This window comes from Mya arenaria, chromosome 10, assembly GCF_026914265.1.
Source record: "Mya arenaria isolate MELC-2E11 chromosome 10, ASM2691426v1".
Lineage (NCBI taxonomy): Eukaryota > Metazoa > Mollusca > Bivalvia > Myida > Myidae > Mya > Mya arenaria.
The window spans coordinates 13,929,184-13,980,428 of NC_069131.1; the positions used below are offsets into that span (position 1 = coordinate 13,929,184).

At 35.7% G+C, this 51,245-nt stretch overlaps 4 protein-coding genes across 4 annotated transcripts; 2 read left to right on the plus strand and 2 right to left on the minus strand.

The window, feature by feature from the left end:
- The first annotated feature begins 258 nt into the window (after positions 1-258).
- LOC128204198 (hydroxymethylglutaryl-CoA lyase, mitochondrial-like) lies at positions 259-8,273 on the plus strand. Its single transcript, XM_052905577.1, has 9 exons — positions 259-379; positions 1,714-1,890; positions 2,236-2,331; positions 3,026-3,084; positions 3,548-3,637; positions 4,051-4,160; positions 5,018-5,160; positions 5,502-5,627; positions 6,462-8,273. Exons 1-9 carry the CDS (start codon positions 275-277, stop codon positions 6,564-6,566), a joined length of 1,011 nt encoding a protein of 336 aa, XP_052761537.1. The 5' UTR covers positions 259-274; the 3' UTR covers positions 6,567-8,273.
- Positions 8,274-10,169: 1,896 nt separating this feature from the next.
- LOC128206257 (33 kDa inner dynein arm light chain, axonemal) lies at positions 10,170-16,293 on the minus strand. The gene is made up of 6 exons (XM_052908612.1): positions 16,135-16,293; positions 15,423-15,565; positions 15,012-15,181; positions 14,610-14,788; positions 11,716-11,880; positions 10,170-10,845 (listed from the first exon to the last, which is right to left on the minus strand). Exons 1-6 carry the CDS (start codon positions 16,213-16,215, stop codon positions 10,810-10,812), a joined length of 774 nt encoding a protein of 257 aa, XP_052764572.1. The 5' UTR covers positions 16,216-16,293; the 3' UTR covers positions 10,170-10,809.
- Positions 16,294-16,346: 53 nt separating this feature from the next.
- Positions 16,347-26,354, plus strand: LOC128206256 (ER membrane protein complex subunit 2-like). The gene is made up of 10 exons (XM_052908610.1): positions 16,347-16,379; positions 17,748-17,858; positions 18,171-18,235; positions 18,520-18,605; positions 19,004-19,061; positions 19,818-19,903; positions 21,411-21,552; positions 22,543-22,653; positions 23,594-23,692; positions 25,516-26,354. The coding sequence occupies exons 1-10, from the start codon at positions 16,367-16,369 to the stop codon at positions 25,606-25,608; spliced, it is 864 nt and encodes a 287-aa protein (XP_052764570.1). The 5' UTR covers positions 16,347-16,366; the 3' UTR covers positions 25,609-26,354.
- A 2,763-nt stretch (positions 26,355-29,117) lies between these two features.
- LOC128204344 (uncharacterized) lies at positions 29,118-35,995 on the minus strand. Its single transcript, XM_052905759.1, has 5 exons — positions 35,992-35,995; positions 35,315-35,479; positions 31,304-31,468; positions 29,778-30,468; positions 29,118-29,391 (listed from the first exon to the last, which is right to left on the minus strand). The coding sequence occupies exons 1-5, from the start codon at positions 35,993-35,995 to the stop codon at positions 29,118-29,120; spliced, it is 1,299 nt and encodes a 432-aa protein (XP_052761719.1).
- Between the last annotated feature and the right edge of the window lie 15,250 nt (positions 35,996-51,245).

The following is a 51,245-nucleotide window of genomic DNA, read 5'->3' on the forward strand; positions in this document are numbered from 1 at the left end:
CTAAGAGCTTTATTTGAAAAAAATATCTTGGTATATAATATGAAATGTCAAATTATTACTTTTTAAAATATATCACATCACTCAGGAATGCCCCTTTTTAATGTCCAAGCTATGTGACGATCACCTGTGAATGAAAAAAGTTGTGCCCCATTAACACAATTCATTCAGGATAATAAATAGTTGTATGTAGCCTAAATTACAAAAAGTTGTGTGTAGCCATAATTACAAAGTTACATCCCTTGTATGTAAAGTTGCCACATACTTTCCAAAAAACATGTCACGGTCATGGTTGTTTTGTTGTAGCATGAACAGCCATTTTAGAAAGAAAAAGTGTATTAACCTTATAGATACGTTGAGCAAAAGCTATTCTCAAGTATCGGTTAGTTGTCACTTCAGAATATAATTGTTTTGGGTTACTGTATAAACAGTTCTGACCATTGTCATTGAAAAATGTTAATCTTGTATTCTTGATGATATTGATAATCAATAAAAAAAATACGACTTGCATGGTTATGTTCACAGCGAAAAGATCACCTGTATCTTGTGTTCAAAATAAAATATATACTGTGAAATCATTAATGTTCGTGGGGCATTAATGTTCGTGGTTTTCGTGGGTTGGGTGATCCACGAATTCAAGATCCCAGGAAATATAAACCCTTTATTCACTTTTTCAATTGCCTTGTTACGTACATACTCTAGTATATTTTTTACAGAGGTCGCAGTATACAGTGTTAAAACCTGTCTCACTGTATAACTTACGATCATTATTCTGTTAATATATTATAACTGCCTTTAACAAATAATTAACCAAATCAATTAAATGTGTTTTATGCAGCAAATGACAGTTATAAGCACGTTTTAAACGTGTGCTGTTAATGAAAATCTCCAAGTTTACAAGATGTGCGTGATGAGTGTCCATACTCGATTTTTTTATTTAATAAAATAATTAATCGATTACTAGTATATTGAAGGTTACTAAGCACCGAACGTGACAATATACGCACCTTTTCGGTGTTTACACAGTTTGCAAAATTCTTAATTGGCATTCAATGGCTTCCCCTATTTGTATTTATGATCAGGGTACATCTTCTTTTATTACCTTTATTCCCAATTAAATCGATAAGTGACATGGGTATATGCACTAATTGGCATGTCGTGCCATATTAGTGAGTGTCATAAACTGAGTGACGTAAAGACGGAAATCACGGGCCAGCGCGTGGATATTATGCAGACGATCTAGGACGATCGCATCTTCGATTTTTTTTTTCAAAAATGAAAATCCACGAATTCAAGTACCCACGAAATTGTTTTTTTTCGGCAAACCACGAAATTTCATGCCCACGAACATTAATGATTTCATAGTACCATAAATTTATTATTAATGCTGTAGTCCTTTTTTATAAGAAGTCGTACATGTATTAGTAAAGTAAACCTTGGAGGAATAGTGCACCCAGTGTGGGCTCGAACCCACGACCACCGGAACACTAGCATGGAGCTCTAACCAACTGAGCTCTAACCAACTGAGCTAACCAAGCGGCTGGTTCTAGCCCACACACACTACACTAGGTTGCACTACATTATAGTAAAAGCAATAGTGTCCAATTATTTGCATGTGAAGTTTACAATCTAAAGAAAAGTTGTTGTGACATAACAGTCTTAACATACATTAAAAGACTGTACAGAACAATATGAAAATATAATATTTCATCACAGATAGCAGGGATTCCATCCTTTGTCAAAGTTGTTGAAGTGGGTCCTAGAGATGGCCTGCAGAATGAGAAAGAGCTTGTCACCACAGCCGCCAAGATAGAACTGGTTAACAAGCTGTCCCTGGCTGGCATCAGAAATATAGAAGTGACCAGCTTTGTGTCTCCAAAATGGGTGCCACAGGTATTTTACATTAAGTGTGAATTGGTAAACATGTATAAAAAATACATGCTGGAATTCCATAGAATATTTCATAACAGTGCAACCAATATGGGTGTTTTTTATGCCCCAAAGACCGTATCATATGTCTCTCAATGATACAAATGATAGTTCCATATAGTTTATAATTATAATTTGGCCTAATCATATACTCATAATATAATCATAAAATTATTTTTATTCCGTATAATACTGCCATCAAAATCTAGAAAAATAATAGCAGACATTTTTAACTTCATTTACTCGTGTGATATTAATTATGATGTATTTTATTTGCATTAATTGACAAATTTTTTACTGTACACATAGATGGCGGACCATACAGAAGTGATGAAAGGGATCACCAGATATGACAATGTTGTCTACTCAGCCCTTACACCTAACCTCAAAGGCTTTGAAGCTGCTGTATGTACGGGTATATCTTATCTATTCACAATTCAGAATGAGTGAAATAAATACCATAAACAAATAATGCCTTTATAAAAAAAAATGCAGATCAAACGGTACACTGTGTGACGTCAGAGCACTTGCGGTGAAGAGATTTCGTGTTGTTGTTTACTTAATTGCCCCATACTTGCATCAGCAGATGATATAACGGTAAGTCGAAGACCCTATGTAAAATATTATTGATTTTGACTTGAATCTTTTTTTTATTTTATTTTAAATATTTTATCGACTCGCTTATAAGACTACTTTCAGGTTAAAAATCGGAAGCCATTTTCCCTGTCTTATAGTCAAGGAAATATGGTACTTGTAAGCATTCATCAAAATAAATAATTTGAATCATCAAGCCCAAAATCTAACATTAATACTTAGATGAAGATATTGTAGCAAGCACCAACTATGCAACATTCAGCCAGGCTTTGCAAACTTCAACCACTTTCTAAGTGCAATTAGTGATTTTGAAGTTATTAGACTATTTGAGTTATTTCAGTTTAAATGAACTCTGACTCTTTCATTTTTTTTTTCATTGCATAGTTGATTATGTTTTGAGAAACATCAACTTGATCGAGCAGGGTCGTGAGTGACTTGTGACTAACTCTTTACCAAAAGCATGTCATACTGAAAGGATAGATAGCAAGCATTTATCCCATTCCAGTTGGAGGCGGGTGCAAGTGAGGTGGCCATTTTCGGAGCAGCTTCAGAGAGCTTTAGCAAGTTGGTTGCTGCAGTTATTGATGAATAACACGTTTCATTATTAAATATGAAAAAAAAACATACAAGTTCTTATCAAATAGATAAAGTTCAAGACATGATATAAAAAAGAAGCAAACATTCTTTCAAGATATATTGTGCATATTTTACAGACAGTTATAAAAATATATATCTGTCCTTTTAAATGTCATAATTAATGTTATAAGTTAGTTGATTGTAAAAAAGAACAGATCAATCACAGGCTTAACTTCTCCTAGGTATGAAACCACTCCTAAAACTATTGATAAATTGGTTTTCCTACCCTGTTGAAAATTTCTCCTTGGTATGAAACCACTCCTGCCCCCCTTTCAATAAAAAAATCTCTCGTTGGACTCTTGATAAAAGTCTGGCTTGATTTTAATTTTCAACAATCTTCTATTTAATTAAAGAACTAAGTTCTGAACCAGAAAATGATCATTTGTTCCAGGAAGAACATCAACTGTACAATAGCTGAGAGTATAGATAGGTTTGGGGCGGTGGTGACAGCTGCCAGCAGGGCAAGGCTACCTGTTAGAGGGTGAGTTTTGATTGGAAAAGAGATCTATTCAGCTACGAGTGAAAAGGACCTAAATCAAAATAGGAAAACATGATCAGTATATTTGGACAATCTTAGCATTTATTTTGAAATTATTATAACTACTCTACAGTTTTTTAGTGATTGTTTGTGTGCATAATTCTTTGATAATCATATAAATAATGGGTGAAGATATCTCGGCGTCATACCTGTTAATACTTTTCTTCACTGTGAATATGGCTAAACATATAGCTGTGGTTCCAATGTAAGAACTCAGCATCACACTCCCTTCTTTTTAGGGGACAGTGGAATATCTTGGAGTCTGCATGTCAGATACATGTACTTTCTACTTGCAACTAGAAAAGACACATTATGCTTTTGTTAGGTTATGAGTTATGATTTTTTCTTGTGTTCAGGTATGTGTCATGTGTGCTTGGTTGCCCGTATGAGGGAGACATTGCCCCGCAGAAGGTGGCTCAAGTTGCCAAACTTATGTATGATCTCGGTTGTTACGAGATCTCGTTAGGTGAGGAAGTATGTGTAAACTAATATGGTATATCAAGTGTTTGTTTAAATGATCATGTCAAGTAATATATTTATTTTTGACAATTAAGCTAAACATTAGGAATGATTACATCTTTATGATTTAGGTCCTGGTGGCTAGAGGTCTGAAACCTATAACTTCTTAAAACACTACCTGTATAACATATCCATAATCGGAATGTTTAACGAATACTTAAGGAATGAATTGCGGGGTTGATGTCATTATCGGGGCATGAACGCAATTGGGCTGGTCTAAGTGTGTGTAGTCCGAAGGACTACACGCATACTTTGACCAGCCCAATTGCGTTCATATCCCCGATAATGACATCAACCCCGCAATTCATTCCTTATATTTACACCAATAGTTCATTATTTCATTCAAGAAACGTTAAAAAAAAAGACTTCATTTCATTTAGGATAACCTTTCAGTAATCCTTTCTTCCCGATTCTGTAAATAAAACGACTGTAACCGGAAACATTTTTTTCAAATGACGTCACAATAGCGCGGGAAAAGATCAACCACTTGAAATCACTTTTAAACGTAAAATTGGAACACTTTTGGCAACAATATGTTTAAAATATAATAACTTAACACTTTCTAAAATGTTTATTTATATTTTACGGGATCTGCTGACACAATACAAACAATAACAAGATCAATAGTTTTCATGTATATTGTTATGCGATGAATTGCAATCCGAACATATCCGAAGATGTTGCATTCATCGATTGATAAATGCAGTTGCCGAAAGGCAGTTCATTTAAGGAATGGAAGTTGAGGTGTAAATATTAGTAGTTAAACTAGACTCCACATAATTATTCCAATAATGTTTCTTCAAGGTGACACGATTGGTGTGGGTACCCCAGGGGCTATGAAGGCGCTGTTGGCTGAGGTCAGCAAGGTCATTCCCGTGGAGAAACTCGCAGTCCACTGTCATGACACGTACGGCCAGGCACTCGCCAACATTCTGGCTGCTCTACAGGTACTTTGTTGTTCACATCTGTGTTAAGAATCCTTTCATTGTAAAAGTCCTTATTTAAACTCTGAGGTATTGTAATCATAACCAGTACTTGATACCAACTTACTTCATCATGTTTTCTTGGGTGTTGGGGCCTGAGAAAATAAATATTAGATTCTCATCTGGATTTTTAAAAAAGATGGGGCCAGTTGGTGGGTTAATTTTTTAATAGAGAATGTATGTTAAAGTTTAAGTGTTTTTTCTCAATTTTCGACACTTACAGCTTAAGGAAATCTTTAAGATATGTAACAAAATTTCTCTGGCCTTAGCATTTTAGAATGTCAAACTTTGACATTTTCTTACAGATGGGTGTAAGTGTGGTTGACAGCTCAGTTGCGGGGCTGGGTGGATGTCCATACGCCAAGGGTGCGAGTGGTAATGTCTCTACGGAGGACGTCGTCTACATGCTGCATGGGCTCAACATCAAAACGGTACTTCAGGGATTGTTTTACATATTGTTGAGATTAAAATAATCAGTCACTTTTAAAAAATTTGCACCAGTATCTTATATTTGTTATACAAGTTCTATTGACAAATGGCTTTCATTTAACCCTTTGCATGCTGGGTAAATTGTCGTCTGCTCAAAAATGTCGTCCGGTTTATTCTAAATTTCTTTCAATTTACTTAAAACTTTGGGGATATATTGACTGAGTGGCAAACAGCTTGGAACCTGACCTGGCGCCGAGTTACTAGGCGTCTGGTCTGGTTCCAAGCTGTTTGCAAAGCCTTTAAAATCGCCATCAGCAGCCTAAGGGTTAATTGTTCATTGGGATTTTGTTGATTACTAAAACAAATTTTTACCATAACAGTTGTAATTGATTTTAACCACTTTTCTAACTTAAGTTGCTTTAATTGTTGTGATTTTTTTTTGCGAATATATAACCTTGCGAAAAAATGTTTTGAAAAACAAAACAAAAACATGAGAAAGTACCTTGCAAAATTTGAACAATCTGTAGTATTTAAATTCTTCGCTATTAACTGTGATTTTCTTATGTGTATTTTTTTTATTTTTTTTTATCTAGTCTGTTTTTGAGAGAAAGTTTTAGTGTTGAGTTTGCATTTGTAGAGCAAAATCTTTAATTGTTCAAAATATTCTTTGAAACTTAGTATACATTTTGCCAGAGACAATATACTCTTATGAATAGCAAAGCGAATGACTGACTAGTTATAGTTATGTTCCTTGTTTGACTGAAAATGGGCACGTGTGGGCATTTTCGCCCCAGCTCGTTGTTTGTTATTCATGAGTTCTCACCTTCTCTTTTCAGGGTATACATATTGAAAGATTGATAGAAGCCGGCCAGTTTATCTCCAAAGTGTTAAAGCGACCAACACATTCCAAGGTTGCCCAAGCAACAAAGTCTTCACTGTAGAGCTCTGGATGTGGAACAAAGTCTTCACTGTAGAGCTCAGGATGTGGAACAAAGTCTTCACTGTAGAGCTCTGGATGTGGAACAAAGTCTTCACTGTAGAGCTCTGGATGTGGAACAAAGTCTTCACTGTAGAGCTCTGGATGTGGAACAAAGTCTTCACTGTAGAGCTCTGGATGTGGAACAAAGTCTTCACTGTAGAGCTCTGGATGTGGAACAAAGTCTTCACTGTCGAGCTCTGGGTGTGAAACAAAGTCTTCATTGTAGAGCTTTAGATGTGAAACAAAGTTATCATTGTAGAGCTCTGGGTGTGGAACAAAGTCTACACTGTAGAGCTCTGGATGTGGAACAAAGTCTTCAATGTAGAGCTCTGGGTGTGGAACAAAGTCTTCACGGTAGAGCTCTAGATTTGGAACAATGATTTCACTGTAAAGCTTTTGATGTGAAACTAGTTTATAACATAGTCATTTTGGTGCACTGAAAAGACATCATCATCAGCTGTGGTGTAGTGATTTACATATGGGACCAGCAATCCAGTGACATTAGTTTGATCCCTGTGTGTTAGCAAAGTTTTTGATGCATATTTAGTACCGTATTTATTATTTATACAGTGACGAAGTGTTGTTTTAATAATGGTGTGTTTATGGTTATGTGTGGGAATGAGCACTTACTTGTGAACAAAGTCTCCACTTAAATATAATGCACCAGTCAATTGACCCCCCAGGTCCGGGAGTATTCCAGGGATAGCTGGGGAAATGGGCCGTGTTTTTACCTTTCAGGTGGCCCCGCAGTGCCGGGTGAATGCGAGGTTTTGTCTTCCCTTTAAATATAGCGTGGAAAAGGCCTTACCTAGGGTCCCTGGGGTCCGGGGGTATTTGGTGGGGATTTTACAATCTGTTTGTCCCCGCAGGGATTTTAGCCGGGGTGGGCTGGACCGAAAGTCAAAGTCCCCGCTATTCCCCGGACCTGGGGGGCCGTGGTTACAATTGACTGGGGCATAACATTACAGTTTGTTGAACCTTTGCTTTGAGGATATTCTTACAAGCAAGATGTTTTTGACATCAGCTTATATTTTTATTTTGTATTTGTAATTATAACTGAATTGATCTTATTGAAAGCAAAGTATTCAGTGATATAAAGCATTTAGCTTTCCAATATTTTGTTTTTAAGTTTAAACAGTATATATTCTGCAATGATTGTGAAGAAAGTTATGATAACTTATACTAAGTCACTCTTGTTGGCACGATGTTGCAGAGAGTGTGGTCTTTTGTTGTGGGGGAAACCGGAATGCCTGGAGAAAACCCACTTGTCCCGCTTGGTGACCACAAACCAAACTTCCATTTTAATTTTCTTAATGATGTTCTTTTATAGTTTTTCATTTTTATAAAATACTTTTGCTGCAATTAATCCCAATATCATTAAGCAGTTTAAATGTGATATTGCCATAAGTCTAGATATTTCAGACAAATCAGGAAAAGAATATTTTCCAAACTGTTTTTCGTATTTTTTTGCAATTAAGGCACAAAATTCATTAACTTGCGACACTATTCAAAATGTGTGGAAGTTTGTTCTGTTGTGTCAAGTTTTTGTTGTTTGATGTGTATACATTTCTATTGGCTTGAATATGTTATCACTATTGTTTAGAAATATCCAATACCACCATCATTGATTTGTACAAGGGGTGTCCGGTCAGTTTGCAGAAATATAATGTAAAATGCAAGTATTGTTCTTCTATTACTCTGAAATTGTATGTATGAGTAACTGAGCCATATTTTTATTTGAAATTTAAAATGAAAATGGATATGATTTCTGACACACAAAATAACTGTATGCATGGCGACGCAATGACAGTAACTTGGAGCATGTACACATTTCAAACACTTCATGTGATAATCATCACAGCTTTTATCCCTCCATCAATGCCAAATAGCCAGCGTAGATGTAGGTGCACATCTTGACATATAATTCACTTTAAAAATTATCGTTTCCAAGACTGGTTTTTTAATAGAGCTGTATAATTGTGTGAGCTAGCAAGAGTTGCTTCCCTGGTCCATTTCCCTTTTCATTTTAATCAAATCATACAAACACGTTGACATGGTTGGCTGAGTTCTGCAGTTACTGGGTGCAATCACACTCAAGACCCCAGATTAACATAATTACACACTGTTTAACATTGTCCCAGTAAGTACAGAGTTTACATTATTTTTAATGGTCTATAGAACATGCAATAGTGTTCCACGTATCACCAATAGTATATGAGCCAAAATCACAAAACTATACAGATATTTACACCAGAATTTAAAGTTATGTGAGTTTTATGTAATGTTTTATTAAATAGGTACAGAGTTATGGCCCTTGACTTTGAAAATATGGCCTAGAGTACATGCAATCTTGCGTTGTTCATATAACCAAAAAAAACGCGAGTCAAAGTCTAGAAACTATACAGAAATGTTAACCAGCATGTGAGGTTGTGCACATAGGGTAAAGCATGTGGATGCCTAGGAGAGTTATGACTCTTGACTTGGTTAAAAATTTCATATAATACATGGAATCTTGTGTCAATGCATGGAATCGTGTGTCACCCCTATCTTGTTAAGTATATTAGCCAGAATTATGTAACTTATAAAGAATGTTGACCAGCATGTGAAGTTGCGCACCTAGGGGTTCGTTTTTTGATGTGCCAAGCAGTTATAGCCCTTGACATAAATAAAATTTGGCATATACAGGCATAGTGGGCATGGAATTAAGTGTTTCACTTATCTAATGAAGTATTTAAGGTAGAGTCATAAACCTTCAAAAAGTTAAAAGTCTGCATATGAAGTTGTGAATTTAATTATGCCAAAGTTGTTTAACAACATACATACATACAAACCAAGTTTCATGTGAGTATCTTGAACAGCTTTGAGGTATGGCCAAGGTTAATGTTTTGCACAATGTGAACATCAACAACACAATGTGCTTATAAACAAGAGCTATCACAGAGACAGCATGCTCTACTATTCCGCGGCTTTTCGGTGTATGGATTGAAAAATTTTGGCGAAACATGCATGGATCACTGTTAGATTAAATTTCAATGCAATACATGATGTGCTAAGATATTTACATAAATTGAATTGGAAAATATTTGAGGTGGTATGCAAACTTTAATGTAAATTCTAAGTCGAAAAAGGGGCATTATTCTGTCAAAATGCTTGATACAGTGACCTCCTGTGTACAGGTTGGGGGCATGATGGTGAACGAGCGTGCGAAGTTTCAAAGCCAGATGTCAATGGACACTTAAAATATTTGAGGTGGTACGCAAACTTTAACGTAAATTCTAAGTCGAAGAAGGGACATAATTTTGACAAAATGCTTGATAGAGTTACCTCCTCCTGTGTAGAGGTTGGGGGCATGATGGTGAACAAGTGTGCAAAGTTTCAAAGCCAGATGTCAATGGACTTTGAAAATATTTGAGGTGGTACGCAAACTTTAACATAAGTGGTTACGCCGACGCTCGGGTGACTAGGATAGCTCTCCTTATTCTTTTAGAATAGTCGAGCTAAAAATAATGAGACATTCTAACTATGCCTTTATTTACTGATTATAATCAGGGTAAAAAGACAAAAGCTTGTTTCAAATATGGAATCTTTAATAATGTGAAAATGTTATAATACAGAAATGATCACAATATCTCACAAAGAATATTAATAATGAACAGATTCTTTTTCATTGAAACCCAAAAACATTATTGCTTTAATTCATATTATATTTCACATGAGTTTGGCAAAACAGGTCTAAACAACAAATCCTCAGCAGTTTTGAAATTGTTAACAGATAAACAAAATCACAGATTCTTATTTGATACAATTGAGGTTTTTTGCATATTTTTAAATTTTAATACATAACAATTCAATACATAAAGGTCTAATGAAATGTACCTTAATTTTTGCATACAATATTACTTTTTATTTTCAATATTAAATATAACCTTCATCAGTTTAAATCAGCAGTTTTCTTAATACTTGACATTCCATTTTGACAAGTTATTTTGCCAATAATTGGCCAAAAATAAACAGTTATTGCTCTAATACTGAACAATTCGTACAAATTTATTACATCATATAAACATTTTTATAATAAACTCAGTATGTTGGACGGCAATCTGTGATCACATATTTATAAACTGGAATGTTTGTAAGTAAAGCATTATCACAGAGGAAAACAAATAAATACATGTTTCTGCAACTATTGTCAGTTCACTGTCTGTCTATTTCTTGGGGGCAATAATTCCTTCCAACTGGGTCTGAAAATCAAATAAAATATTTTAGAAATAACCCAGGATTCTTACATGACCTCCAATGCTTATTAAAGCTTATAAAGGTAATACATGTACATCATGTGAAAACAATGAAAAAATACAATGTTTATATACACACATGGTTTTTAATAAGGAGGCTGGGGCTCCACTGTGTAAGAACAGCAACCAGTGTCTTTGAACACTGTTGTTTTGGTTCATAAGTTAAGTTTTGGTAGAGTCTAACCCTTTTCACTGTCCATGTCAACTTTAAGTCACTGTTATTAATTTATTATTGTTGGTTTTTCATTATAATTTCCTATACTTTTTGTGCCATGTTTGAACCATTCACGTTGAAAACCAAGGCAGTACAGAACCAAAACACAGTTTTTAACAACATTCATTGGGGGTTACACATTTCAGCACATTAAGGTTCATCTTTGAAAGCATTATACGACACTGATGGAAGAACCCTGTGACTGACTTACTGTGGACAAGATTTCATCCTGGGAGGAATTAAGTATGATAAATGTGTTTTCTAAAAATACTTTCATTTTCACTTTTACAAAGTCAAACATTGTTATGTCATTAATATACTTGTAAAAAGTTGAAAAAGAAATTGAGATAAATACCTACTTGTTTTAATAACTAAATCATACACAATCAATTGTAACAATAACTTATAGGTCATGTAAGAGTGATTTGAGTCTATTTTCCTATTCATTGTCATTATGAGAGACTCTAAAAATGCCCCAAGTTAAACTTGGGACATACATGTATCAGTAATGAATGTCGCAGGGCAGACATCTAGACCATCTCAACCTCTCGAGTTTTATTATTCAATGTTCATATTTTACTTCAAGACTAGTCTGTGTTTACCTTAAGCTGTTGGTTGGTTCTCTTGAGGAACTGGATCTCCTCGGTGTGTTTTTTCTCCTCAACCTGTCTCTGTTCCTGGGCGCGCTTCTCGATCTGATCACACTTGGCCTTCAGCTCATTCACATTCTTCTCAAGCTCGCGTTTCTCGTCTTCCAGCTCAGAAATCTAGGATGCAATGGGGAAAAGTTTGATAATCATTGGAGAAATTTGAAGCTGGATTAATCCAAAGACTAATCTTACTATGGTATACATGTATGTGCTTATAGTCATAACTTTCTTCCAGCTCAACAATCTGATGACGCCACAGGAGAAATTATTGTCAGATAATTAAGACTAGCTTATACCATAACCTATTTATTTTGTCACTTGGTTCCTAATGCTATTTAAACACCACCTAGGATCAGTCCATAGTCAACTTCCTGAACTGCAAGCATGGCGCAGGTCATGGTTCTTACTCAATATAGAAATAGAATGAGTGAGTTAATGAAAATGGCTTTTTAAACACAATTTTCTGTGTTAAAGTTGAAACAAGTACATTAAACAAAAAATCTATATGACTTATTTTAGCACAAAATAATGTTAAATTTAATCTCTAAATTAGAACATAATTCACAACAATCCTTGTATAACAAATAGTGAAGGGTATTTTATAAAGTTTCCCATCTTGGCAAATGTTCAAGACATTTCCCCGTAGTGTATATTGTATCTGACTCATTCTTTGATATCATTTTTTGACCAGCAAAAACAATATACAACTTAGTTTATAATATAACATGTCCAAATGATGCATTGAATATTAAATTCGAGATTGGACATTGGATTATAATAAACATACAGTAGAGCTTAAAAAAGCTCACCTGACATTTGTTTTTATCACTTTCATCAACGGATTACATTTAGATGTATTATATTGGGCAAGAACATTTAGCTGTCATGAAAACTATTTACTCAATCCTTTAGTTAATTAACCATAAATAATTCAATCTGAAGAGAGTGTTTTTCCTTCCATCCATTCCATCAAAGTCTCCAATACAATGATTTCAGTCTCTTAGAACAAACATTTAGGCCATAAAATGCCCAGGCACATTTTGTTGGGAAAACAAATTGCAGTTTTATACAGTTCTTGCCCTAGTAGTAAAATAAGTGCTGGTGTGATGTTGGTTTATTGTCAGGCAATGTAGAAATGCCATTGTTCAACATTTAGGATGGTACATTTTACACATTAAAATGTTTGTGATACAACATAGCAGTGTTTAAGTAATATAGTGTAATTTGATGACAAAGTGAATGGTGCAGACATTGTATTACATTTGTATGTGAATCTTTGTTAACAACATCGAGTACAAACCTGCTCCATTAAAGAAAAATCTCAAAATATATTCTTTTATAAAGATGTTTTACATTTCAGAACTTGATTTGCTTGACCAAGAGCTGCAACTAAATTCTAACCTATTATTTGCTTTTCTTTATGAATTTTATTTTCTCGTTCTGATTTTAACATTTTTCTAGTTTTAGAGGAATCATAAGTTTATATGACACTGAAGAATACAACATAATTTTGTATGTACTATTCACAACAGTTAAATGGCAGCTCAGACATTAAACCGGTATAATTAAAAGGTCTTATCAATTATTTTATGAATTGATTCAAAACTTATTGTTTGTAATTGAAAATTATGTGAATCAGCTTATAATTTCATTTTTAAAATCATTGTCAGATAGAAATGAAGAATCTATATTATTTATTTATTTAAAATCTAATAATATTAACAACATTTTCTACATTTAACATGTAAAAGCTTTGATGGACAAAAAACAATATAGTTATAACAGTATGTGACGGTAAATATACTATTACCGATGAATCAACACCTTGCTGTAGGTATAGGGAAAAAAACAATATAAGGTTTGGACAATGATGATGGGAAGATGAACTAGGGGAATTTGGAATGTACCGTACATTGTTTATAAAATGCTGACTCTGAAATCTATATGGAAGCCAAATGCACTACTGGTACTTATATGTGTTTTATATAGGTTGTATTTACGATCATATCACAGTCATCAATATTAGACTTTTGGACATACAAGCCCAAAACCTGTTATATAAGATCAAGAATTTGAGCAATCCCAAAAAACATATTACCAGGGCAGGGCTGGTTGGCTTAATCTTATTTTGACCTCTGGTATCATAGATTTTTTTTATATATCAACTCTTGAATAACAGAGTCACATGCAAATTTAATCACTGGTTTTAAGTTAGCGGACTGGGGCATATTCAATGACCAAGAGTACAATATTAAATAAATGGAAAAATGAGGGTGTGATTTATCTTTTGAAGGTGTTTTAAGGGCTGTAAAATGACAACATTTCAATAAATTTACATGTAACTCCCATTTCTCTTGATGTCTCTGTAACAACAATGCTGTAAACTTTAATTCCATTTCGATAAAATTATTTAAGTAGAAATTGCAGTTTGTGACTTTTTTGAATACTTTAAATCAATACTAAAATAAGCAATTGAATATCTGTACAATATTAGAGGTTAACAGGGTCAACGGTTTCGGGACCTTTTGGGCAAGAACTATAAGACTTTTCTGAAACTATGTAGATCCAGCACTGTCTTGCTTATGACATGCATATTGGTAGTCTAGAGCATCGTATGGGAAACTGGTAGCAAACTAGCATGCATAATGATTAACATAAAAAAATAAACTGAAGTGAAGAGGTGATATTTCTACAATTATTATTTCACCAATACTATTTAAATCATTTAGATAAATTATTAGTACATGTACCTTTAACCCTTTTGCAATGCATTAACCGTCAATTCAAATAATAAACAAGTAACTAAATATGGCAAGGCAACAAAAAGCCCATCACAGGACACATACCCTCTTCTCCATATCCGCCTTGCCCTGTTCTGCCTGTAGAGCTTTCCTCATGCCAAAGGCCACACTACTCTCATAGAGGGTCTGGTAGGCGGCTATTGTCATGCGGATCTCATCTCTCACACGCAGCAGCAGTAAACCACGCTCCGCACAGTTTATGGTTACTTGGCGGATCAGCTCATCTGTAAAAGTCAAGATGGATGTGATTGGATGTAATAATTTGATTAAATAGAAATTATTTACAATTAGATTAATAATCTGTACAATCACTGGTCAATGTTCTACACTGTTGTCAGATGAATATCGTATTCTTTAAAAGCTAGTGTTAATGTGTTATTGAATGGTTAAAATGTTATTTAATTAAAAATAAGTTAATGATGGTCAATAATTAGCAAAGAATCATACCAAAGCACTGTGAGTAGAGTTCCCGGCGTACAGGGCAGATGCCTGTCTCACGTGCTTGTCGCTGCTGGAGCCGACGGTCAAGTTCTTCTTGGAGGTTCACCACATCAAGTCTGGTGGCGGGAGTGCTGGACACCTGCTGTACCCATAACTGACCACTCTCTGTCCACTCACTGTAAATAACACAGATACATCATACATGTACATAATCGTTAAGTACATTTGATACAGAACATAAGGTTTGAGTTGATGTTAAAATCATGAAAAAGTAAACTGTAATAAAATCTATTTAAAACTATTCAGCAAGTAGGACATTACTAACAGGATGATTAATAAGATAAATACATTCATTCAATTCATGACTGTGTTTTAGCTGTGAAACTGTTTTCAAGAGGACAAAAATTAGGTTCTTACCGTGGAGGCAGTATGGAGTTGAGGATTTCATCTGTTTGTTGAGCAGCCTTTGCATCTACTGGGGCCAGCTTCTGTTTCCCAGGTGGATTTGGGACAGGTCCAGAGCCTGTTGGTGGAGCTGGACTTGCTTTCAGTGCACGTGCCTGGAAATAATAAATACAGCAAATGTCACTATCGAGTGTCTGATCCTTACATTCACATAGATTAAAGTGATGATGCTATGTGTAGATTTACCATTGTCAAACCTTTTCTTTGGATTCTTACATCTTATTGATATGACCTGAAAGTTGTTTGTTGGTTTATGATTTACCATACTGTTGTATTTTTAACCGAACACTTTTTTTTAATGCTGTTCTTACAAAACATCTATTACATGTAAAAATACTGTATTTTTTGCGTACAGTGGATGTATGATGACGTTAAATTTACATTTTGTGTCAGCCATAAAAGGTTATGCTATGAATTGACACATTTGTGGTTACCTGCCTAAAAGATCATTGCTATTAAGAGCATTATAACGAAACTATAAGTGGGTATGAAAAATGGCTACCCTCTGTTTTAGGCATACAATTAGAAACACAACTTCAACTTTTAATGCATTGTGACACTGACACTCAGTGACTCTAACTCAAAAGTCAAAACATCAAAACACAACATTACTGAATTCATCAAATAAACCACACTAAAAAGCAATAAAAGTTATAAAACAAACCTTTGGAGTTTTCTTGTCCATATTTCTGCTGACAAGCACTGGATTGTCATATTTGACCAGCGAAACGTTGGGTGGAATCATTTTTGCTTGTGTATTGTAAAATAATTTGCTGCAACAACCTTTTTCCAGTGATGATTTACACTGGTGACCCTGGTAACAACGAACTGAGCATGCGCGAATGAAGTCTCGCATACAGTAACGCAAATCAACTTCCTGTGAGAACTTGGCGAGAATGTCTTGGGAAGGTAAACATTCGCAGTATTATTTATTTTTAACGATAACCAGTCAAAATTTCTGAAGAAAATATCATCGAAGAGTAAAAGTTGCTCAATATGAAACATTTTAGATCAAGATTATGATAGATTTCGGAATATGTCTCAAAGTTTTTAGCTGTAGACCGTGATGTACCGGTAGGGGAGGTAACTCGATATGATTTCGTCCTCAAATCGATTCGAACAATTTTTTTTAGGTATGTCTTTTTAACATGAATATGTAACCCAATTATCTGTATTTATATCACATAAATCATCCACAATTGTTTGGCATTAAGAACGCGATGTTTGATCTGCATTTTTATCAGAAACGGAGAAAGTTCTGGTAACAACCTTGATTAAAATTTTGTTTTAAGTATGTAATGCTCCGGTCAATTGTAACACACACCACCCCAAGGTCCGGGGATAGCCAGGGAAAGGGTGAATGCTGAGGTTTTGTCTTCGGCCCAAAATAGCGGGGAATGGTCATTACCTTGGGTGCTGGGCATTTTGCAGGGGGTTTACCAGCAGTTCATCGCAGCAAGGCAGGCTTTTTACCGGGCTTGGTTGGATGGAAAGTCAAAGTCCCCATTATTCCCTGAACCTGGGGGAGCATTGGTTACAATTGACTGTTGCATAAAGAAAATACAGAAATATAATGCTTTTTCACTGAAGTAAATTCAGTACCATAATTTATAATTACATGGCATGACTTGTTAAGCACATCCCAATTAATTCTATCAGAATGTGTGTTTCTCATGATGATTAGCAATATATGGAAAGTGTAGTAAGAATGTCATGTTGTTTTGAGGCCAAATAAAATTGGTTTGTTTAGGGTTACATCTTTTTCAAAAACAGGAAGGATAGGTAGGCATTTTTTATTAGGCTTTATATAAGAACCATATTGTTATAATTGGAGAATGATGTCAAATTAATCTTCTTTATAAAGCTTTAACTTAAGGGTTTTATACTACATATTAAAACACACATTCAATGATTTTAACATAACAAAAATAATATATGAATTAGATACCCACAATCTAAGGTACTAAAATCATACACTTGTGCTTTAACTCGTGTATCAACTCCAGTGTATAATTTCAATCATGAGGTCCCTAAGTGGATGAAGTAACTGCTTTATACCATGTTTATAACATGTTGTAAAGGACAACTGTTACTAATTAGCGTGCTTATAAATGAATAGTGTTGTCATTTATGAGTACAATAATTATAGCTTGGTTAAGTTCCCACTATTTGTTACTGATGTTATGGGAGTTAATGTATATATAGATGAAAACATAGACACTATATCAGGGTACTATAAAAAAAATGCTATTAAATTATTTTGTTTTTAATTTCCAGAAGCTAGAGATGCTCTGCGGAAGATGCGAGAGGACCAGGTCCGTGATGGACAGAGGGTGATTCGACTTTGGAAACGCCTCGCTAACTACGCACACAAACTTGGAGATGAAGGTTGCTAACTATATGTCTTTGTTGAAATTTTTTGTTTCTGTGAACTACATATAAAATTGTTTGGATGCATAAATTAAGGGCTCCTGCTGGCAATTGCCACCATTGTCATAATCAACTTATTATTGTTTTTTTACTTCAATGTTCTTGGTATTTCATGACAAAAAAACATTGACTTAAAAAATTAATAATAACTTACCTAACATTGTAAGTTTTCACATCAAGTAAAACTATTGTCTTATTACTTTAAAATTATTTATCCATCTGTAATTATAATAGATTTAAAATGTAATAACAAAAAAAACTTTCTTTCAGTTTGGACGGTTCAAGAACAAGTTACAATCGCAGCTCTGGATTGTCAGAATTTTGACATAGCCAATGTAAGTCCTCCTTTGTCAGAAGTTTTACATGTTCACTGGTTAGCACAACTGCATATTTAATTATTTTGTAAAGCAAAATAAACAGTTATCACCTTTCGTAGCATTGTGGATAATGTCTCATTATTAGCTAGTGTGCATACCCATCTTACATCACCAATTGTCTATTGATGTCTAACTTAAAATTATCAAATTAGAGTCCATCCAGCATTGGAAGAGACAATGGTGTAAACATCAATCAATTGGTGGAAATATTAGTTTAAACGTTTACGTTTAAACCTTTGCAGGAGTGTGTAGCAGCGCTTGACCTCAAGTTTCCAGAATCGATGAGGGTCATGAGACTGAAGGGAATGTACTTTGAAGCAAAGGAAAAGTAAGGCATTTCATATACAATTACCAGGTATTTTAGCTCTGAATTAATCACATAATAGCTGTTTAGCCAATGCCTGTTAGAATAAAATGCAGCTAAATTTGTCGTTTTTTTAATAAATGATTTGTTGTTTTGTTTTTCTTTTGGATTTTTTTACATTCTAATTGGGGAAAACATTTGGCATACTTTTTGACATTGGAAATATTGGCAAATACTGGCCATAAAAACACATGAAAAAAGCCCTGTAAACTATAAGACATTCTTCTTAGAAATTGAGAGTAAAAAAAGTTTAAATCATAACACATATTATTGATGTTTTACCATTGAATGTTTTCTGCTTCTTAATATAATCTTACCAGCAATCTTATACAGGATACAACATGGATATGTTTACATTTCAGTTATACAAAAGCCAGTGAAATGTATGACCGTATTTTGGAAGGAGACAATACAAATATGGTAAATCTATGGTTACATTATATTCAGCTTTTTTAATCATAAGACATAACTTATATGATGAAATCCACCATTTAAAACATTATTTACATGAGGGCATGTTAAAATTACACAGGGACACTATATGGGCTGTTTTGCTTATCACATTTGAGTTAGATATATTTGTTTCAAAAAGGTGATACTGATAGGGATGTGATTTGTCGGCAGTTTTGCAGACTTCTTTAGATCTGATGGGTCCAGTAACAAGTTACAAAAAATAAAATAAAAGGTTTTTACTTAATTTGTATTGACACTAGAGTTTACTTGAAAACTGGAGCCAGAACCAGAAGAGACCTCAATAAAGCTTCTTAAAAGCCCTTGATGCTTGTGGCTGTGTGTCTTGCCCCCTTTGGTGGCCCCACAAACCCCCTTGATGTCCCTCATGTTGTTGATTTAGATTAAAACCATCTTTTAGTATTGACACTCAAGTTTGCTTCATATTAGAAGCCTGGAGAGCCCTCAATATGGCATCTTAAAACCCAGTTTTGCTCCTGTGGTAGAGAGCTTCAACCCCCTTTTACCACCATTTTAGCCCTTCAACCGCAAGGTCGATCACATCCCGGAGACTGTACAGTCTTCATAATAATCATAATTTGCATAAAGATTAAACAAGTGTGTACATTATAATTGTAATCAATACTATTGAAAATACGTAAATCATCCTTTTATGTATTGAACAAGTTACATTAAAAATGTTTATCTCTCTACTATTTATTACAGTTTGCTACTAAGAGGCAGATAGCAATGTTAAAGGAGCGTAATAAGGTACATGAGGCCATTGAAAAGCTTAACAAGTACTTAGAAACGTAAGTGACTTAGTAAATTAATGTTAAGTAATGATGTATTGATTGATGTATCAGTTCTTGTATCTTTCAGTGATTTAGTTGAAAACAAACTTTATATGGTCATTCAGTTCAATTTGTAAAAGGACTCATTTACAGATGTGGTGTTGACAACATCTTTCTTGGAAAATTGTTGTATACATTGTTTTACTTACTCTTGAACAAAGACCAAACAGCTCATTTACAGTAGGAGGGTGCATGATAACAAGTTATTTTTCTGACATAAGAACTTTGTTAATCTAATCCTAAAGTCCCAATTTTCAGTAGCTTTTATAAAGGTTTTCGGCAAAATAGAGCATCTTCTGTCACAATTTTCAATAATTATCAACAGTAGAGCAATTTTGAACTTTTGTAGATGTTTAATCCTTGTTTCAAGCACTGAGGTCTTATTTCACTCAGGCCTAAAAAAAAATAATTGTTTGGTTAGGGTTACATCCTTAAAAAAAATAGGTAGGGTAGGTAGGCTTTTTATTTTTTTTATTTATTTTTTTTATTAGGTTTAATATAAGAATATAATTTTCATCATTGGAGAATGATGTTAAAGCTATCTTCTGTACAAGCATTTAAGGTTTAAACTTAATATTAGAAAGCAATAAAAAAAAAAGGAATTTTTTTTTTTTTTTTTTTTTTTTTTAGTTTTTCATTTTTTTTCAAACTGACTATAAAAACGGTAGGGTCGGCGCCTATTCCGTAGGTAGGGTCGGGTAACCCGAACCAAATGTATTATTTTTAGGCCTCATGAATAAATACAGTTGATGTCTGACCCTATAAAACGAATGATCATTTTTTAAAACAACAACAACAAAATACACACAAAATATACTTGGGAATAGCCAAGCATTTCTTGTATATTTTGTGTAAAAATGCTGTACTTTGACATTATTGCTGTTCACGTCATGAGACGTTTACATCATTTTCTATTTATGATGTTAATTCCTGTTTTGCATGCAACCTTATGAAGACCAGAAATAACCATAACTTCTGAATACATTTTATAATGTTTAAGTTGGACTTCTGTATCCTCCTATGATTAATATTGTAAATAACCAGAATGTTTATTTATTGATTGGCTCATATGATCTAATAATCGCCATAAACCAATGAAATGTTTCCATATGAAGCATAGCCAATATTCTTTTTTCAATTTCATACAATGTGCCTCATAGTTGGGATAGCATGAGATAGCTGTTTCGCATTATAGGTTAATGAAAATCTTTTCTCTTTTTGAAAAACCTTTACACAAGGATTTAAAAAAAAAGTTGCAAGGGAGAGAACTGCATTGGAAAGACTTCATGTGGGAAAGGACCTCCATAAATTGTTTACCATCTCAAGTCCAATTCTATATTTTGATATTGTATATGACCTTGCATATTTTGTACAGTTCTTTCATTAATACAATATGTTTAAACTAACTGCATTGGAAATTGAGACTATGAAGCACACTAACTTGTTTATACACTTTTCACTTCAGGTTTATGACAGACTTTGATGGTTGGCAGGAGTTATGTGACCTGTACCTCCAGATCCAAGACTACAGCAAGGCAGCCTTCTGCATGGAGGAACTCATAATGTCAAACCCACACAACCACCTCTACCATCAGAAATTTGCAGAGGTTTTTGTTGTCATCTTTTATATTTATATTTAATTTTGTTCCAAATATAAAGTATTTATTATTAAACATCACTTAACATGTAGGGAATATATTGAACAAGTCATAAATTATTGTGCCACAGACAAGATACTTTAATGTCAAACGGTAAATGCCAAATACATTGAAATAATACATGGTACATCACATAAAAGGCCATTCAAAAGTTAAGTTCTGCTCTGTCTCCATTGCCAACCAGCTATGATAGCCAAGTCTCTGTCATATCTGCAGTTAGAAATGTTTCTTGGATGCCTCACTGTGAGACAGTGATTACACAACATGACTTTCAGTGCAACAAGACATTACCATACTGAAAAGAGAAATCCATTCTGATATATATTTTCTTGATACGTTAAAATGATAGCAATATCATCCACTATAACAAGACATAGACTACTTTCGCCAGAACTGACTGTGTAAATATCTTTCTTAGCACTGGTATTGCACTATTGTTATTATTTCTCATTTTAGAAATAATTGATCTTGATACAAGACAGGTACTTTTCATAAATTACTAACCCATATGCTGTCCATGTTAGAACCATCGTAAAGACCCTAGCAGCATGTTTTCCTGGTAATTCGTATATTGCTTTATCAAGCAGGTGTATGCAACATTACAAAAATCTTCAAGTTTCCAACAAAGTTTATATGAATATTTGACAATTTCTCAAGTGATATATTCATTACCGTGTTTTAGCGTTGTATACCCCAATTTTTTATCAAGCTGAAGTCAGTTATTTTAGGATGAAGCTAAGCTCCCTATTTTGGTTTTGATACATTTTCAGTTATGTTTTCATTTTAAAGTGTTCTGAGATTTAAAGAATAAGCTTTATATTGATAATCATAAATTAAATTTTTGTTATTTTGTAAAATCAAGTTGTAAGTATTTGAGAATTTGGGGCCTTCATTGTGACCTCTTTACCTGAACTTGAAACTTGTGCATTTGTATTTCAGATCAAGTACACCCAGGGCGGCTTTGAGAATCTGGAGATAGCGAGGTCATACTTTGCCCAGGCCTGCAAACTGAACCCAAACAATATGAGGGCACAGTTTGGGCTGCTTCTGGTAAGTCTACTAGTGTACACAAAACATGTGAGACAATCGAAAAATTGCTTTCTGTTCCAAGGGAATTGATTTAAACGGAAGTTTGGGTTACAGGCTGGAGATAAAATACCATATTCATGTTTATTTTCTATACAACATCATGTCCACTATTACGATTTTTTAACAAGAATTATCTCAAGGTTAAACTCAACTATTAGATATACTGAATAAAGTTTCAAAGAGAGTGACTTCCCTTGGATATATCAGATTCCTCTAAAACAGTGATTTCAGTTTGTCCTGCATTAAGTGCAAAGTATCCAGACATATCAACAGGGTTTAAAATTGTGATTGTTTTTGCCATGTGAACATTAATTACATTGAACATATGCAAGATTTAATGCTGAATTCATTGAAATAAATAAAAGATAAAAAGTTACTTTGAAAAATATTAATTACAGCTTATAGATAAAGCAATCTGTCCGGCTTTATTCATTCAAGTCCATAAGTATGATTTTTTTAGAAATTAAAATGAATAAATTAAAATGTTGTACATTAGCTACTGAGATGTCAGACAAAAAAAGTGCACTATAAAAAATAATTAAATAATTGAAGGTGATTCTGCCAAATAATGAAATAATTGTAGAAAAAGGCTGCATAGATATGAAATCTGTGGCTGTGGAAAGAATTTGGTGATATTACCGTTCACATGTATCTGCTGTGTGGACCTAATTCATTATCTTCATTTTAGTAGCTAAGACAAAAAGAAGAAAACTTGTGTTGTTTTTCTTTTGACAACCAGACTAGTTACTATGATTAATATATTGAAAGAATCTATATAAAAAGTATATGTACAAAACACTGATGAAAACCTTTATTGAAGCACTACTGATTTATGGCAAACTATTTAAATACATAAAAACAAAGGATAATATTAAAGCGTACTAAACATGTGTATTTGCAGACGTGCAGTAACTTAGCAACAGGATATTCCAAAACTAAGACAAGTAGTAACAGCAAGTACGCAGTGTGGGCAGCTGAACAGGTTATGGATAAATACCAGGTATGGAGTTCAAATTTTTCATTTTCTAATAAATTTTTATATGCCCTTTTTTATTCTCATACAATCAAGTTCAACAATCATATTATTCTATGTTCATACAATTATCTTTAAACAACATCCCTTCACTATTCTCAAACAGTCAGGTTCAACATACCTAATGTAGTCTCATGCAATCATACCTAATGTATTACCATACAATCATGTTCAACTTACCTATTCTATTCCCAAACAGTCAGGTTCAACATACCTTATGTAGTCTCATACAATCATGTTCAACTTACCTATTCTATTCTCAAACAGTCAGGTTCAACATACCTAATGTAGTCTCATGCAATCAAGTTTAACATCCCTATTCTATTCTCAACAGTCAGGTTTAACATAACTAATGTAGTCTCATGTAATCAAGTTTAACATCCCTATTCTATTCTCAAACAGTCAGGTTCAACATACCTAATGTAGTCTCATGCAATCAAGTTTAACATTTATATTCTAGTTTCATGCAATCAAGTTCAACATCCCTATTGTAGTCTCATGCAATCAAGTTCAACATCCCTATTGTATTCTCATGCAATCAAGTTTAACATTTATATTCTAGTTTCATGCAATCAAGTTCAACATCCCTATTGTAGTCTCATGCAATCAAGTTTAACATTTATATTCTAGTTTCATGCAATCAAGTTTAACATCCCTATTGTAGTCTCATGCAATCAAGTTTAACATCCCTATTGTAGTCTCATGCAATCAAGTTCAACATCCCTATTGTAGTCTCATGCAATCAAGTTTAACATTTATATTCTAGTTTCATGCAATCAAGTTTAACATCCCTATTGTAGTCTCATGCAATCAAGTTCAACATCCCTATTGTAGTCTCATGCAATCAAGTTCAACATCCCTATTGTAGTCTCATGCAATCAAGTTCAACATCCCTATTGTAGTCTCATGCAATCAAGTTCAACATCCCTATTGTAGTCTCATGCAGCAAGTTTAACATCCCTATTGTAGTCTCATGCAATCAAGTTCAACATCCCTATTGTAGTCTCATGCAATCAAGTTCAACATCCCTATTGTAGTCTCATGCAATCAAGTTCAACATCCCTATTGTAGTCTCATGCAATCAAGTTCAACATCCCTATTGTAGTCTCATGCAATCAAGTTCAACATCCCTATTGTAGTCTCATGCAATCAAGTTCAACATCCCTATTGTAGTCTCATGCAATCAAGTTCAACATCCCTATTGTAGTCTCATGCAATCAAGTTCAACATCCCTATTGTAGTCTCATGCAATCAAGTTCAACATCCCTATTGTAGTCTCATGCAATCAAGTTCAACATCCCTATTGTAGTCTCATGCAATCAAGTTCAACATCCCTATTGTAGTCTCATGCAATCAAGTTCAACATCCCTATTGTAGTCTCATGCAATCAAGTTCAACATCCCTATTGTAGTCTCATGCAATCAAGTTCAACATCCCTATTGTAGTCTCATGCAATCAAGTTCAACATCCCTATTGTAGTCTCATGCAATCAAGTTCAACATCCCTATTGTAGTCTCATGCAATCAAGTTCAACATCCCTATTGTAGTCTCATGCAATCAAGTTCAACATCCCTATTGTAGTCTCATGCAATCAAGTTTAACATCCCTATTGTAGTCTCATGCAATCAAGTTCAACATCCCTATTGTAGTCTCATGCAATCAAGTTCAACATCCCTATTGTAGTCTCATGCAATCAAGTTCAACATCCCTATTGTAGTCTCATGCAATCAAGTTTAACATCCCTATTGTAGTCTCATGCAATCAAGTTTAACATTCTTATTCTTTTCTAGGCGAGCCAGTCAAAAGAGCAGCTAAAGGAAACCAAGGTCCTGGAGTTGATACGGAAAATGCAGGACAACCTGTTCCCGCAGTCACAAACCTGATAGTGTATTATTAGCTTATTAGTCTAGCTTGTGTCTTGGAATTTATTTATTAAAGAATAAGGATGACAAAATATGTCATAGTTCAGGGCTAGTGCAAGATTATGTACTCAAATAAACTACACAGTTAAATATGTGAGCACATCATGGAATACTTCCCATTTTTACAATTTCCTGTTTATTTGTTTATTGGCTCAGTGCCATTTAGGGTCCATTTCTATAATAAAACCTCCAAAACTGAAATGCAGGATATTCAGCTCGGAGATCTGATAATCTGATAAGACAATTAGATTGAGATCATTACACAGAGGTTGTGTACAATACACTTTTTTTTTGTTGGGGGGGGGGGGGGAGTGGTCACTTATAGAAGGACTCAACTAGGACTTTAACACAATTTAAAAGTTAACACAATGGCGTATATCATGTTGTTTACTTAAACAAAGTTCTGAATATTTGAGCAAATAACTTTTGTTTATTGTGTATCAGATTTAGTTGTATAGTGTAGAAAAAATCTGACAAAGTTAGTATGGTAGGGAATGTGCCAAAAAGGTACATATTTGTATGTGTTATGTATGCATAATTTAGAAATATAATAACTGTCGTATTATACTTGTTTCATTTTTTTATATTCAAGAAGTTTATGTCCATTTTATAGCATGCAGCACTACTCATGATGATGAATTACGTTGTAATGTGAACTCACCTCAGTTGTTCAATAAATGATTGGGCATTATAAATGCATCCTCAAACCTGATTGTGTTATTTGTATCCACTGTACAAATTAAGTCAGATAGTGTAACTGTTTCTTACTGGTGCAGGGCGTTTGTTATTGTCCCCTTAGTAGAATTTTCGGGTTTGTTTGTTCCAAAAGGTGTCTACAGCAGCTTATTTCGGTTTTTAAGCCCCATTTTCAACAACTCAGAATAAAAGCTCCAGCGATCTAAACAGCTCATATTATCGGCCTTGTGGCCTAGTTCATCCCTGCACTTTTCGTTATGGTCCTCTTATGTCGAATTTTTGGAGCTTTTCAATTTTGTCCGATTAATCCTCAAATCAGGTTTAGGAGCCTTTAACCTCAGACTTGTGTACAGTTGTAACGATTGTTTTTTTGCTCGAATATTTGCATAAAAAACAGTAGGATAATACACAATGTACCTAAAAATGAATTTAAATGATGAAACGGTTTAACAAGTGGTCAACTTAATACAGGCAGCAAAAGGTCTCCATTTTGAATGCAAAATGCTAAATCAGACTGTTTGTCCTGAACTGATCCCAAGCTGGCTTTCAGTGACTGCTTCCGAGAATTGCATGTTTGATTACATCCATCTGTCCACAATTCTGTGTCCTCTCTAAAATTGATCGACTATAATGGCAAAAACGTTTTGATTGTAAGACAATGAGTTACATAAGCCTTCAGTTGTATAATATCGGTTCATTGTCGAGTTTTATTTCTCTTGGTGCCATGTTTATCATCCACATTTGACGCTTGTCTGCTTCCGAGGGAAAACGTCCAGGAACTCTAATAGCACTGTCGCAGTCCTTCAATAAATAATAATATACCCTTGGCCCATAACTAAAAAACAATCAAGATATTCACATGGAACTAAGTATACGTGTTTCTCCACAATAATAGAACATGTGTAACCAATGACATTAATTACACGTATTTGTAGCAAAGCACTACTGTTTGGCTAACTGTTTGTCGAAATATGTTCTTTACCTAAATGAAAAAGAAAAATCACAAAACAATGGGCGAGCGCTTGCGGTGCTACAATGTCATTGACTGATTCTGGAAACACATGGTCATCTGTTATGACGAAACAAGGCACTAAAAATGACTGCGCCCAGTGAGATGGTATTAACTGTTTATTGTTTTTCTATAAAATCCCTCCCTATGGAAGAAAACTACAACATACAATATGATTACATGTACAATTGTTTCAAAGTATTCCTTCTGTTAATAAGGCTGAAAAAGGTACAACATGTATGTTTTTCGGAAGTGCTTGGTCCTAATAATATTTCGGAAGTGCTTGGTCCTGATAATATTTGGGAAGTGCTTGGTCCTGATAATATTTGGGAAGTGCTTGGTCCTGATAATATTTGGGAAGTGCTTGGTCCTGATAATATTTCGGAAGTGCTTGGTCCTGATAATATTTCGGAAGTGCTTGGTCCTGATAATATTTCGGAAGTGCTTGGTCCTGATAATATTTCGGAAGTGCTTGGTTCACAAAATGATTATATCATCATTTCTGTAAGACTTGTAAGCTGAAGTCAAAACAGAACTGGGAACACCTGAATAAGGAACACACAAGGCTCATGAATAGTGTGATACCTACTTTAAAACTATTTCTCACTCGTGTAATGCAATATGTTAATGATTATGTTTAATAAACACAAAGGATTTACATTTTAAATACACAGAAGGGAACCTATGACCCGTTTCTCTTTTCAAACGAGGGATATGGCTCAAATCGCAGATAACATGAGCTTGTCGCGAAACCTAGTTTGGTGACCATGATATTCTTGAATTGTGAAAAGGAACTTGTCGTTATTATGAAATGAGAAATCAGAATAACAATATGGTGCAGGACCATTAAACCAGTAAAAATAGGCCTCTATTGTCATGACAAATACCAGTCCAAAATAGCATGTATATGCATGCACTTTATTTAAAGGCAAATTACCTCTTCGGATTGAATACTTTATAAAGGAAAAATCGTGTATAACTTTGATAGAGTCTCAGATAACGTCTGATAAAATCCCCAGGTCCACATGATGCCTTATTACAAAAAGATGTATGGTAAATACCAACGAAATCCCTAATTCGACCACTGACTCATTATATGCTAATGAGGTAGATAAGTGAGCGGAGAAGCGCGCTTTGCAAACAGTACCTGAGCAGTTACCCGAGAAATAACTAGATAAATACTTTAACTTTTTTAAATGAAATTTCATACGAAGAAAATTTAGCTCCTATTTCTTAAATAAATGTGATGCAAGCATTTTCGAATGAAATATGATCAATGGTGCTATGTAAAAAATCGGCCGATTTAATAAATACTTATTGTCTTATTAACTCCCTTCCTTCAGTTGATTTTGATTAAGTTTCAAATGAAATATGTATTGAAAATAATATAGTAAGTGTTGAAGTACAGTAATGATTATTTTGTTAACAATAGAAATAAAACTTACTTCTTAATTTAAAAAAAAATGCAAATCATTAGTATAAAAAGCAACATAGAAATACCGGCATTTAGAAAGTCAAATGATATGCAAATTTCGTAATGACGTTGTGCGCGCTAAATTTAGATCTTTACTTTCGTTTTTTATGCATTTTGTTATTGCGATGGAAGTATTTGTTATCATTCTGGGGGTTAAAAGGGGTCAAAAAGTTTATAGAAGTAATTTGGATATACATATCAAAAGGTTACAGCACTAAAACATACTCGAACTTTAAAATAGAGTTCAGAGCTCAAAAATATATTTGTGTATAAATAAATAAGTAAAAAACACTAGTCTCCAGTGTACATCGAAGTAAACTGGTGATCCCTGTATGTCCAGACATCATCGTTTCTATGCTTAATCCACTCCAAGAACAGAGGCAGACTCAATGTGTACTGCATCCCATACCCCGAGCTCTTTGCCAGGTCCGCCATCAGTTCACACTGGTAGGTTACAATGTCAGCATGTTCACGTATACCCATCGCCTTTGCCATCCATTTGTCAACGTAAGCCCTCATTTCATCCTCAGAAACTTGCTTCTCTAGTGTCTGTTCATTAATATATCTGCAACATATAGTAAGCTTAAATTTGAATTTCTCTTATTTATAAAATCAAAATAAATTTAATTTCACCTATAAAGGGACTCGCTCATGTTTTTGAACGTAAATATAGTATTTCCGAAAAAGCAACCGGAAACTCTTATTTTTTTGTCTCTTTGATACCGAAATTGTAGGAACTAACAAATATTCTTGAATCAGTGGTAAGCGAACCCAGGCCGGTACACTCAAGACAAAAGTTTTAAAACCGATGTCTTGACCACTCGGTCACAAGGACTGACAACATATGCAATGGATATTTTAACGTTCGAAGACATTGGTTCGCTACGCTCTCTCCGCCCATTCTTAATCATTAAAATTAACAATTACATTTTTATATAAAACGCCTCATACCTGGCTGTCCACGCTGCCAGGCAGTCGATGAGGGAAAGACCCACTAGCCCTCTGACCGCCCCAACATAGAACAGCCGGTTGTCCCCTTGGGGCATGTACAGGCAACCTTTATACACATCTTTCAGGTAGAGCGTTGACTTGCACGTTATTCTTAGTCGGTTCTCCATGAACGGATATATACTATTGTATCCGGTACAGAAGACGACGGAGTCGATCTCATCACTGGACCCGTCTGCAAACTGCACTCTTCGGCGATTAAAACAACTAATCGGACCTTTTTCAACAATTGTTTCCGGCCATTTGTATGGAGACGGCACATTTTTGTACCCTAAATAAACTTTCTGACCGCCTCCTTTCATGATATGGAAAGCAATGTCCTGGCCAGACATGGCGTTTCCAATTACCAGCACCTTCTGATTTCTAAATTCAAAATCATCCCTGAAATCGCGAGCGTGCAAAACCCGGCCCTCAAAGGAGTCGATACCAGGGAATTCTGGCAAACATGGATGGTTGTACAGACCCACGGCGACTATTACATGAGTGAACGTCTCCTCGTGGTAAGAGCCTTTTTCAAGGTCGTTTACCGTGACCTTGAAATTTCCGGAATCGTCGTCAAATGCCACATGCCGAACAGCAGTTCCAAACCTGATGAATTGCCTTAAATCACATCTTGAATTGTCTGTCCATCTGCCTTGAAGGAAGAAGTAAACATTTTAAATATAATGGCATGGCTATGATAGCAGTTTTACGTGAAGAAAATCTTGGACTCTAACATTCTAGTTTTAGTCTAAGCAAAATAAATAATATACTAAAGAGAACAGAAAAACACAACAGAAAACGTCATAATTACCGTCTCAGTAGACGCCAACAGAAATAATTAACAAACATACGTTGATTGTTACGATTTAACACAGTTTCTAATATTCTTTGCAACCGGAAAATATACTAAGATGTAGAATAAGTAGATCCATGTTTTCTTATTAGGTCTCCAGTCTTAAGATTAAAGCTGCACTCTCACAGATTGACAGTTTTGACTTTTATATTTTTATTGATATCTCAGAATCAGTTGATTTTGAAAATAAAGCTTTCAACACATCATACAAGATAACTCACAAAAGAACAGATCTCAATTGTTTGGAAAACTGCCGAAATGCTCATTTTTCTTAAAGCGTTAATAAAGCTTTAATTTTTAACCTAAATATGAAAAATGCAATTTGATCTTTCATCAGGAGTTTTATGATCAATGTTGTTCAGATATTTACGCAAAAAGACAACAAAAATCAAAAAAAAAAGTTGTCAAACGGTCAATCTGTGAGAGTGCAGCTTAAAAGCTTACAAATCTAAATTATATTGAAATTTTACTAAAAGTACATGCAGACTATTGAATGTGAAAACTTTTGTATACCACACACAGATATTGTAATAAAAAAACACATTATATGTAACACAAGAAAGAAAAGCTTATACAAGGTAAAATAACTTTGTAGCCTACATACACGAGGACCTCTCAAATGAATAAAACCAACCTTCCATGTAGTCCAGCATTTCCCCTCTATAAAGGTACGAAGGGACTCTTCTTCCAAAGTGTTCACGGTAACTGTAATCAGGAAACTCCAGCACTTCCTTTGGTGAGTTGATTTGCAATCTTTTATACATTGCATTAAAGCAGGGTTCCCCGTACTTATCTGTTCCTGGAATGATAAACACTGCATTAAAGCAGGGATTCCCGCATTTATCTGTACATGCAATAATAAACACTGCATTAAAGCAGGGATTCCCGTATTGATCTGGTCCTGGAATGATAAACATTGCATTAAAGCAGGGATTCCCGTATTGATCTAGTCCTGGAATGATAAACATTGCATTAAAGCAGGGATTCCCGAATTGATCTGGTCCTGGAATGATAAACATTGCATTAAAGCAGGGATTCCCGTATTGATCTGGTCCTGGAATGATAAACATTGCATTAAAGCAGGGATTCCCGCATTGATCTGGTCCTGGAATGATAAACATTGCATTAAAGCAGGGATTCCCGCATTTATCTGTACATGCAATAATAAACATTGCATTAAAGCAGGGATTTCCGCATTGATCTGGTCCTGGAATGATAAACATTGCATTAAAGCAGGGATTCCCGCATTGATCTGGTCCTGGAATGATAAACATTGCATTAAAGCAGGGATTCCCGCATTGATCTGGTCCTGGAATGATAAACATTGCATTAAAGCAGGGATTCCCGCATTGATCTGGTCCTGGAATGATAAACATTGCATTAAAGCAGGGATTCCCGAATTGATCTGGTCCTGGAATGATAAACATTGCATTAAAGCAGGGATTCCCGCATTGATCTGGTCCTGGAATGATAAACATTGCATTAAAGCAGGATTTCCCGTATTGATCTGGTCCTAGAATGATAAACATTGCATTAAAGTATAGTTCCCCGCATTGATCTGGTCCTGGAATGATAAACATTGCATTAAATCAGCGTTCCCCGCATTTATCTGTTCTGGAATAATAAACATTGCATTAAATCAGCGTTCTCCGCTATATCTGTCCCGGAATGATAAACACTGCATTAAAGCAGCGTTCCCCGCATTTATCTGTCCCGGAATGATAAACACTGCATTAAAGCAGCGTTCCCCGCATTTATCTGTCCCGGAATGATAAACACTGCATTTAACCAGCGTTCCCAATAGTTATCTGTTCCTGGAATGTTTTTGAATGTACAAAAATGTCACATGCTCAAGTTTCATTGAATTGTATTTCTACGCGATACATTTTTTTATTTACGAAATGCTTTTGTTTAAATACTTGTTTTTTGTCTCATTAAATGTTAAACATGATAGGTTTCGTTGATGGAACTAGGGTTTTATCTAAAAATAATTTCAATTCCAACAACCATTATTACTCTAGCGGGGAAAAACACCATATATGCATGCAATAAAAAGAAAATTTGTTGAATTCAGTGTAAGATCGTATTTTATTTCCTCTATTTCCTATTTTTAATATCCTCTATTTATTGTCCCTGGAATGATGAACACTGCATTAAACCAGGGCTTACCGTACTTACATGTCCCTGGAAAATGATAATCGAGAATTTTCCAAATGTTCATTAATTTTACTTAGATCGATTCTGACGAATGCACTGTGACACCGTATATAACTTGTGCCGTTTATAGCATTAGTTGATAGCGGATAGAGCTAACGTAAACTATATACATATAGTTTTGAAATATATCTTTAAACTTAATGTATATAACTCCCATTTTGAATCACTAGTATTCAAAATGATTTTGACTATACTTGATCGATATCACCACCATCATAATCTTCGTCGTAGCAATAGTAGAAATAAATGAAGTAGCAGTAACAGTAACTCTAGCTGTAACATAAAAAGTGGTGTTATCAGTAGTACTACTACCACCACCACTACTACTACCACTCATACATGTCAGCAGCAGCATTAATAACAAAACAACTTAAACATCAGCAGCAATGATAGCAACAGCAACAACACAACTAAAACAGCAGAAGGAATGATAGCAACAACACCAACTATATGCATTCGCAACACTTGACGTATACAGCTCACGGTGTGCTGTATTTGGTGTAGGCTGTATACGTTGTCATAGTGGACGTATACAGCTCACGGTGTGCTGTATACGGTGTAGGCTGTATACGGTGTCATAGTGAACGTATACAACTAACGTGTAAGCTATATCCGGCGTGAGCTGTAATGCGGCATAACAATGGGCCAACAAATACCAAAAACAAATAAGTTGAGTCCATTTTTGACGTCCTACAGGAAGAGAGAGAGAGGGCTACCTCGCCCAAAATTGAGCCCTAACATATTCATGTATAGCTACAGCTTTCTCACCACTTTCTTTTGCAGTTTTTTTTTCTTTTCAGATAATAACAACAATAACAAAAACAACAACAACAACACCGACAACAGGAAGAGCAACAACAATAACAACAGCACCGACAACAACAACAACAACAACAACAACAACACCGACAACAGCAAGAACAACAACAACAACAACATCACCGACAACAACAACATCAACAACAACAATAACAACTTTTATTTCAAAGACGAGAAGAAATCGCAATAGCAAAGACCTACAAATACAAACAAATACAAATGTAATATCGTAAACTGATTCTGGCGGGGACAATGAATGTTAAAAATAATTATTCATGTTCAAAAGTCTTATTGGGAATAACAAATACCAAAGCTGGCATGAAAACTTCGATTGAAAAAAAAATCAAACATTCCTTGTTATACCTTACATTGATTTACGGAGAAAACTAGTTAGAAGACACCATTGTATGAGTTCATGTTCATCTAATCTGTACCAAATACTTAAAGTGACTGGCTCATGTTTTTGAACCAAACTTTTGTTTTCACGGTAAACACGAATATTTCAAGTGTTTTACTTTTTGATACCGAAATTGCAGAAAAAAATCCACGCCGGTAAAGTCAAGAATAAATTAGAAAACTTACATCAAAACCGCTCGCCCACAAGGACTCTTACATAAGCTGAGTGATAATTTAACCTTTAAACCTTTTGTTGAAAAGCGTTACTAAAGCTATTCAAAGTCGTAGACCTCAACGACAATATTTCAGCATATAACAAGCATTTGCTGAAGGGGCAGAAAAATGTGCATTTTACAAAACACGAACAAGGCCCTTTAACATGCATATTGTTACTAAATCTTGCACCATCAAATAATTTTAAAGGGAAAAGCAAATATCAGTAGCAATGACTTGTTAAATAACACTCGATCAACTTAAATGGTTTCATACGTACGTATCAATGTGAAAAACTATTGCATGCAATGATGATTATGTCGATTCATTCACATTACTAGTATGTCATAAAACTTCGTTTTATAACATTCCTCAATCACTCAAATGAGTCGTATTAATGATGCTAAGGGTCATATGACATTGTAAAGACTGGTGAGTCCCCCATCCCACCCCCGCCCGGCCGAGGAGCTTGTATGTACCTAATATGTGATTACGTTTTATAAGCTAACCACAATGAACCTTGACGAGCTGGTTTTTGACATCTCAGTTTTATTGAAGTGTAAAGGGCATGAACATAAATTTATAACACTATCTAAAGGTATGTAATGAAAAAAGCTGATTGAGAGTCATGCAATTTCCGATTTATATGTGTAAAACTATGTCTACGCTTAACTGCTCCATCAAAATAGACCAAAAATGTGAAAAACACCTTGAGTGTCTTTGTGTGTTTTCTTTTTCGAGAGCTAAAACCCATTTGGATGTAGTTAACATTTGTACTTTTAAAATTTTAATTTTACTAATGCACCAGTCAATTGCAACCACGCCCCCCCCCGGTCCGGGGGTATATCGGGGATAGCCGGGTAAATGGATCGTGTTTGTACCTTCCAGGTGCCCCCGCAGTGTCGGGTGCATGCGTGGATATTGTCGTAGCGTCAAAAATAGCGGGGAATGTGCCTGGGGGGGGGGGCATGGTTACGATTGACTGGCGCATAAAATTCACCTGTTCTCCAAGTATAGTTCCACATGCCTCCCCATCTGCCCTGCTTGTCATAACAGACCATTTCCGGAAAGTTTGCCATCTGGGCGAAGTGGTACATCGCCGACACACCGGCCGGTCCCGCGCCAATGATACATATCCGCTTGTCATCTTTAGCATATGGACACGCTGTTAAATACAAATATAAGTATCGTAAGATGTGTATGGTACATCACCGACCTCTCGGGCGACCCCCGCCGTTGATAATACCTGCTTGTTTCCTTGGCATATGGACAGGCTGTTAAAAACAAATTCTAAATGCAATATAGACTTAGTAAGAAAGTGTAGTCCCTGGCCGACTACATATATATACACACTTGTTTTCCTAGGCATTATTGTATATAGTTTATCCAAATATTTAGGCATTTCGAGTTATTCTGACTTTGTTAAACTGCAGTAATGCATTGTTAGTTCATGCTGGATCGTTGGTAGGAGTGACCTCTTTATAAATCTGAAAAAAAATAGGTTAAATGTCACACAATTGTTTACAGATCATGACACCAAAGCAGGAGTTCATTTGCATCAAACTACTATGATCATTTCATGAAAAGGTTTATGATGGAGCCCTTGTGTGGAAGAGAATATGACACTACACCTGCTTTGAGGACATGAACAATTGTACAAGGACCGACTGAACATACCCATTTTGTTGTTATTTATTCGTACAAATGAGCTACTGAAAGAAGGAGTTTCACCCAATGTCCTACCGAATATAGGGATTTTGCCCAGTGACCTACCAAATTAAGGGATTTTGCCCAATAAGTGACTGAAAAAGGGGTTTACCCAATGACCCACTGAATTAAGGAGTTTTACCCAATGACCTACTGAATTAAAGGGTTTAACCTAATGACCTACTAAATTAAAGGGGTTTCCCCAATGACCCACTGAATTAAGGGGTTTTACACAATGACCTACTGAATTAAAGGATTTAACCCAATGACCTAGTGAATTAAAGGGTTTAACCCAATGACCTACTGAATTAAGGGGTTTTGCCCAATGCGCTAATGAATTAAGGGTTTTAACCCAATGACCTACTGAATTAAGGGGTTTAACTCAATGACCTACTGAATTAAAGGGTTAAACCTAATGACCCATTGAATTAAGGGGTTTTACACAATGACCTACTGAATTAAAGGATTTAACCCAATGACCTAGTGAATTAAAGGGTTTAACCCAATGACCTACTGAATTAAGGGGTTTTGCCCAATGCGCTAATGAATTAAGGGTTTTAACCCAATGACCTATTGAATTAAGGGGTTTAACTCAATGACCTACTGAATTAAAGGGTTAAATCTAATGACCCATTGAATTAAGGAGTTTTACCCAAAAACCTACTGAATTAAAGAGTTTTGCCTAATGACCTACCGAATAAAAGGGTTAAACCCAATGACCCACTGAATTAAGGAGTTTTACCCAATGACCTAGTGAATTAAAGGGTTTTGCCCAATGACCTACTGAATTAAGGGGTTTTGCCCAATGCGCTAATGAATTAAGGGTTTTAACCCAATGACCTACGGAATTAAGGAATTTTACCCAATGACCTACTGAATTAAGGGGTTTTGCCCAATGACCTACTGAATTAAGGAGTTTTACCCAATGACCTAGTGAATTAAAGGGTTTTACCCAATGACCTAGTGAGTTAAAGGGTTTTGCCCAATGACCTACTGAATTAAGGAGTTTTACCCAATGATCTACTGAATTAAGGGGTTTAACCCAATGACCTACTGAATTAAGGGGTTTTACCCAATGACCTACTGAATTAAAGGGTTTTACCCAATGACCTAGTGAATTAAAGGGTTTTGCCCAATGACCTACTGAATTAAGGAGTTTTACCCAATGATCTACTGAATTAAGGGGTTTTGCCCAATGACCTACTGAATTAAGGAGTTTTACCCAATGACCTAGTGAATTAAAGGGTTTTGCCCAATGACCTACTGAATTAAGGGGTTTTGCCCAATGACCTACTGAATTAAGGGGTTTAACCCAATGACCAACTGAATTAAGGAGTTTTGCCCAATGACCAACTGAATAAAGGGGTTTCACCCAATGACCTACTGAATTAAGGGGTTTAACCCAATGACCTACTGAATTAAGGGGTTTAACCCAATGACCTACTGAATTAAGGGTTTTGCCCAATTACCTACTGAATAAAGGGGTTTAACCCAATGACCTACTGAATTAAGGAGTTTAACCCAATGACCAACTGAATTAAGGGGTTTTGCCCAATTACCTACTGAATAAAGGGGTTTAACCCAATGACCTACTGAATTAAGGGGTTTAACCCAATGACCAACTGAATTAAGGGGTTTAACCCAATGACCAACTGAATAAAGGGGTTTAACCCAAATAAACCACTGAATGAAGGGGTTAAACTCAATAACCCACTGAATTAACGGGTTTAACCCAATGCCCTACTGAAATAAAGGGTTTTACCAAATGACCTACTTAATTTAAGGGTTTAACACAATGACCTACTGAATTAAGGGGTTAAACCCAAAGCCTAATGAAATAAAGGGTTTTACCCAATGACTTACTTAATTTAAGGGTTTAACCCAATAACCCACTGAATTAAGGAGTTTTACCAAATGCCCCACTGAATAAGGGGGTAAACCCAATGCCCTACTGCAATAAAGGGTTTAACCCAATGACCTACTGAATTAAAGGATTTAACTAAATGACCCACTGTACCCAATGATCCACTGAATTAAGGAGTTTTACCGTATGACCCGCTGAATTAAGGGGTTTTCACTACATGACCTACTGAGCAAAGATGTTTCCGCCCAATGACCTACTGAACTAAGGATTTCCGCCCAACAACCTCCTTATTTAAGGTGATGGAGCTTACATCGATTTATTTTGCATACACAACATCAATGAGGTAAGAAAAACAAAATTAATTATTTAAATTTAAGGATGTTTTTTTCCACTTCATGACTATTGGCGGCACGGTTTGGGAATGGCATGGTAAATTCGCTTTATTTGCACTTGCTGAAGTGTTTCATCACTCAAGCCATTGGGGGTCATAATTAGAAATAAGCCATGCGCAAAATAAATCATTGTATATGCCATGCGCAAAATAAATCATTGTATATAACATTAAATATGTATATCATCAGACCACATAATGGATATCCATTAAGCTGCACGTTTAACCTTGCTCAATAAGTATATTCCGGAAAAGTATATGAAGTAACTAAGTTGTGGCCTCAAGCAACTAAGCTGTGACCACAATTTACTAAGTTGTGGCCTCAAGTAACGAAGTTGTGACCACAATTAACTAAGTTGTGGCCGCAAGTAACTAAGTTGTGGCCACACAGTGTTGCGGATGTCACCTCTGTGCCACTGTGGGAACTGAGACGAGACGGGTTTTTTTCTCAAAAATGAGCTTTGTTAACTAGCCTTAAACAAAGGACAAACGGAGTTTGTAATGTGAAGTCGCTGCATGACCTTTGTTGAAGATGGGAGGCAAAAATTCTGTTTGCACAGCATCGTAAACGTGTTACATTAATTTTAATGATTCAGTCATAATTAAAACTTGTTTATGATATTCGATTTAGTCAGGCACGTTAATCGATCGCTGATTTCTCGATTATAAGCTGTGATCTTTTATTGTTTCTGGTTTCTACTTTAGTACTTTAGTGTACTTTAGAGAAAACAGAGCATAAAGTTACATTCGCTCGTGCGTCTATTCGAAATCAATGTACATGTAACCCTAAGCTGGGAGTAGGATTATTGGTCCCAGCCCTAAGTGAGAACTCTAGTCAAGTGTATATTTTTCGATTGTGAAGGCAACGAGGCATATTTTTTTTATATTTGGCTACTTTGATGGTTGGCCTTCTGAAGAAAGAAATGTTCTGTTCTGTTCTATTCTATAAAATGAACGATGCATCCATCCATCGAGATTTACTCACTGGTTGGTTACAATGAGTGAGTACAGAAACATTCAATAAACTGTTAAAATCTAGCCACACTATACATCTCTGTTTAATCATTCAAAGTCTATTTAACAAGTATATGTACATCAAATTTAAAACGTTTTATGTAAACTATTCAGTGATTTAAGTTAGTATATACTACCTAAACTATTCTTAAATAGTACTGAAATTTTAGACACAAACATTTTACTAACTTGCAAAATATATTTTCAAAATATATTTTGTAAAACATATAATTTATTTATTACATTTAGAATAAATTTACTAAATAACAATATTGCTTTGATCGTTATTTTATTTAGTCTTACCTCTTGTGCTCATATATTTCTTAATAAATCCACCAACACTTTGTATGTGAGTTCGTCCTTTCATTATGAACATTCTCAACAGTTACGTTTGGAATATTAATGACATTTGATCAATTCTTATATAAACGTTACGTAACAGCTACACTGGAAATCAGAAAAAAAAGTTTGTTTAACGCGAAAACATCATCACCTACATATTCATTTGAAATGAAACTTTCCAACTCCGTACATGACGATAATACGTTTACTGCAAATAATATTGAAATAGTTTACCCAATGCTCTGAACGTTTAACTTTGAATTGTCATTAACACACAAAGCAAGGACGAAAAGTACGTTTATCGGACAATTACTGTCAGTCAAAGGTAATCATTGTAATGAAAAAAATAGTGTGTGTTTTTTATTTATCTGGGTTTCTATCAAATATGAACAAATACAAATCCGTTTGATATTAAACGCGCCCATATTAAACCGTGGTTGGGGAGATCTAGCGTTACAAGGTAACGGTGATTGAACTATTGACAAAACAAATAACTTATAATCGATGATGTTTTGCTTAATTTTGCCTTGAAAATTATATACACCAATGCATTTTGGTTGCCTTGGGGAATTGACCTTAGATAGGACGAATAACTTGGGCGACTTCATGAATTGATGTAAAATGGGGCGGTGTAAAACTTGGGTGGCTCGATGAATTGACGTTTGGTGAAGCGGGGTATAACTTGGCAGGCTTGATTAATTGACATTAGATGGGGCGGAGCATAACTTGGGTTGGTTGAGGAATTGACCTAAGATGGGGTGGGGCATAACTTGGGTGGCTTGAAGAATTGACTTAGATGGGGCGAGGCATAACTTGGGTGGCTCGATAAATTGACGTTAGATGAAGCGGGGCATAACTTGGGTGGCTCGATGAATTGACGCTAGATGGGGCGAGACATAACTTGGGTGGCTCGATGAATTGACGTAGATGGGGCGGGGCATAAGTTGGGTGGCTCGATGAATTGACGTTAGACGGGGCGGGGCATAATTAGGGTGTCTCGATAAATTGACATTTGATGGGTCGGAGTTAAACTTGGGTAGCTGAAACAATTGGCCTTAGATGGGGCGGGGCATAATTTGGGTGGCTCGATGAATTGACGTTAGATGGGGCGGGGCATAACTTGGGTGGCTCGATGAATTGACGTTAGATGGGGCGGGGCATAACTTGGGTGGCTCGATGAATTGACGTTAGATAGGGCGGGGCATAACTTGGGTGGCTCGATTAATTGACGTTAGATGGGGCGGGGCATAACTTGGGTGGCTCGATGAATTGACGTTAGATGAAGCGGGGCATAACTTGGGTGGAACGATGAATTGACGTTAGATGGGGCGGGGCATAACTTGGGTGGCTCGATGAATTGACGTTGGATGGGGCGAGGCTTAATTTGGGTGGAACAATGAATTGACGTTAGATGGGGCGAGGCATAACTTGGGTGGAACGATGAATTGACGTTAGATGGGGCGGGGCATAACTTGGGTGGCTCGATGAATTGACGTTAGATGGGGCGGGGCATAACTTGGGTGGCTCGATGAATTGACGTTAGATGAAGCGGGGCATAACTTGGGTGGCTCGATGAATTGACGTTAGATGGGGCGGGACATAACTAGGGTAGCTTGATTAATTAACGTTAGATGGGGCGGGGCATAACTTGGGTAGCTCGATGAATTGACGTTAGATGGGGCGGGACATAACTAGGGTAGCTCGATGAATTGACGTTAGATGGGGCGGGACATAACTAGGGTAGCTTGATTAATTAACGTTATATCGGGCTGGGCATAACTTGGGTAGCTCGATGAATTGACGTTAGATTGGGCGGGGCATAACTTGGGTGGCTCGATGAATTGACGTTAGATGGGGCGGGGCATTCCTTGGGTAGCTCGAGGAATTGACGTTAGATGGGGCGGGGCATAACTTGAGTGGCTCGATGAATTGACGTTAGATGGGGCGGGGCATAACTTGGGTAGCTCGATGAATTGAGGTTAGATGGGGCGGGACATAACTAGGGTAGCTTGATTGATTAACGTTATATCGGGCTGGGCATAACTTGGGTAGTTCGATCAATTGACGTTAGATTGGGCGGGGCATAACTTGGGTGGCTCGATTAATTGACGTTAGATTCGGCGGGGCATTCCTTGGGTAGCTCGAGGAATTGACGTCAGATGGGGCGGGGCATAACTTGGGTAGCTCGATAATTTGACGTTAGATTGGGCTGGTTATGACTTGGGTAGCTTGATGAATTGACGTTAGATGGGGTTGGACATAACTTGGGTAGCTGAAATAATTGACCTTAGATGGGGCGGGGCATAACTTGGGTAGCTTGATGAATTGGCGTTAGATTGGGCTTATTATAACTTCGGTAGCTCGATGAATTGACGTTAGATTGGGCTTATTATAACTTGGGTAGCTCGATGAATTGGCGTTAGATTGGGCTTATTATAATTTGGGTAGCTCGATGAATTGGCGTTAGATTGGGCTAATTATAACTTGGGTAGCTCGATGAATTGGCGTTAGATTGGGCTTATTATAACTTGGGTAGCTCGATGAAAATGACGTTAGATTGGGCTTATTATAACTTGGGTAGCTCGATGAATTGGCGTTAGATTGGGCTTATTATAATTTGGGTAGCTCGATGAGTTGGCGTTAGATTGGGCTTATTATAACTTCGGTAGCTCGATGAATTGACGTTAGATTTTGGGTAGCTCGATGAATTGGCGTTAGATTGGGCTTATTATAACTTCGGTAGCTCGATGAATTGACGTTAGATTTTGAGTAGCTCGATGAGCTGGCGTTAGATTGGACTTATTATAACTTCGGTAGCTCGATGAATTGACGTTAGATTTTGGGTAGCTCGATAAATTGACATTAGATTGGGCTTATTATAACTTCGGTAGCTCGATGAACTGACGTTAGATTTTGGGTAGCTCGATGAATTGGCGTTAGATTGGGCTTATTATAACTTCGGTAGCTCGATGAATTGGCGTTAGATTGGGCTTATTATAACTTCGGTAGCTCGATGAATTGACGTTAGATTTTGGGTAGCTCGATGAATTGGCGTTAGATTAGGCTTATTATAACTTCGGTAGCTCGATGAATTGACGTTAGATTTTGGGTAGCTCGATGAATTGGCGTTAGATTGGGCTTATTATAACTTCGGTAGCTCGATGAATTGGCGTTAGATTTTGGGTAGCTCGATGAATTGGCGTTAGATTGGGCTTATTATAACTTCGGTAGCTCGATGAATTGACGTTAGATTTTGGGTAGCTCGATGAATTGGCGTTAGATTGGGCTTATTATAACTTCGGTAGCTCGATGAATTGACGTTAGATTGGGCTTATTATAACTTCGGTAGCTCGATGAATTGGCGTTAGATTGGGCTTATTATAACTTCGGTAGCTAGATGAATTGACGTTAGATTTTGGGTAGCTCGATGAATTGGCGTTAGATTGGGCTTATTATAACTTCGGTAGCTTGATGAATTGACATTAGATTGGGCTTATTATAACTTCGGTAGCTAGATGAATTGACATTAGATTGGGTAGGGTCAAAACTTGGGTGGCTCGAGGAATTGACTTTAGGTGAGGCGGGGAATAAATTGGCTGGCTCGATTACTTGACGTTAGATTGGGCGGGGAATAACTTGGGTAACTTGATGAATTGACGTTAGATTGGGCGGGGAATAAATTGGCTGGCTCGAATACTTGACGTTAGATTGGGTTGGGCATAACTTGGTTAGCTTGTTGAATTGACGTTAGATTGGGCGGGGTATAACTTTGGTAGCTCGATGAATTGACGTTAGATGTGGTTGGACATAATTTTGGCGGGTCGAGGAATTGAAGTGAGATTTGGCGGGGCATAACTTGGGTTGCTCGATGATTTGAAGTTCGATAGGAAATGGCATAACTAGTGGCGCAACTCAGTGAGCACCCGCCAGAAACAACGAATATAAAAGGTCGGTATTACATATACACCTTTATTTAATCTTGTGGCCATACATCATTGAATTTATTGACTTTTGACAGAGAATTATAACAAGATTAGTAATCAAATAAGCATCATCGTCAAAACCGATTTTGAAAACCAGCCTTCACATTCGATATTGGAGTTGATATCAATTCTTAATTTTAGTGTACCTTGTTAAACACTTATTTTACAATTGATATCTTTTAAACCATTGATATGGAAAAATAATGTTAAAATATGCATATACATATTGTGAATACCGTAGATATATATATCAAGTAAATGTCTCCTGATTGGATGATAATTTTTATCAGCCATTTCGGATTATCCGGGTTTCTGATTGGTCGTTTGACACATGATTTCCATGACGTCATCACCGAGTTTCAAGACGCCGGAAAGTTTAAATGCAGGAGCAGTGGCTTGATGACAAAGGCTCATTAAAGTCATAATAAAAAAAAGTCAACTAGCCAAAATTATATTTTATACATACTTGAACATGTATATCATCAATATAATACATTGCCATAAACATAAAATGAGATTTGACAAAACTCAAAAATACCCTATACTGTAATATATTAATAATAATAACAAACATAAATCTGGAGTGATAAACCTTCAACCACAGTGGCTTGATGATAAAGGCTCATTAAAGTCATAATACAAAATTTCAACTAGCCAAAATTATATTTTATACATGTATACTTGAACATGTATATCATCAATATAATACATTGCCATATATTACAGTATAGGGTATTTTTGAATTTTGTCAAATCTCATTTTATGTTTATGGCAATGTATTATATTGATATTGAAGAAACCACAGAATTGTTTTATAAGAGGTAACAAGTAAGGCATGAATTGTAAAAATTAGTAAAGATATTACAAAGGTATCAACTATTGAAATCATTAACAGGAAGAAAATGCAAATAATAGGAAATAAGAATATTCCATAATAAAACCACATAGGAGGCGGAGAGGAGGAGGAGGTAATCAAAAATCTATTAAGTTTGGCGAGGCAATCGCCCACGCCGAAAATTATCTGAGAATGGCCAAGAACAATGTGATTGGCTTAGGCATGTCACGTGATGAAATCTAGTCAAATGATTGGTTAAAAATAATAAACAATGCTAAGAAAATACCCTAACGGTTAAAAAGGTGACACCCAACTAATAGTTTACTTGTTCAAGTTTATAAATGATTTCATGTTTTCCATAAAATTTCATTTATATATTGACCAAGGTTAGGCAGAACGAAACCAGTCTAAGGCGAACTTGTATGGACAAAGGGAAAAAACAAACACGTTGATTGAATGAAAAAAAGAGGATTTATTCAAAATGCCATAAAAGTGTTAAAACTGATACATATACACATGTAGTTTTTCCAAGATATCATATCTGGGTGGATAAAACTGCAAACAGGAGAATCCTACGCCACCATTTATGCATGCATATGTTTATTATTTTTTCTTTCAATTATATATATATATATATCTTAATATGCAGAATAATTTATTAGAAATGATTATGTCACGTGGTAACTATTGTAAATTAAACTTATCATGTAACAAGAAACATTATGTTTAAGTTACTTAATAAACATGTTGAATCTTGAATCTTGCATCTTAATTCATACTTTGCTTATTGAAATTTAGCTTCAGTAATTTGGTGAAATTGAGGCCCGGTTTATATATAATTACACCTATATTTGTTGGACAGATTTTCCCTTTTCAATTTCTTTAACCTTTTAGTTCCAACATTAGCGTTACATTTTTTGTCAAATCATGGTTTGCAAGCTGAGCTGCTTAGATGATTATATTAAAACATGATTCTTCCGTATGATTTATACACTTATATCAGTAACCATATCATCTAAAGAATGATTAAATTAGCAATTTGATATATTGTATAGATTTAATGTTAAATGCAACAACGGTCTTGCTAAATTTCAAAGTGAATGTGGCATTCGTGAAACATGAACATCAATTAATTTAAAGGCGCTATGGGTTCATGGCAAAAAGTAGCACATCGTATATTTAAATTTAATTCATATTCATATCTAACTCATTTGACTTATATGACCAAAACATTAAACAACAACACATTTCGTTTAGGTACAGATAAAAATATTAGCGATATTTTTGCGTTTTTTAACGGAATTATTGGCCACTAGCTAATAATAATAAACAAGAGGCCCAAAAGGGCCTATGCTCTACTGGCATGGCTTTTGTGGTCATATCAATCTACAGCATGTATGTATGGGTAAAAGGCAACAGACATATAGTTTATGTTTTGTGTTTGGGTTACCTGAAAACGTAGCACGTTCAACATCTGAGCCCAGAAAGTATTGTAAGCAGATTAGTTGCATGAACTTTTTAATATGTGCCAAGTAACAGTCATCTGACAAAAAAAATGCTTTCAAAACTGTACTCAGTAAAAAATTTCTGTAGTTTTAAAAGTTAAAAAAGTTGGTCAAAAGGTCAATGTCAAGGGCATCCTAGGACAACATTGATCAATTTGAACAAACATTCACAATCAATTGCGCTGAGATGGATGCACGAACACACAAAAAGATTTTCAAACCTTTCCAGATTTATGTTTACCAAACCTGTGAACCCTGGGTGTGGCCAGTAATGACACCAGGTGCATAACTTAAACATTCACAACCAATTTTGTTAAGATGAATGCGCAAACTACAGAACTTAAAGCTAAAAAATGGCCTTTGGGCTTTCAACAAGAACAAGGCAGAGTAATTCACAAAATCAACTGCAGAAGCAAAAAGCAAGTTGTCTCTCAAAATCCTAGACTTGCAAATTGTCTCCCTTAACTCTAGACTTGAATTTACGTGTACATGTAAACTTGGCTAAAAATAGAATTCGCTCATGCAGACCTGGCTAAAAATAGAAAGCATTTCTTTAAAACTTTCATGGCCCATAATCTAGGCATTTATGAGCGGACCTGGCTGGTTTTCGAAAGGAATCGAGCTCTAATGGATATCTAGATACTGTACAAGTTTCATCGAGATACAATCAAAACTGAAGACTGTTTCGTGTTCACAACCAATTGTTTACAGACGCACGACCGCACGGATGCACACACTACGTACACATTACCATCGCATAAGCCCTTCTGGCTTTTGGCCAGTAGAGCTAAAAAATCATTTATAAAGGCTAATATTCTTTTAATATCTGACTCTGAAACATCTGTTTTTGTTTGTTCTGTCTTGACAAATAGGTTCAAATGAGTTAAACATAATAATGCATAACAATTAAAAAACAACAACAACAATCTGTTTACATCGATCCATATTGCGTGCTCTTTTAACACACCCGCCCCTTAGAATGGCTAACCCCAACCCTCAACTCCAGGGCAATGCTTTGAGCTAATCCGTTACGGGATCGAAATCAGATGATATTGAAGGCATTTTGAATGGTAGTCACGCAGCAAGCAAGCTTGGGGTACTCAGTGGCAATCGAAACACCTGGGCCAGTATCCAAATTGATTGACTGTCTCGAAGCTTGCCTGAGATGGCCGAGTTGTTACGATTGACATAGTGGCTGTTCACATGAATTGAGTACAAATGACCTGAAACCTATTGAGGCTATTCGTTGCCTAAAGTCCAGACGTGATAATTTCCACAGTCTGTAATCGTAATGAATATCTCCACATTTGTCAGTGTCGACATGCTGTTTGTACTTTCTATGCCCCAGTTTTACTGTATTTATTTGACATTTGTCATTCTAGTATTAACAATTTACATATCCCATATATTTACTGCATAAAGTCAACATTACACCGACCGTTTTACAATTCGATGATGTAATTAAATACTAGTAAATCGAATCATGCATTTGTGAAATTGAACTCTTGCAATTAGTGTAAACTTTTTTATTTTATACGATTGTGAAACAAGTTATTACAACATCATATTTATCACTCTCGTTGGCACGATTTTACGCGAGAGTGTGGTCTTGTGTTGTGGGGGAAAACGGAGAACCCGGAGGAAACTCACTTGTGTAGCTTGGTGACCACAAACCAAACTCACATGCCCCCAGGATGGGAATCGAACACGGGTCGCCTAGGTGAGAAGCGAGGGCGCTTACCACTGCGCTAAACGGACAACTCTTGCAATAGCATAGTTGACACTCTCAGGGGCGGATTTAGGGGCGAATCCAGGGGCGGTTTCAGGGGCGTGCTAGGAAAATACGCCCCCTTCCGGATAAATACGAACACTACATAATTTTAATGGGTTTATACGAGCTTTTCAATTTTCCAATGAAACATTTTGTCATAAAAATCTGAAAAAGTTATTTCAAGTGCATTACTTTCGTATTATTTCCCGGATTTTGATGTAAAAGTAAATTTTAAAAAAGTTTACGAGGGGGTGTTCGCCGGATACGTCCCCGTCTAATCCCGCGTGTGACACTCAATCGTATAGTGAACGCTTGCAGCCTACAAGTCCACGTTTACAACAGTCAATTTACAAGTTCAGAAATACAAGGATAGACGAGTTCACCAATACCTTAAATGGTAAATGACAAACGAATATGACTGGGTGGAGCTAACGAACCGGAACTTCTCAGCTCAAGATATTTCGAACCACAGTCAATACAGACCAGTGACTTCGGACTTTCTGTTCAGGGACACCTCGGGCCATGGTGTATAATTTTAGTTTGGCTCTAGTTATATCTCCCTTTCGAGTAAAAGGAACATAATGTAAGTGTAATTCTTATCATTATTCTTCTTTTTTTAATCAAATGTTTATCCGGAGCAGAACTCAAAAACAACGTGAAGATAGAGATTCAAACTTGGAACATATATTGGTAGTGATATGAAGTTCGGATTTAGAACAAATTAGACAATCAAGAGGTGTAGCAATTTTGAATCAAAAATATCGACGTAGTTATAGTTGAAAATAGTCTCCATAATGATGAGCACGGAAGTGCACGTTATGAGCAACTCTTTCGGGAGGCTCGTGTTATCAACTTAATTATGTAAACACGCCAAATACATAAACAGATCGAACATACTTTTTTAAGTACACTGAGTAATTGTTCGATGTACTGAGATGCGATTTTAACTGTACGTTCGATAACATGCTCGAAAGGGGCAGCAACTCCTGGAGCCTCAGTAAAATCAGAAGAATGGTGTTACGAATTATGTTCCCTTTGCAATCATCATACAAACATAGAAGACATTTGGTGTTATGTACAACGTGCTAAAGTTTTAAGTTTAAAAGAAATAAAGTCACGAATATATATTTTTTTCTTAGTTCAAAAAGGATTAATGACGAAAATGAACAATGCAAAATTGTTCCCTGTATTTGTACAGACCAGAACACGAAAGAAATTAAAATAAATCGATGGCCTCACATTAAAATGAAAATGCTGCTTCTATTTCGAAATATTTACATCAGTAAAAGCATAAAGGCGAGCCGCATCTTACTGCAAAATGCCGAGTTAATAGTCGAATAAGAAAAAATGGTGTTGCTGCGGAACCTCCAGAAATTGTAACTACACACATTGTAACTTCGGCATTTTGTAAAAGAAATGTATGATCAAATTACCAAGATTAAATACTAAAACCTTTGCTACTAATAACATGGGATTTTGTAGCTTCGACATTTGAAAGTGAGACCATCGAAATGCCAAAAATGTAGCTTCCTTAATCAACACATTCTGGTCTTCATGGAATCATACTAAATCGTAAAATTGCAGTCACTATCCGGCCAAATCACCGAAGAGAGCGGATCCAACATCTGACCGCTCCTGGCAATGGCGTCACATTAAGTTGGCCATTGGACAGGGCTGTTACGACTAGATTTAGCAATATTCCTACAATTTTTTTTTTATCTCTATGTTTTGAATGCACCAAAGATGACGTCTTTTATCTACACTGAAGAAAATATTAATTTTAAATGGGCGCTGTCAGCATTGGTGGTAATGTCGTTAGGTCGCGATCGATGTTGTTAACGACTGCGACGAAGACTTACAAAGAAAATGGGTATTCATTGCCACGAAGTACTAAAGGCACGGTAACTTGGACACCATTACATTTTGAGGTCAGTTGGTCAAAGGTCAAGGTCTTGGTGACCTTGAACATCGGTTAACATTCAATATCTGAAGACCGCTTGGCTCAGAGACCTCAAACGTGGTAGTATGATTGGTCACCATGGCCTACAGATACATCATATCAATTTTGAGGTCAGGGGATTAAAGGTCAAGTTGGTTGTGACCTTGGTTTCCGATCAATATCTGAAGAACGCTATGACCCAAGGACCTCAAACTTTGTAGGCAAGTTGGTCATGATCAGCGGATAAACCGCCTATTACATTTGAGGTCCGTAAAAGATCAAGGTCGTTGTGACTGTAAGCTGAAAATACGCAGTTTCCGGTCAGTAATTGAAAAACGCTTAAGCCTAGAGACCTAGAAGTTGGCCGAGGTCCCTCAAACTTAACCAGCTCCCTACTATTTTGAGGTCAGCTGGCAAAAAGTCAAGGTCGTGGTGATCTTTACCTGAAAATCCGATTTGGTTCAATAACTGAAACATGCTTATCTCCAGGTACCTTTGGTATACTGGTAAACTGCATCTCTGCTTCTTTTCAGTCATGATTCAAAAACATTCGCGGTGTCTTTGATGCATCAAAAATTGTTTTGTATTAATTGCTTTTATACACTCAATGTCAAATTTAGTCGACAGATCAACAATAGTCTTTGATTTAAGTTTATTTATTTTACAACGACTGAAACAAGTTAGATACGTCAATCATTCTCGTTGGCACGTTGTTTCTCGAGAGTGCGGGCTTGTGTTTTGAGATATGCCAGAGTTCTTGTAGAAAACCCACTTGTCCGACTGTGTTACCACATTCTACACTAACAGCTGCAATTGCGCTTACCACTATGAATGGTGTCAAACAAAATTCAACTCAAAATTACAATACAAATGTAAACGTAATATGTCAAAATGTTGCCACGACCAGGATTCGAATCAACGAAAAAAGTTACAGTGTATCACAACCTAATACAACTCGATTAACACATTTATCTGCATTCGGAACTCCTCGGCCATTTTTTTTTCAAAAACAACCTCGGATGTATGCAGGTACATCAGTTGAAGTAGTTCGTAAAATTTTGAATTATATCATTAATTAAATGTAGTGTTTTAAAGTTGTATTTATTGATCTAAGTTTAAGTTGATTGTCATTGAATTGAATTATTGCAAACATAATTAAGAATTCCAAGAGTTAAGTCACAAAGTTTAACTGCTAAATAAAATTACTACGCGATCTACTTGCAGCGGACTTAAACGTACCACTTTTTGAGTATGTAAACCGTCCAAATACATCCGAAGTTGTTTTCGATAAAATGGCCGAGGAGCTCCGAATGATTTTTCTGGTGGTTGTTTTACCTTTGATTGAATATGTTAGTCATAATGATGTCCATCAGTGCACAAATGTTAGATTTAAGACCATATGCTGCATTGCTAGTGTAGATTAATTATACTTCTATAAAAAGAAAGGGTTACATGCACATCAAATGTGTGTAATACCTTGAAATATGTTGCGACCCTTGATGTCCAATGAGGCAGAGGTGAATTCTAATCTCATCTTATGCTTAATTCCGTTAACTTCTGTTACATAAGTAGCTCAAAGC

What these genes read in the sequence shown, in the direction of transcription:
- LOC128206256 (XM_052908610.1), top strand. An exon ending in ACACAAACTTGGAGATGAAG is followed by an intron (nt 17,859 to 18,170) that starts GTTGCTAACTAT and finishes ACTTTCTTTCAG; the next exon opens with TTTGGACGGTTCAAGAACAA. An exon ending in AAGGAGACAATACAAATATG is followed by an intron (nt 19,062 to 19,817) that starts GTAAATCTATGG and finishes TATTTATTACAG; the next exon opens with TTTGCTACTAAGAGGCAGAT.
- LOC128206257 (XM_052908612.1), bottom strand. Translation starts at nt 16,215, where the DNA reads ATGATTCCACCCAACGTTTCGCTGGTCAAATATGACAATCCAGTGCTT. An exon ending in AACTCCATACTGCCTCCACG is followed by an intron (nt 15,182 to 15,422) that starts GTAAGAACCTAA and finishes TGTTATTTACAG; the next exon opens with TGAGTGGACAGAGAGTGGTC. An exon ending in ACTCTACTCACAGTGCTTTG is followed by an intron (nt 14,789 to 15,011) that starts GTATGATTCTTT and finishes TGACTTTTACAG; the next exon opens with ATGAGCTGATCCGCCAAGTA.
- LOC128204198 (XM_052905577.1), top strand. Translation starts at nt 275, where the DNA reads ATGTCACGGTCATGGTTGTTTTGTTGTAGCATGAACAGCCATTTTAGA. An exon ending in TTGTTACGAGATCTCGTTAG is followed by an intron (nt 4,161 to 5,017) that starts GTGAGGAAGTAT and finishes TGTTTCTTCAAG; the next exon opens with GTGACACGATTGGTGTGGGT. An exon ending in ATGGGCTCAACATCAAAACG is followed by an intron (nt 5,628 to 6,461) that starts GTACTTCAGGGA and finishes TTCTCTTTTCAG; the next exon opens with GGTATACATATTGAAAGATT.
- LOC128204344 (XM_052905759.1), bottom strand. An exon ending in GAACTATACTTGGAGAACAG is followed by an intron (nt 31,469 to 35,314) that starts GTGAATTTTATG and finishes TTATCATTCCAG; the next exon opens with GAACAGATAAGTACGGGGAA. An exon ending in CTGGCAGCGTGGACAGCCAG is followed by an intron (nt 29,392 to 29,777) that starts GTATGAGGCGTT and finishes TATATGTTGCAG; the next exon opens with ATATATTAATGAACAGACAC.